The sequence below is a fragment of the Pyxicephalus adspersus genome, chromosome 5 (assembly GCF_032062135.1).
Source record: "Pyxicephalus adspersus chromosome 5, UCB_Pads_2.0, whole genome shotgun sequence".
In the NCBI taxonomy this organism is placed as follows: Eukaryota; Metazoa; Chordata; class Amphibia; order Anura; family Pyxicephalidae; genus Pyxicephalus; species Pyxicephalus adspersus.
The window spans coordinates 126,549,167-126,621,255 of record NC_092862.1 but is presented as its reverse complement, the minus strand read 5'-3'; positions in this window follow the sequence as shown (position 1 = coordinate 126,621,255).

Sequence of the window (72,089 nt, the reverse complement as noted above, 5' to 3'; positions counted from 1 at the left end):
ATTACCTATATTCCCATCTAGAATATATTCCATAAAGATGTTCATACAGTGCAATAAAAAAATAGAAAACTTCAGATATCTACTATTGGATACAATTTTATGAGTTTATTAAAACTTTCTTTATTTAGCCACCATTTTCTTGCAGTGCCAATTCTATTTTGCAATGCTTGCAGTTCTTGAACAATCTGTGATTAGCTAATGAATGCTAACTGATAATGGAAGCATTCACTATAAGAAAGATTCAATAGGCAATAGGAATAAGTCTTACGTGGCATATTCCATAGTTTCAAATATTCAATGTGTGCAAAAACTTTATATTTAAGAAAACTTTATAAACATTTTATACAAGTATATTAAGCATAAATAATACCAAATTCCAATTTGGACGTAAATTCACATACCGTATATTCATAAGAGTATAACAATGACATTTAATAAATCTTACTTATAGTGTGCATTGCATAGCTCATTTGTGAAAAAGCTGAATTTATACTTTAAGACAGACCCATGTAACAAAGGTTAGCATAAAACCATATTAGGAGCCTGCAGAGTTGGGCAAATTAAGTACTGGAATAATGGCATTTTAGAATATATGTCCTGAAGCTACATTTAGGGCTTTTAATGGTGAGATTTAAGACCCAACTGGCATATCCTCTGCAGAGGTCATATGGCTAAATAACAAGACCACTTCACTAGCACTGTTTTAGGCCTGCAACAAAATCTCTTCCAAGAAGGTACATATTCCAGAACAATATGGTGCATTTTACAATATGCTATACATTGCCATTTGCAACATGCTGTGGTCAGCAGCCCATATATTTGAACTGCCTGCCAAACATGACGTCCAAGATAAATGTAGCACATTCTGCATTTTTGAAAGCGCACCACATGGTGTGCACAGTGCATTCCCATGGTGCATTTGGTGTTCCATTAACCATGACTGGCAAACCAGCCATTTGGTACAACACAAGTACTGTGAACGAGCCCTTACTGAGCAAGCTAAAAATTACTTTTACTTATCCATCTATGGTAGACAGTTATAAAGTTATCTTAAATGTAGGTCAACTTTAAATGTCCCTTAAATAATTTAGGAATTTCAACTCAAAATATTTAAATATAACAACAGTCTCAATGGAACATATTTTTTTTAACCGACTTTAGAAACAAAGATATCACTGTTAGATGATTAACAAGCACACACAGGATTCTCTTTAGATGTTACTTCCCTCTGTGATACTGAGCAACAAGGCCTTCCATATAATTATTCTTCTAGAAGTCTCTGCTTAAAATATCTCATCCTTCATTGATCAAAGTGCTGCCACTGACGAAACAAGACACCTCTGTTCTCACCTCACAGGTCACTGCACAAATTGTTATTCACGTCCCTACCTGCCTATTAAAGCACAATGTGAAAGGTTACTAAAATAAATTAAAATACAATAGCCTGATTTAGTCTTCCTCGGATGTTGTCTATTATAGTTTGGTTTAACAATTGGTAATCACGATAGACTTACTGAATATAAATTGGCAAAATCAATAACAGACAGTATATAGAATTCACTATAGGTGGAAAACAATATAAAATATCTAAAAGGTTTTATGGAATATACACTGTTATTTTTAGTGCATATGTTATAAATATACACCCTCTTAACAATGATATAAACCTTACCTGAATGGTATTTATTTGGCTAAAGATCTCTTTCCTACACAATTGCAATTTTTTTAAAGCTGAAGTTTAATTTTTGCCAGTTCTTCCTTCTCCCTTTATCAATATGTTAATGAAATTCATTTAAAAAACTGTTTTCATTAAATACCTTTTTTTAGACCCAGTGACATCATTATTTATTTGGTCTAGTAGATACAGTTCCTATCTACTAGCAATCAATCATTGACAGCTAATATTCTGCATGCTGAACTTTAATCCATAACCAGTAGTAAAAGGAGTATTTGTGAATGGGTCTCCTCATTAAAGTGACTGCCCCAAATTTAACACCAATGGGAATCTATCCTAAAGTATCTCTCTGTTGGGCCCATTCTCCTTTGGTTTTCCCTTATTGAAGCTAAGTCTTCCACCAATAGAAGCCAGGCTCATCCTTTTAGTGGTTCACTCTGCAGGCCATGGCCTGACTCCGATCTGCCTTGGCTCCCCTAGCTTCTCCACTAGCTTCGTCTGGTCACCTATGGCAAGGGCCCAGCCGTCAAATTTCTCTGTGCACATGCACAGCTCAACGTTTGTTGCCAGAAATAGCCTGAAGTCCGGGCTTACCTTGCCTGTGCTAGGAATGAATAAACTCCAGCTCACATGCATGTTAGTTGTTTTATCCAAGCATGGCCAATCAAAATGGCCAGAGATCGTCACCAGGAAGAGAAGATGGAAGAAGACGGCTGTGTCCTGCAATGAAACAGGGGCAGGTGATTATCACCAATTTAGTTTGGCTTTAACCTGTTTCAAGCCCACCTAAAAGGTTGCCAGAAATGACTATAGATTCAATATGTAAATGCACCAAAATAGTGATAATAATGTTAAAAAATTATTAATAAGAACTGTTTTCTCTAAATACCTTATTTTTGACTTGATGACATCATCATTTGGTACTTTTCTATGCAACCCAATAGAGAGGCCCGGACAGGTGTTGTGCGTGGCTTTATAAAAAGAAGCTATTATAATACCCACATGTGATACTAAACCACCAGGACTGAATGTGATGAAACTGAAATCCAATGGATCAAAGTGTTGATCCAGGAACAGTAAGGCTGGGGAGGAAAGCTCAAAACAAAGCTGGATTTCTTCTAGCAAAGAAAAAAGACAGGCTCCATCTGACTTGTTTGTAACACACATTGCACAAAATTAAGAACATTTTTAAGTGATAATATTATGGTAAAATATATTTGGGATTTTAATGATTTGGATTAGATTACCTTGCTTTATGCTCCATTCAATCCATTGCCAGTGGCTGCATTGCAATTACATAGGCCTAAACCAGGATGTTGCATTTTAAGGACCACATAGAACATATGCAGCCAATGTGCTTTTCTTTCATTTCCATATTAAGGAAAAGTCACATGGTCAGGAATGATGTTGCAGATTCAGAATAGTATGCTTGATAGACAATATTTTTATTTTTCCCATAGATTAAAAAAATAAAATATGAAAATTCATGCCAAACTCAAAGCAGGTAGTAAAAAAAGTTATTTACATTACATTTAAATAAGTTGTTCATTCCATGAAAAAAAAAGCATATGTACCTGAGTCTATCTTAATATTGGCCTCTTGTCACGTCCTGTATAGCAGCACATATACTTAAATAAGGTGAAACAATCCTGCTTCTATTTGTCCAATTAGCATGCTGGTGGTTGGGAGATGTCTGAATTCATTGGAACTTTTGCCTATGTCATAACACTTCATTATAAATGTATCTGTACTTACAGCCTTCTCTTAGCGTCCCATAAATATTATACCTATTGATCCTGCTAGTCGAACTACTGCAGCTTTGATAGCATGGCAACAATGCTGCACTGCACCTGAATTCTGTGAAGAGTAGTCACTGTATCATGTAGGCTGTGACTGCACTATAGTGCAAGTACAGTGCAGTACAGCCCTCTGCTTTTTATATAGACACTCCTTCCACTTTAACTCTGCCACTGGGAGCTGCTGGAAGTCTGGAACGGGAAACACATGGGACACAAATAAACGAGGATTCAGCTCAGTCAAGGTAAATTAAGTTTCAGTTTGGTTTATGGGGCTTGTGTATCATACAGTTACTTGTTTTGGTACTTATTTAGACAGGTGTATGCCTGGAGTTGGCTTTAAAAGAAAGTTGTACAGAGAAATTATGTAGGCTACCATTGTTGATCTAGTATCATTGACCAATACCAAGTGTGCAATTCACAAGTTCTTATTTTAAAGATGACATACTTTTCCAGATCAAAAATCAAAACTCAACATTATTTTCACAAAGTTAGCAATAGCAGCCTTCATATTTTCTTGAACATCGGTTTCCTTTAAAATTACTTTATATGCCGAATAGTTTAATTTTCATTGTCAACCCAACCATAGAGAAGGTGTGAAATCTCGCTTCAAATGATTATTTCTAATTATGATTAAAATAAAATATTACAAGCTGCACTATATAACATGCTATCAATGTGGTGGACATATTTTGCTGTACAATTAATCAATCTTTCCCATGGTATTCGTTTTACAAAAAAAAATAATAAAGTTGCCTTTTACTCATAAGAGGCCAATTAAAAAATATCTCTCTGTAAGCAAAAGTGGGCTCCATAAACATGTGCGCTGCTATTGTGTAACCATCTGGCAAATTTCTGATTAACTGGCAAACTTCCATTCCTTTTTCCCTTATGTAATTGTTCGCATCGCATGTGGCATTCAAACAAAATCAGAACCCAATAACTATTTATTATTTACACTTTACTGCTGATGGCAGAATACAAATGCAGGCTTCAATAGTTGAAATAAACAACTTTTTTGTTTTGTGTGATAATAAACTCTACTTTGCAGAATTAATTGTGCCTTGAAATAAATTGTCTGTGTTGACTGTCTTAAAATCAAACTCCAGGCAAAACTTTTACATTTCAGAAAGAGGAAGAAAGGGTTGAAGTTTTCCAGGTTTGCATGGCTGTGTGTGTCCCAGGTGGGGAATTGTCCCATCACTTTCTGCCCCATTGAAATCAAAGAGGTGGTAATCCTTCCACATTTTTTTGAAGAAACATTTTTATTGTTCACAGTGGAAGGATTTTCCTACTGCACTAGCAAGCCTATAGAAGTGAGTGGAATGGGAAAAATCCAAATCAGATCAAATCCGATCAGACCAGTTGAGAAATCTTACTGGATTCACACATTCTCAATTGGAATTTGGATTTCTCAAAAAAAGTTTACATTTATTATTTTTATTAGAAAAATGTTTAAAGTTTTAGGAACTATGAGCAGTAGGAGGCCAGTCTGAGTCAATTTTTCTGATCAGTTCACCTCTAATTGTACTGTTGGTGTTTATGGTGGCACTAGGGTGGTTGGTGGTGCAATTACTGGAATAGATGTCTGAAATAGGTCATCAAGTAATGATTGATTATTTAATGAATATCAATGGCTCCACGCAAACTTTCTCAAACGTGACATTCAAGGGTGGACACGGTTGCAACATTGGCCTCGTTTGCAGTGATCGCATTGCCAATTTGGAGGTAACAGAAAGAGATAACTAGTGCTGTTTGATTTTGCATGGTGGAAAGCAACTTTCCCACATTGTGACTAGATGGACATGGCAGTGCTTGAGCTAATAATGGTTTGTTTTGTCATGTGTATTTCCTGGTTTTGATCTGCTAGGCCAGGATAACGCAACTTCCACATGCATCCATTCAATTTATTCCACTCCAGGCAGCAGCATGGTGGGCTCCATTGTTTTTACAGAAGACAACAGTGATCAGGCAGGTAAGTATGTTTTATTGCAGAAGCACCATCACCTGTCCATTTCTGTAATAAAGCCCTACCTGATAGCAGATTTTGAAAGTGAAACTTAAGTTGTGCTTCAACAGTCACTTGTTCCCGAGCATTTTTCCTAAAGTACATTCTCCCAGGTATATTCCCAAAAGCAGTTTCACAAAAGTACTTTTACCCAAGTATTTTTTTCAATTAGCAACAAACATTTTCTGCCTTATTTATCATATCTGTTCCTAGAACAGCTCCAAGCTCTGTCCCTGACTAGCAGAAGATTGTGCCTTGGTTATCCCTGCTCTTTCTTTCAACGAGGGCAGAGCTTACCTCATTCCTGACTTTGGTCTTATATAGTAGATAGGTAAAAGACAGGTCCCTCAGAGATAAGGCTGGGCATGAGCACTTTTGCTTAAATTATGATCCAAGATCAAACTAGTACTGATCCATTTTGGAACCAACTCCAATCAGAACTATCAAAACACCACTACTAGCCCATCACTACTTTTCCCTCAAACAAAAAATTTAAAGTTTTGCTATAAAATTCTTCAATAATTTTTGACAGGCTTCTAGAAGGTCAATTTCATCCTGTGGGAAATGGTGGAAATTGTTTTGGCTTCTCTGTGTTTAATCCTATCTATTGGTTACAGGAAGCCTGGTTTTATGTAGAAGGTTGCTTCAATGCAGTACATGTGTCTCATTAAAATTAACAAGGCATTAACATGTTTGGACTCAAGACAGAATACCATACATTTTATTACGTGTGTAGAATGTGCACCACAAGTTGTAGACTAAACAGTGTAGTTAGAGGGATGTTTACAGTAAGAAGAAGCCTTTGAATGTGTATCTGTCTATTTACTGTATTTTTGCACACACAAAGGTGTACATTGTACATATGTAATGAATTGAGTTTGAAGTGCAGATCTCTTTTATGCTATAGATGTCCTAGGCTGTGTAATATTAACAGTTCTATTTTTTTGCCTCTAATTTTGGCAAAAACTGGAAATTTCTGCAAATAGTAACATTTTCTTTAAATTTTAGTGGAAAAGGCACAAGTCCTTCAAAGCCTCTTTATTCATCATTCCATCTATAGTCACAGGCTTTGACATTATAATGTATAAGGCAGGATCAGCAGTCCTGCACAGTAAGTAAGAGAGAAGAGGATATCGCTGACTGCCAAGAGAACAAAGGTAAAACTTTTTATTACTGGTACCCTGGTCAAATAAAAACATTCAACCCTTGCAGATAAAAATATCACAAACAAAGGCAACTTACAGGGTATAGGCAGCCTTGGCTGTGGCACCTTTGATAGGTCTAAAGGGCCATACATAATAGTCAGTATATGACAAAACAGTGTTACATAAATGCTCTGATTACTGACTACTGGGCCTGCATAGTACCAAAGTACCAAAGAACCACAACTTGGGCAACTGGACTTTTAACATTAATTCCCACTGGGTCCCTACTAAGCCTTTTCTCCCCATGCCCACCTTGAATCCCAGGGCATTTGTTTCCCTAACATATTAAACACTATTCTTCCTAATAAGTGGAATATTTAACTGACCTAATGGGAAGCAGATGTCATTGTTAGGGTTTACATACACTTTAATGAACAAGCATTGGGTGTTCTATTTCTTTAGGCTCTAAAAGATATTTTAGAAATTGCAATATCCTGAGTTGGTCAAAGTGTTGATAGGTGGTATATAGGTGATAGTACAGGTGGAATGTAGGCACTTCTAGGGTTTTCATCATATGAGGAATGAGATTGAAAACACTACATAGATCAGGCTAGGAAACTAAAAATGAGCTACAGTGTGTATGTAGTCACCTTATGTAAAATAAATATTATCGTGCAAATATGTATTTTCCCAGTAGACTTCTTCCCTTGTCTAGTAAGCTGTAAATTTAAAGCTAATTATTAGATTTACAGCAGTCTGTTCAACATAATTAATTATATTGCGGGATGTAAGTTCACACAATATTTATAGGATTGCGATCAGCAGCATAGGAAAATAACAGCCTACTAACATTTGCTTAGATAAATATATAACATAGGCATTGACGCTCTGTCATTTATATCTCCTACCAAGCAAACCTGGGAAGTAGCTGTTTTCAATTGAATTGAATAGCATTGGAAGACTGCCAATAACAATGTAACAATGCACCAGTAACCACCATAACTTACACTCTATCTCTTACCTGCATTCATTCTGTACATCAGAGTCAAAGGAAACAATTGCTCTTCCCTTGTTATGATTTGTAGAATGTATTGTGCTCTGATTTCCTGTACCATACTGTTTGCTGGTGGAGTTGGCTCCATAGAAATATACAGAAGAGCATATATGGATAATCTGCACTGAAATGCAAAGAAGACCATGTGTATCAAACGTTGCTTGGGTAATAAAGCTCAACTTTATCCCCCTAGCCCTATTAAAAAAATATTAACTGCCCTAGAGATTTATCTGAATCCACAATCATGTTACACTTCTTAGACTTCTTCCACACTTGTGTTCTGGGTCTTTCTATTGGTGCCATGTTGCTGCCTAGTTTACACTTATCATTGTTTCCATAAAAGGGGTTCCTACAGGTCCTGAAAACCCAAGTGTCTGTGAAAAAAAGGCATTGCAGATTGTTTCGAGACAGTGATGAAGGATTTCAGGTTGGATTAGAGTAGGGGTTTGTATTGGCATTGAACTAGGGGAGTACTATGGAGTTGGTGAATTTTAATTTTGCCCAGGTTTGGACATTAAAAGCACCATTGGCCAAGCATAAAGCCTAAAGTGATTTAAAAGACCCAATCTATGTGTAGAATAGGTATAATGTTGAGCCAAAAGTTTCTTGTTGTTTCTTGTTCTTGTTGCCTATCGCTGCTCTTTTAAGTACATTTCCCATATGAGTTGGCTGTATGCATATTTATGTGAATGGCCTTGTTAAAACAGAAATGTTTTCATTATATCACTCATATAACTCATATGAATAAAACTATACAAATTGTGGCTTTATTTCCATAAAGCAACCATGCCAAAGTCTCCAATATACTGTCTATCTCTGTGAATTGCTGAACCCAATGGCTCGTGTTTTCTGCTATGTGTAATTACAAAAAGTACCCAACCCTATTTAGAAGTAGTTAATGATTTAACCTGGGGGTACAAGCTAAATGAGAGAACTAGCAATATATAATGATTCCAGGTAGGTAGAATTATACCTACCACATAACTACATAAAGTACCTAAAGGGTAATAATAGCCAATGTTTGTAAGATGAACTGAAGCCTTGGGTTGGCATGTGTAATTCCTAAAAATCAGAACCTAACATGTATGGCCAGCTTGACTTTTACTGTGCAAATAACTGGAACCTCAAAGAAATAGAGAATTATATAAAGATTTCGATAAGCCTGCTTTGATGAATGGATGAGCTGTATGTTCTTTATAATTGCCAATTTTTCCCACTTTAATCTGCTCTTAATCCTCTCGCTGTGTTGACCTTTGGGATTTGTTGTGATCCCTGGGAGATTTCAGTGATATAGTAATCAGAAGATTTCAGCTAAATGCCATGTGAATTTTTACCTAGCATTATGTGGAGCTTTGAGACAATTGTTTTCTGTATTACAAAACACAAAAATGACAGATTTAAGGACTAATTTCCCCCTCCTTCAACAATCTCCTTATATATTAGTTAGCATTGTATACCTAGAGCATCTTGTAAGACGGCTTTAAAAATCTTATATATGTCATGGTAATATTTAAGAGTATTCAATTTACTTTATAAATGTTCTTTTTTTTAATTTACAGAATAAAATATATGATACATAAATGAGAACCTAATAAAATTGCATACCTGGCATGCTTCTACTACTGAAAGTTCTTTGCAAATATATTTATTTGCTGTCTTTTTTTTGGAACACAAATAGTATTCCATTAAATTACCTAAATTTAAGCTCTTAAAGTAAAAAACTCTTTAAAAAATCAATATGGCTTAAAAATGCCAAACATCATTTTATCATTTAATTTATTAAAATGATATTTTTACTTCAGTATTTTTAACTATCAAAATATTCAATGCAATATATTACAATCTGGAGGAGTTCTGTATAGTGCTGGTCTATATAATACAGAAGCTGAAATTCACTGAAAAATTACCTGGTGCAGAATCTTCCAGATCAATGGGTTTTAATGGCAGTAATTGATTCTTCATTATTTTTTTTGCACTTTAAAGGCTATGTTTGTCACAAACTGAGATTAAAGGGAGGCTGAATAGCTCAGTTAAGTGAGACGGCAGCTCCTTGCAATGCCTTTGCCCATACCTATCATAAAACTAAGGACATTCCAGAGCAAAGAAGCCTCAGTCATGACATACTTTGTTTAAATCAACCCATAACCATATCTAACCTAAAATTTTAGATCTGCAGGGGTACAGTTGTCTCCCCATTGTGTGTTTTAACTGCTGAATATTTTGTTAGACTCTGTGTTAGTAACTAGGAATGAGCCTCTGGCATCCTCGCGCAAAATTTCCTCGAACTTCCGATGGTTCCGCGAAATTTCAGCAAACCGATTTTGGGAAACCATAGTAAGATCGGGAAAATTATAACAGGAGGATTCACCGGGGATTTACAGGATTCCCTGGGAATCCTTCTGTTTGCGACCTCCGAGGCACTAGAGGTTAATTAACCTCTAGTGCCGGGGATTGCACACTGTTCTTAATTAATGCTGACAAGGCCGAATTCATTGAAAAGGATTCACGGGGGATTTACAGGATCCCCTGGGAATCCTCCTGTTTGCGACCTCCGAGGCACTAGAGGTTAATTAACCTCTAGTGCCGGGGATTGCACACTGTTCTCAATAAATGCGGCCACGGCCGAATTCAATGAGAAGATCCCCAGGCACTAGAGGTAAATTAACCTCTAGTGCCCCGGGATCACAGTGGATTCTCAGAGCTGCAATCATTCTTGCAGCCCTAGGAATCCTGTTTGCCATCCCCAGCACTAGAGGTTAAATGAGGGCAAGTATCCCCATTCAAAACCTCTAGTGCTCCCTGATTGGCTGAGAAAAGCTCAGCGGAGCCACAATCTTTTTTTTTTTAATTTGAGCTCGATCAGCGAATTGACACCTGCCAAATATGCTGCAAGATGGAGTTTTAAAAACTCGCTCGCTCATCCCTATTAGTAACATTTTTGTTGTTTACTGCCCCTGTACTACACATGCACAGGGCTTAAAAGGATCAAAAGAGCTTAACTTTTCAACGCTGGAATTATAGACATAAAGGAAAGGGTCTAGGTAGTAGGCAAACTTATATTTATGGGAGTATTCATCCCCTTTTATGCTTTTAGAATTTTTCAGTTCCTCCCTCTGACCTCTACCTATTACAGGATACAGTAATAATGGCCAGGTTAGCAGGAACTGGATTTTTTGCTTATATAGTGGACTAATGGAAACATTTCTCAGGATCAGAGCAGGAGATTTGAAGTCATTTTACAGGCTTTTCTATTCTGGCAGAGTTTAAAATAGAGACAGAATTTCCTGGAAGATACAGTCCTATGATAGCACCAACCAGAAGCTGTAATACCAGTGGCGACCAGACCCAATGGGGGCAGGAAGAGTTGCACCCTCTGATTTTACATTTGCATGTTTTTGCAAGCTGATAACTCTGCAGAAACTACCTGGAAGCCAGTTCTGCACCCCAGTCTTCATGCATGTGTTTTCAAGATAGCACACCACTAGTATTATGCAGCAAATATTCTCCATAACAAAGAATTAATAAAATATGTAATCACAAATTGGCTTTCTTTCATTTTCCTATCTTTTGTAAATGGCATAATGTGGTGTATTAGATGGTAGAATGTCTAAACCATCTCTGACATTAGTATATGATTTTCGTCACTATTCCATATAACAAATTATGCAGAAATGTCCATTAGATTTATCAAAGGATTGAAAAATGCCATTACTCAGATAAAGTGCTCTGATAAGTAGATCTTTTGATGTCTTGTGATGGATTTAGTAAAGGGAAGAAAAAGGACATATTCATTATGTCACAGAAATGTGGCACCTCTGGTGTACAGATACTCATAGAGAGCCATTATTGCAGAGATCAAAACTAATGTAAAGCCATATGAAACCTCTGTTTAGGAATGGCCTAATTAGCTCAACAATGGTATCAAATCTTAGCTTTGTTTTCCATTGGTAAAGACACATGAGCACCAGAGAGGAAAGTTTAAGGTACGTACCAGGGTTGCTTTGTTCAAAAGATATTAAAAGACGGCTGTACTTTGTTAAATAAATTTCTCTCACCCATACAATACAAAAATAGTGTTAAAAATCAAATATTCAACCAAAATCAGTGTTGACAGTTATGACAATTTATGCATATTACCAAATGTATATGATCCAGAAATTTGGAACACTTGCCAGTAGTTGCTGTTATCATGTAACTGGATTTCAGTTATTGGGTGAAGTTGGTTCCTAAATGGTATCCTGCATTATCACCCTGTCATGGGCTTTCAACACATATTTCACAGAGCTCTAATATACAAAAGCCATGTTTCTCAACCTTTTAACATGGGGGAACCTTTAATAGAATTTCAGGTCTTCAGGGAACCTCTTCTATAATTACTATATCCACAGCTCACAGTACATTAGTGTAGTGTTCAGTAGGAAGTAGGAATTACATTGCAATGAATATTGGCATCTGTTAAACCGACCTGAGAGATCCAAACTGTTCTTTGCTCAAAAAAACCCTAGCAATCATTGAACACTGCTCTTAGGGCTTTATTTTAAAAAAAGGGACATGGTGGGAATCAATTACTGCTATTAAAAACTCATGAACCTTGAATATTCCCACGAGGGAATGTCTGCTACCCTGTTTTAGAAATAGAACCCTAAATGTAATTTAGTGACATTTTCTATATTCTTTAAATGTACATATTTGTTGTCCACTCTCTGTTATACTCCACAGTGCTACACAACCCAGTGCTTGAATTTTATGGCCCTATATTAAAATAGGTGGGGGGGCTGTGAAAGTTCATAGAGTTCTTTTTGCTTAAAGCAGCAGATGATTGAAGAAGTGTTGAAAATCACGGGTCCAAGCTCACCTCCCGACTCCTTTTTCTATCCCTTCTCCTATTCATTTTTATTGTGCATTCCCTGTGATGCACATTTCAAAAGCACTGTGTACAGTATGTCCTTTTAGTTTGAAGCTAACTAAACCGGACATAGGCTTATCATTATAGTTTTCTATATCCATTTGTACTTTCATAATTAAATCTGACAGATATGGAAGTTTGGAATAGGTGCCAAGCATCCATAGTATTCTGGGACATAGCAGAGCTTGTATAAGGGCAGGTTAAGTAGACTCACCAACATGGCTCTCATGTAGCTGCCTACTTTTATGGGCTATCCCAAATGACTGGTGATAACTTGCAAGTTTGTGTAAGTAGATAAAAAAAAAATCCAGCTTTTGGAATATTGGGCAAGAAGTAAATAAAAACCATTTACTTCCATTGCTTTGTCTATTCACAAGCAAATAAAATCTGTCATATCATCTGCTTGATCAGCCTGTTTTTTGGTAGCTTAGCTCACCATCGCTAAATTAAGAACAGAGTTAGCATTTGAACAATAATTATTCTTTAGAACCTGTATTCATATTTCCACAGATATGCTTTTAAACGATCTTTAATGGAATTGCTTTTGACAAGCGAGCTTCAGGCCAGCAAAGGTCAATCAACACCAGAGGACTTTTGGACAGCAAATAATGGACATAATCAACCACCTGGAGACAACGCTTCATCCATCGACTTTCCTGCTGTGCGTAACCAGGTCTGACATGTTGTGCAGAGCACAAATAAGCAGACTTTGCGCACAATAGGTGATAATGGGAACCACTTTATTTTATATCTTCTAAAAAACATCTGCCCAGTGAAGAAGCTTTGAAGTCTCAGACATTCGCCATTAACAACGCATCCACCAGCAAGCAATAAAACAAAAAGAGTTAACACATGGTGAAAACAGTTCATTTCAAAATAGAGGTTCAAAAACATTTCAAGATAATTCCTATTCAACAACAGGGGAAGAGGGAAAGAACAGGTGAGATATTACAGGTCTGTTTTCAAGATCTCTACCAGACTTACAAGACACCTAGTAGATCTGTATAATTTAGGATGTGCTATAATCATAAAATAGTTTTTAGTTTTTTGGTTTTTTTCCCCAGCCATTAAATTTGGAGACCAAAATCAAAGGAGGAAATACAGCTGGGGATAATAATTCCAGTTTAAGCATGCCTATTCTGTTCAAACATAAAGGGAATGCTTAGTGTTTCTATATTATGTCTTTGTTATGGTCAAATGAAAAATTACCATTGTAATATTTTCATTTATTAAATATTTAATTAATTATTTATTACCATTGTTATGGTCAAATGAAAAAATACCATTATAATATTTTCATTTATTATTATTTAATTATTTATTACCATTGTTATGGTCAAATGGAAAATTACCATTGTAATATTTTCATTTATTAATATTTAATTAATTATTAATGGTAAATATAATTACTATTTACCACATGGTCAGCAGGTAACAAGCTCTGAGTAAGATCATCAGCTTGGATGAAGTTGTGAAACAAAAAGTGATAAAGGGAGATCAGACTGCCCACATGCAGTGCAAGTAGCACCCCTTTATAGGAGCCGTGCCCCAGTTCTAGAGCCCTCTAGAAACTACTAAGCTCCTGTGCGTATGCAGTGTTAACATTTGTCTACGTTTTTGATTCTCCAAATTCAATGATTTGTCACCATTCTGTCATCGGGTAAGGGTCCTAGTTATAGTGGAGAAGGAGACGATGAGGGAGTGGAAGGGGAAAAGTTTTTTTATTGTGCCCAATCACTCAGAAGCGGGTGTTTTAAAAGGGAAAGATATCAAGAGAATCAGGTGGTCAAGGATTCTATCCGTGAAGTATTATTGAAGAATCTGTGAGGTTGGACTGTCTGATGGCTTCAGCCAGGATCAGTGGTGGCCTAGGTCTTGGGCTGCCAGGGAGGAAAGGTCTAGTGGTCCACTTTAATACTGTTGGGAAAGGGATGCTGATGTGTAAATCTAAATTAGGACAAAAGTCTGCAAATGCTACCGAATTAGGGATTGTCATATAATTTAACCCCAGCAGGTATCGGGTTTATTATCCACAAGGATGGACCAGTTCAGGAGCCTGTTTTTCTCTTAGCCTGGAGAGTGAGGATAGAGAGACTTTTGGACCAATGTGTGGCTCCAGTACCCTTTAGATTATGAGCAGCCTGTACAGACAATCTGCAACTCTATCTGCTCCTATCCAGATGATTGTGTTTGCTCCAATAAAGTCCCTAGATTACATCCTTGGACTGAGCCTTTGTGATTGTTGCCCCCACCAGAAGAGAGAACCTGCAGTAATTCAGAGAAGGAGGTAGATCTGTAGGTGGTGACAGGGGAGTTCTCTTCTCCTCTATCACTGTACCTATAGCTGAAAAGCTGCCTCTGCTCTATCACCATCCCTACAGATACAAACTTTCCTTTCCTGCAGTTGGAGGTAGGAGTTGACTTCATGATATACCATAAGGTAAACTTCTGTTGGTATCCCGAATGTATAAAAATCACTGCTTATATCTTTTTTTTTTTTTTTTTTTGCATATATACTAAATTTAATTGACTGAAGTAAAAGTTGTCCTGGTGAAATGGTTAGTAATCCTGTCTAGTATACACCAGTCCAAGAGTTTAAACTTTCCATTTAGGATGCTGTCATTTGAAAAGTTTATATTTGGTGGTGGTATACTTGTTCTCTACATGACATGGCTTTCATAATAACAAGTTTGCTGGTACTGACTTTCTTGCTTTTGAGTCTCAAAATACAAAATGAGCCTATACATCTTTTCTTCCTAACTGTAAGTCAAATATGCTATTGATTTTTTGTGTACTTGCCATTTTCTATGCAATTAAGTCATGGAACAGTCCACGGATGAAATTACAATTCAGTCCAAAAACTCTTTGTTTCTAAAATAGTTTCTCTAATTATAATCAAAGCGCATTTGTTCTACCACCATCATGACACACTCAGATTGTCAGTCCCAGGATCAGATAAATTAGGATATAAATAGAAGTAAGATGATTGTCACAATTATCCTCCTCTTCAGAAGGATAGAAATTACAGGTTCCCTGACCACCAGAGTTTAAAAAGTGATTTTTGGTGATTACATCATAAAAGTATAGCATGGCCAAGGACCTAGCAATAAAACTCCAAGATTTTATTATTTCTGATAAAATCAATTCTATATACCTACATTTATGGCATGTTCTTGTTTAGGAGAGAATAGGACAATGTCCTTCATAAGGGTCAAGAAGTTCACATTTATTGCCATTTTTGAATTTGCGCTCAACTGAGGGAACTGTTCATGCACTGTAAAACCTGGTTGACATGGGCTGCAGCTTGTATAGGAACAATATGTACAAAAAACGTTTGCATGACATTTGAAAAGCTTTCAGCAAGCTTCGAGCATCTTTGCTGGAACTTTAAAGAAAACCTCAGTACCAGTTTAGGGGTGATGAACACAGACCTTAATGGAGTGTTGACTGTCATTGAGCTTGCAGGCTTTTAACAACAAGTAGAATAAATCCTATTGAAGCTTGCTCACAGCTTGTTAAAAGAGACATTCAACAATACCATTTAGTGTTGAGCAAAACTAAGATATATTTTTGCTGAAATTCTATTGAAAACTGTCTGTTTTTGCAAAAGTTCCAGCAACATTCATGATGGTTAATGAGAAGGCACATTTTTTTCTATTGGTTGTATTTATTTGGAGTGTATCTGACATTCAGCAAGCTATCTCTGATGCAGGATCTTTCTGGTCTATGTGTTTTCAATGTCAATAACTGGTTCTCCACTAGAGAGTGATTAGTGAATGTCAGATTCACTGCTTTTTAAACACATTCGTATATTTATTACAATTTTTACGGTTTAAATGGTTGTAATATGATTACTAGTGGAATATCAGGTATGTTGATCATCTATAAACAATTTCTGAATGACAATAGCAATAATATAAGCACAATGGTTTACATGAATTGATAAAACAGTATGTACAGACAGTACAGTAATTAACATAAACCATAGGGAAAGAAAACCAATTGAAAGCATAGTAGACAACAAAAAACAAGATATTTGCAGCTGCTCAGTTCTGGTATTAATGTTAACCTCGCTGGCGGTATGATTTTTTCAGTATTTTTACATGTCAAATAGGTACATTTGACAATACTTCTAATTTTAAATCCCCCCCCCCCACAACCCACACATGCCACCCGCACACCCGTCGCATACCCGGCCGGTATCCGCATCCCCTAGCCTCACGTTTCCAATGCTCACACGCTGAGATGCGAGGCTAGGGGAGGCAGATGCCAGGCATCACCAACAGGATGCCAATGCCAGCCGGGCATCACCATGTGGACCCAGATGCTGAGCCAGCATCACTGGAGGATGCCGCGGGCTCGTGAGGACCAGGTAAGACCTCAATTCCACCCTGAGTGTGGCTCGGTGTTCCCGTTTTCTGTAAAGAAATTTCACCCCGAGCCACATTCGGGATCACCGCCAGAGAGGTTACGTTACACCTCACGATGCACTGCTGCAGATGAACTTAAGGTACTTGAAGAGAAACTAGCCACACTCGTTCCATTAATGACGCCAACATCTTTGTTTAGTTTTTTGCTTTTCAGACATTTTTATAATATTCTTTATTTAGGGCTTTTTTTTCGGGGGGTACAAAAAATATACAAATAAATATCACAATAAATAACCTACATAAACAGGAGGAATACAATTACTCTATTACTTTACACAGGTAGTATTACCTGTCCCAAGAACAGATAATTATACAGATCAAAAATGGCATCCCAAACCATTGTATGGACCATGAACATAACTCTATAAAAGGCACAGGGCAATCATATTTCTGACTGGTGGACAACACAATAGACAGACAAAACAGTTCAACAACAGGAATAGTGGGCAATGAGGGCATAGGTGTGCAATGGGGATTGAATAGGATGATGCACTCCAGGGAAAGATATAATATATAAAGAGGCCTCACTTACAAGTGCCGTGCAGAATAGATATAGCTGGTTGTGGATAAAATCAATTCACTGGTGCACCTCTTGGCTTATGTATTCCTCATAATCCCTAGAGTCTTGAAACTGTGACCAATATTAGCAGTTAGCATGGAAACTCTCTTCAGTACCCTGAATACTAAAAGTAAGGTCTTCCATAAGCCTTATATGGTTAATTCGCTGAAGCCACATAGCTAAGGTGGGTGGCTCCAGACATCACCACAGCAAAGGCATTCTGCAATAAACAGCTGCCTGATTACAATATTTTGTTCTTGAAGTTTATTTTAGAAACCAGCTCTGATGCATGATCTGGGACTCCGCAGCTTTCCCCACATTCTCTGTTCAAATAGAGAAAAACCTACACCTTACTTGGATCCACAGTTTTCCTTTAATAAAGCTTTACTTTCAACAAACATATATGTAAGATACAAGATAAGATTGTCTCACTGCCAGACCTGTACCCAGATTTTGTTTTTATTGTTTTTAAGCTACGTACACACGCTAGATGATTGTCGTAATCATCTTGGGGGAAAATCAAGCAGATGTATTGTAATATACAATATTCTCTATAGAACGGAACAGTGCTGTTTGTACAACGCTTGATCTGTCTCCTGTTAATGGAAACAATTATGAAGGATAATTTCCAGCATCAGTGATCTGACCTCTGTCTGACGTCTGTATAGGGTTTGAGATTCAACGTTATCAAGTTAAAATTGAGTTTAGTTAGAGGTTGTTGAATGTTGGCAATGGTTGGTTTGGATGAAAGCAACCAGTTTTTGGGAATAGATTTCTTTCTCAGAAGCATAAATACCTAAATATGGTTTTAATTATATCATGTTGTTATTGAAGCTTTTTTTATGAACTGATAATTTGTTAAATTATAAACAATGAGGAAAAACTTTATTATGATCAGTGTTTCCAGGGAATCCAAAAAAATAAAGAATTAAAAAAGGAGCAAAAGCAGCAAACCTCCTCTGCGACCTTCCAGTGAAAACTGAAATACAGCAGTAAAATCTTCTATTTTCTATAAATGTAAAGGTATGTTTATTTCTCTCACACATGCTCTATCCCATCCTCGTCAAAAGCAAGAATCAGTATAAGAAAACACCCCGACACATTTTTACCTAATTAACCTGATTTTCATGAAAATGTCACCACTCACAAATATATGAATTTTGCAGCAAAACAACTTTACTGAAATTGCATGATTATCTTTACTCCCATTAGCATCTGTGTTTAACCTTCACATACTGGAACGGAAATATGCTTTAATGGCTTCAACAAAGCTGCTCAAGTATTCCCAAAATTGTACAAAAGCTTGCTGTACACACCGGTGCAAGGTAAAGCACATGTAAACAAGTACAGAATTCTGATTGGTTTAAAGGGCCAACCTGTGAAATTTAAAGGAAGGAAAGTGATTTGGTGCTAGGGGCATGACATGCACAAATACAAAATATGACATATAATAATATTACTAATTATTTGTAAAGCACCATCTTGTTACACAGTGGTGCACAATAAATAATGTTTACAGATGATAAACATGCATAATAGATAAGAACAAAAAGATATGAGGGTGCATAATATACAATAGGCTGCAGTACTGTCTTCCATAGGCACTACCCTGTGCTGTCAACTGCAGCATTTGAGAAATGTTCTGTTGTGCAATTTAGTGCAGCTACAGAAGCAACCACCCAGCCAGATGCAACATGCTGCTTCCAGGAACCACACCGCAACCCCATTGCAGCTCCAACACAACTGTGTTCAAACACTTGCACAAAGTGGTTCCCAACAGGTGAATGGGAGTAGTTTGGATCGTGGTTGAGTATGCAGTTAAGCACTGTTGTTTACAAGTCTTAAAGTGGATGGATGAAGCTTCGTCTCAATTTAATGTCCAAAAAGGCTATGTACATACATAGTGTTTTTGTAGCTGGAAATTATCTTACAAGAAAAATAGTGACAAACGAAAAAATGAGTGCTGTACACACAGCACTGTTCTGTTCTATGGAAAGGGGAAAGGGAGCACAAGTGAGCAGCACCCCTCTGTCACTCTCCTCCATTGGCATACTAGTCGTTCCCAATTGGTGGTTAATAGATCCACCATGGTGGATTGAAGAATGATGTCAGGCAACTGCTATACATGTATCAGGTGTTCATCCGAAACAAGTTCCACGCATCTCTGGCAAAGATTATCTGATGTGTGTATGCAGCCTTAGTGTGTAATCTATAGATTAGTGACAACCTGCAAACTCCACATCAAACTCATAAATGAATTACACAGACACAGTGTTGCAGCATTTACATGTATCATGGAGCTACTTCTCTAAGCAGAGCTGCATATAAGTAACATTAGAAGTGGTCATCGACAAGCACAGCAATACAGAACTGCTGGGAGGATACAGACACCACCTAGGCATGAGCAGGTAGCACAGTGTCAACCAGCAGAAGTTTCAATCTAAGGTCTGTTATTACCAGTTTATTGATTTGCCAAGAAAGTCAGGGCGGTTAGCAATTTGTAAAATAAAAGTCTACTCATCCAATAAACCATCATTATTTTTCATCCTTTTGTTGCCCCTTTAAGAAATATTAATTATAGATTTATGAGTTTAAATCTAACTCATCATATGCAGATAGCCTCACAGGCGGACAATGTGTGCCAAAGATATAATCTAATGCTTTATTTCTAGTCATCTCAAAGACAACAATGATTAATATCACAAGGATATTACGGATGATGCCATAAATGAATCCTTATTGTGGGGATATAAAATTAAATTTGACATTATTGTGTATTAGTGGTACATTTCTTCCCACAAAGGTCTTTCGAATATTGGATGCACCAGTTTATTAAGTCATGGAACTATTATTCAGCAAACGCTTCTGAATCCCCAGCAACATTGTATGACAACTTCTTACGGATATCATTTTGTTGCCTAAAATATATTTCCTGTTATTAAAGTCATTGCCTTGAGCAGGATGTTTGATACATAACATAAATACACAGGGAATTGCTTATTGTGTGAACAGTAATTTCTCAGTGCTATATAACAAAAACTGAATGACATCATTATTATATTTGCCTGGTGGAGGAATGGGGTTAATTCTATAATACTTCCATATACACTCAAATATTTTACCAAATATATTTTCTCTATTTTCATTTCTAAGTTGCTATATTATTAAAGCATCTAACAATGTAAAACTACCAACAATTTGTTATATTTAGTGATACATTTGGTGGAATCTGCACCCCTAACCTTTTTTTTGCTCATTTCTCATAGATAATGTTATGTTGAGGTTTAGGGTATAGGTTTGCATTAAAAAATATGTACACCATACATAATAACAATTATAATGATCTTCTCTAACTGGCTCCATTCAGTCTGTTACTATACCATTGAAACCTGGAAAGGAAAACAATTACCTGTTATTCCTGCTAGAAATCTGATAATAGTTCAAAATAGTTAGAGCTAGAGCTCTCTGATCAGAAATTATCATGCTCCCTGTGGTATAGAGATATCTAGCTCTGACCAAGCAGGGGGTAGGATACAGACCAGACGGGCCACTGCTTCTACAAGAAGAGCAAACTTCTACGAGAAGAACAGAGCATTTTCTCTGAAAATGCTGGCAGGAAAAAGACTTTTCTGCATAGGATGTGGCTACTTTCCACAGGAAATGTGAATGAACCTCAAATGAATTCAGTTGACCTAAACTAAGTTCAATACAAGGATCTAAAGATTTTCAGGGAATAGCAGTGTGTTGTTTAGCTGCACAGGACCATTTTTAGAGCCTCTGTTTCTAAAAACAGGGTAACTTTGCACATGAAACACGGTATACTTCCCTGCCATTTTATTTGGTTCACCTTCCTAGTATCTTTCTGTGGCATGGATTCAACATGGTGCTAGAAATATTCCCCAGAGATTTTGGTCCATATGCACATGAGAGCATTACACAGTTGCTGCAGATTTGTTGACTACACATCTGTAATACCAATCTCCCTGATGAAACCTGATGATGGTGGAGGATATTCAAGTCTACTGAACTCTTTTTGAGTTTGAGACGTTTTAAGCTTTATGATATGGCCCATAGAAAATGGGTATGCTGAAGTCATAAAGGGTTGGTGCTATAGTAAGATGTGGTATTTAAATTATGCTTATTTGGTAGTAAGGGGCCAAAAGTGTGACAATAAAATATTTTCCACACCATTACACCACCACCACCAGCCAGAACTACTGATACAAGGCAAGATGGATCCATATTTTCCTGTCGTTGAGGCCAAATTCTGACCTTACCGATAGAATATTGCAGCAGGAATCGAGACTGGTCAGACCAGACAATGTTTTTTTTTTTAACTTTCTCTTGTCCAATTATGCTAAGCTTGTGCAAAATATAGCCTCAGGTTCCTGTTCTTAGCTGAAAGGGCAGGCACCCGGTGTGGTGTGTAGCCCATCTGCCTTAAGGTTTGATAATGCTCTTCTGCATAACTCAGTATTAAAAAATGGTTACTTTTTTATTTTTTTATTTCTGTTGCAAAGCTATACACTTTCTAGGTATTTCGCCTTTTTTTCTGATCATTCTCTGTAATCCCTAGAGATGGTTGTGAGTTAAAATACCAACAAATCAGCAGTTTCTGAAATACTCAGAACAGTCTATTTGACACCAACAACCATACCATGTTTAAAGTCTCATAAATCATCTTTCTTCCCCATTCCGATGCTCAGTTTGAACTTCAGGAGGTCATCTCGACAATGTCTACATGCCTTAATGCAGTTGCTGCCACACGATTGGCTGATTAGATATTTGTGTTAACAAGCAGTTGAACAGGTGTTCCTAATAAAGTTGCAGATGAGTGTATATCCCCATCATGGAGTTTCTTTATTTTTTTTATATACTTGGAGAAAGTCAGCATTTATTTAGGACAACTGTCTTATTTTGGTTGTTATTTTTGTTTTATATTATATTATGTTTTATTTTTATATACTTAACAGCATAGTTTGCATTCTTAGTACCTTTGAAATAGTTATGCCTTCAGATTAAATTTAGCAGGAAATATAGATCTTAATGTACAAAGTAGCCTTGAAAAATACCATAGAGATTTGTCATAATTTTCCAAACATTCATTTCTTTTTGTGAATCAGCAAAAACAAGATGCTGAGCATTGTCCCTGTGCTAGGTTAAGAATGCAATCACCATGTTTTGCAATTCACATAGCACAATGTTTTACTTGCATTGGTTGCCGTAGCAACTCACTTTTATAATGGAACCTAAGTATAAGCCAAAAAACACTCCACAAATACCTATGATACATTATCCCTGCGATTTCAATAAAAACTCTTAAACCAGAGTCTGAACACTTCAGATTAGTAATAATTCACAGAGTTGTTAATGAATCTATATTTCAGGAAAATATTTTGTAGAAAGCCTTGCCTTTTAAGCGCTGCTAGTTCTGGTTGGTAGGCCTTGCCAGGGGCAGATATAGGGAAATACAAAGTGTGCCATTACACAAGGGCCCCATATCCTCCTTAGCGAAGCAGTTCTTCTACAGGCGCCCAAGACACAGGGGATCCCCAAATCAATTCTGCACAGGGGCTCACTGTCGGCTACGTCCACCTCTGGACCCTTTCGTACATAATGAGACTAACTGTATAGCTCAAGAGTCTCCTATTTGTAGGGACTGTCCCTTTTTTCAGAGTAAGAGCTGTCCTTTATTTCTTCAGTGTTCTCTGTTTTTAGATTACTTTCTTAACCATTTTCAATGGAAAAAAAAGGCTCCTAAATTGGTGGCCAGTGGAAAGAATGTCTCCCTACCGTGGTGGAAGGTATACCACCTATATAGGCTCAAGGGGTTTTGGCCCCAGAACTAGGCAGTCATCATCAAATGGTAAGCCCCTAGCAACTTCTGAAGGAACCCTGGGGTTTCACAGAACCCTGGTTGAGAATGAGCATAGATCTTTATTGTATAGATCTTTATCAAAAACAAGTAATACTAAAAAGAGTGTTATACAATACCACACATACACAACCAAACAGCAATGGTTAAAAAAGAACCATGACCCATGATGCCCCACATTCAGAGTATATCCGAAGACTTCCGTGTTGAGTAATACTGGGTGTTTTTTTTTTTCATACAAAAGATATCTTGTACTGGAAAAGAGGTACTGCAGGTATCAGCTCAATAGATTATACAAAGGAGGATCCCGAGTCTTACAGGTGGGCTGCGGCATTGGCCAGTGCACCCCCCAGCGCGGTCAGGAAAACAACACCGCTTGGGGGGGCGCACTGGCCAGAGCCGTGGACCATGTCTCCGGTACACATCGCAGGCTCAGTGAAGTGGGTGTGTTGTGTCTCGGGAGTGGGCGGGTTATGACGTCGTTTCGGGGGGAGTTTCTTCCCCTTTCAGTGCTACACGACTCCCTGCGCATGCCCAGTCCGGAGTCCATGCTTTTAGTGGTCCATTAGCCTCAAAAGGTCGGGGTCCACCGCTATAGATTACGGTTCACAGCCAGATTTGGTCTTTTTAGCTTTTCAATACTGCTGGTGGGCATAATAAATTACAATGTAGTTTAATTTTAAGAAATATTTAAAAGTTTTTTAGTGCACACAAGTGCCTGTATATGTCCTGCTATCAGTCTCTTGTATAACAGAGCTTAAGCCAGTGGAAAAAACAGTTTGTTCTGCACAGCTGACAAGGAACACGTTTTTAGGAGGGAAGAGCAAAGTGACTAACAAGTAAATTCATCAATGTAATGCTTCTTCTTCTATAGTCTAGTCACCAACTGCAGAAAACAAGTAGTATTTACCTGCAGCACAGAAAAGGTCTCCTGTCCTCTTACACAGGGCTGTGCATGGCAGGATTGTGTCATCTCAGAACTGTATGGACAAAAGTACAAACCTTTAAAGAGGTAAAACAATTTCCTATTTTATATTTCACTTGTATATAGGAGCAGCTTTAAAGCCAGCTTTTCCCTATATACCTCTGTTTGTTTTATACAGCCCATATTCAGTTAGTAGATCAACCCCAATGTCTCAAAAGGTATACCAATTTGTGTACCTGTAAGACCCTTATATTTTCTTTTGGCAGACTAAGGGGATGGGGGGGAGTATTGGTGTACTCCAGGTCCTTTTCCTCATTCCCAGCAATTATTTAGGCTGATTTGCTGTGCACACTCTGGGATGTAATTGGTATGGGGGGAGAGAATGCCATATTCCGGAGAGCTAGGGTAGAGGAGAAAGTTAATATTTGCATATAAATGATGGTAGGAATATCTCTGCCTAGACAGCTGACATTGAGATGAAAGTTTCATGTGCAGTAAGCTGGGAAATGATATGATATGCACTTTGTATTATTTGACAGTGCATGAGTTTGTGACAGGTTCTCTTTGAATAACTTCTGAACGTGCACTTGTTTTCTCGCCCGTCTCTGCATGTCACACAGAGTTTTGTTCAAAACTGTGTCTTCTATTGATGCAATCAATTTGATGCATAAAATTAAGTAAATTACAAAAACTGATTAAATTGCACAGAAGACATTGATGCATGAAATCATTTTGGCTCATACATATTACTACGTGCTAATTGAGGTGATGAACACATTTAGCTTAGGGTTTTTTTTATAGGGCTCCAATGAATCACTTTATTACATTTCTATTGCCAGGCTGATTAGAAGTGCATTCTGATAGTAGCAGATTGGAACATTTTGATGCAAATAATACAACTGTTTCTCAGAGAAAAAAGTACTAGAAATTGAGTAAAATAATCCATAAAAATTAGTGGTGGTTAAATACTCTTGTTGTGAAGGTTCATCCAAGGTTGTATTTACAGCTAGCAATGTTCCTGTTTGTTGTGATAAAATATTTTCATGACACGTATGTACAGGTCCCTGCCACTTATACCAATAGGGGATTCAATGTGAAAAATGAGAGCTGCCATTCTGTGGTTTTTGGTCTTTATGCTAGCACCTGTTAAAACTTTAAAAAGCTTCAGACATAAAGCAAAATAACATCATTTTTTATCAAAACTATATCAAAATCATTTTAATATTTTATATAATTACTAAAGCAAGTGAATGTACATTTCATTGTTGTACTGACTTGGTTATTTCCTATTTTTCCATACATTATTATGTTGTCAGACATATTGAACTTATTGAACTAAGTAGAAGGTCTGGACAAAGCAAGATTATTGAGCATAAAAGAACGTGTAAGCACTTACCTGGGGTAATAAAAAGGTTTCTTTTGATTACATCATGTCACCCATATTACCCTTTATCAGGTGATCCAAGTGAGGCTTTTTTAAAGCAGACTGTACTTTGTTCAACAACCTGCAACATGCCATGGAAAAAAAAAAAGAAGCAATGATGACTATAAAGGTTTGTGGTTCTGAGTCTGCAATAAATGCCAGACATGCTGTTGTCAGGAGTCAAACCCAGAGCCAAAGCATATTTCTATACTGAGGTGTCTGAGATGCTGGACAGCTCCTTTTTGTAACTACGCACCTTTAGAATGGAATTCAGAGTCTTGTTTCACAATCCAAAGCCTTATCTCTGAATCCAAAGTCTATATCATTTCCAAGTTTTGTCTCTGAGACCAGTGTTTTATCTCAGGATGTCTTGTCTCACAATCCAGTACCTTTTATTAACCCTGAGTCCTATCTCAGAATTCAGATTCTTGTTTCCCAATCAACTGTTTCCTCTCTCAACCCAGAGTTGTGTTTTACAACCCAGAGTCTTTTATCACTACGCGGTGTCTTGCCTCTAGAGCCTTTTATTAGAATCCTACAACCCAAACCTGCCTTATAATCCGATGTCTTGTCTTAGAGTCCGAATATTTTGGCTCACAACCTTGTCTCAGAATGCATTGTTTTGGCCCACAGACCAGTGCAGTGTTTCTTAACCAGGGATCCTCCAGGGGATGCTAGGGGTTCCTTGAGCAATGAGCAATTTATCCTTTTCAAGACAGTTTAACTGACGCCATCTTTTTGGCTATCTGTAAGGATGACATTCTTCCCTCTGGCCAGTAATGTAAGAGGCATTCTTCCTATTGACCACCACACTATTGTACTGTGAGTTGCAGATGTTGTTATTTTTTCTGTTGGTTTTCTAAATACCTAAAACCTATTTCAAGGGTTCCTCTATGTTGAAAAGGTCAAGAAACCCTGGTCCAGTGTCTTGTCTTAGAATCCAGAATCTTGTATCAGCCCAGAGTCTTGTCTCACAATCCAGTATTTTTTGTGAACCCAGAGTCTTGTGTCTGAAACCAGAGTTTTTTCTCAGAATTCATAGTTGTGTCCCCCAGTCCAATGTTTTGTATCTCCACCCAGTGTCTTCCCTCTGGAGCCTTTCTCAAAATCCTGTCTGTTCTTACAACTCTAAGTCTTGTCTCACGACCTAGAGTTTTATCATGTAACCAGTGTTTTGGGTCCCAATACAGTGTCTTGACTCAAAATTCACTGTCTTGCCTCAGTCTTGTATCAACACATACTTGTCTCTAAATCATGAGCATTGTTTCACAGTATCAATTATCAACACAGTGTCTGGTTTCTAAATTCACTGTCTTGCCCCACAACTTAAAGTTTTGTCTCACAATCCTGTGTTTTGTCTGGGAACCCAGAGTCAAGTCCCTGAAGTCTAACTCAGAATCCATCAAATGTCTTGTCCCTTAACCCCGAGTCTTGTTTCACAACATAGTGTCTTTTCTTACAATCAAGTGTTTCAGAATCTTGTGTATACCAAGAGAACCAAGAGTCTTCTCTCAAAACCCAAAATTTTGTTTCACATTCTAATGTCTTCTTTCAGAACCTATTACCTTGCCTCATAACCCAAAGTCTTCTCTCAGATCTCTGAGTTGTCTCAGAATCCAGTGGTTTTGGTTCACAATCTAGTGTCTTGTATCAAAATCCACTATCTGGCCTCACATCCTATTATTTTGTCTCAAAATCCACTGTCTTGCCTAACAACCCAAATTCTTGACTCCCAACCCATAGTCTTTTATCATTCTACAGAGTCTTCTCTTACAGCTTCAACCCCACAATGTAACTGCAAGTCTACCTAACAAATAGTGTCCCAGCAAACACTCTGTGGTCTCTAATGATAGGAAACACCCTTAATAGTAATCAGAAGTCTTGTAATCAAGGCTAATTGATCATCTATTTTCACCACTTAAAATAAAAAATGATATAGTATGAGTATAGGCAGCATTACATGTCATAAAGGAACCCGGGAGCAGAAGTGTATTATTCCTAGCAAGGAAAGGATACTGCTTTGCAAACAATAAATATATTTTTGGTAAAGTAGACATGTTACCTATGTGATATGTATATTTTACTGACAGGTCTACTTTAAGGCATTAAAAGAGTCCTAAAGCATGAGTTAGGAAACTAGTCCAAGAAGGTCTTTGACAGTACAACAGAGAACTTGTAAACATGAATAATACAGTCAAACAGTTAATTAACAGGACCAAACAGTAAACATTATTATTATGACACATTGTAATTGTACATTACATTACAACATTTGTGATAAATGAAACTTGTGGGCTATGTAATGATGATAATTATTAAAACAAAAGCCAATCATTTCTACAGCAGACCGAGCAGCACAAAGTTCAGCCTGTACTCCCCGCCGGTCTTGTAAACATTGCCCGCTCCACTTCACTGAATTTATCGGCACGGCGGAGCTGGGCTGTGCCTGGAATATCAAATAAATTATTACTTCTAATCAATTTTTTTTCCTGGCTCATCTCCAGCACTTGTGATCTAAAATCTTTTAAAGTGGATAAAACAAGAAAATATGATCATACATATTCATCTTGCATTCCTTTTTTCATGTTTTATTCAAAGAGGCTGCATCACAATAAGGAGTTTTCACCATTAGCGGTGCAAGGAGCAATGACAATGTGGAAACTACAGCAACCTGTAACAGCCAATTAGTTAACATTTCCTCAAATACAGAAAAGATGATTTTTGATTGTTCTTGACTCCCTACTATACCACAGTTTGCATATCATCACAGATTCAGTATATGGGAGCAACAAGTTGGTTTGGAGTGGTTGACTGCTAACAGACATAAAAGATATATACAATTAAGGGTGCTAATAATAAATTATCAAAAAAGCATTTTTTAAAGATGATCGACAAGAGTCTTACCCTTGGAAGGTCAAATCAAGTAAAATGTCCATGGACCATATGCACAACTACCAGCTATGGTGCTCCACACTAATTCCAGTTCACCTTTATCTTTTCTCAAATGACAAGAAAAGTGATCACATTTCCATTTTCTTCCTTTACGTGCTAGTAATGCAATCCTGCATACAGTGCGACATTACTAACATAAGAAAGTTCAATTAGTCTTTATACAGTTCCCCTTTTGGAAGCACAGGACTGGGAAGACTTTGGGGCAGCTCTAGAAATGTCTTGTAGCCGTGCGTGTGATGAGGTTATGAGTGTGAAAGTCATTAGAAGTTCATTGAAGGACCAGAGAGGGTGGCTGGGGGGGATTTTTTGCCAGTTCAGGAAGGTAAATGGGACAATAACTGTGGAGGGAGCTGAAGGCAAAGCACAGGAGCTTGAATTTGATTCTAAGGTGAAATGGAAGCCAATGTAAAGAGCTGCAAAGAGATGCAGCGGAAGAGGAGCGGTGTGAAGGATGGATGAGTCTGGCTGCAGCATTCATAATAGATTGTAGAGGGGAGAGTCAGGTTAGTGGAATACCAGAGAGGAGGATGTTACAGTAGTTTAGATTAGAGATTATAAAAGCATGTACAAGGAGTTTGGTGATCTCAGGGGACAAGTAGGGGTGGATTTTGGAGATGTTGCGTAGGTGAAAGTGACAGGACCTGGAAATGTTCTGAATATGGGGGGTAAATGAGAGGGCGGAATCAAAGGTGACACCAAGACAACGTGCCTGAGGGGAGGGCCGAATACCAGTATTGTTAACAGTTAGATATATGTCAGGGTGGGATTTGGAATTTGAGAGGGGGATGATGATGAGTTCTGTTTTATCCGGGTTGAGTTTCAGAAATAGATCTGAAATCGGCGATTCTGATCTTTTTTTGTTGTGCTGTCCCTTTTTATGTCCTGGTGATCGCTTGAACTGAAAGTTAAGCAAAATGCAACTTTCTGACCTGTTACTATAACAGTAATAGAGGTCATTTTTCCAATAAGAAAACTGTTCTGGTGACAACTGACTAGGAAGTAAGCCACCAGGGAAACAACACTGTCAACATTGTTTAATACAGGCAATGCAACCAACTCCTCAGACCTTGCTTAGTCTCAACAAATTGTTATTTACATCCTAACAAAGGTAGCTTTGCAGAAATTGTCATTAGCCTCTCTTGTTGTTCTCTCATATCTGCAGGAAAGGAAATAAAAAGAAACACAAAATCCAGTAATCGTCACAAAATGAAAACCTGATAAAAAGAAAAAATATTTTTATATATTTTTATATATATATATATACACGGTAAGTAGAAATGCAACTGTATATTTATTGGGTTCCAATTGCATTGTTGAATTCAATATAAGTAGAATAGGGGTTTCCAGCATTGCTTTACTTGTGCAACAAAGCACAGGACTGCCCTAGTATGCAAAGCCCAGCAGTGAGTAGTTTTTTATTGTAAGATTGTGAGATCCTTATCTTCATTTATTTATTTATTTATTTTTTACCCAGAGAGATGAGTTACTTTTTAACTTGAACAAATTCACAATAATAAAAATGAAGTTCCCTTTAACTTCACTCAAAGACTTCTTGTATTTGTTACAAATGCTAAGCAGAAGTAAAAAAAAAATGAGAGAGAAAAGTTTGGCCAGTTGAAGGCCAAAGTCACATCAAACTGCATTATCTATCTCCACTAAAGACAGATCTATACCAACCACCAATTATCCCAACTCAGCACCAGCTGCTGCCACTGAATAACAGCCGGCTGTCATTATGCAACTCGACATCCCTCACATTTCACAACCATCACAATGAATTACAAAGGCATTAAATAGAGGAATAATTTATGAATTATAAATGCCAGTTGGCAGCCAAGGGATTCATTGCAGTTCATAAACGCGCACATTTACATAGAACAGAACAAATATTTCATTGTCTGAGCTGTGTGGGCAACAAGTTTGTGATAAGGCTTTTATCGCAGCTGTGCCCAGCACAGAGTGCCATGACTTTCTCGCCACCAAGCCCTGTAATTATTGCCACGCATGCAGGCATTAGATGGACAATGCTGACCCCATTCAAAACAATGAAAACTGAGTTTGTATGTACTTAATGATGCATCAAATTCCATTAACTTGTCACTGTATTCATAGGGCCATGTGTTGTCAATGCCATGGTTCTATTTGTCAAAATGTTTGAAATAATTGCAGTCTATAACGTGCTTTGGAAAAGATTTAATGATGTTATACTTGTCAGTTTTGCAAAAGGGAGCGATAAGTTTCAAGTTGACTTTGCTTGAGTGACTTGGACAATACAGCACATTGTTTTTGTGGAACCTAGCAAGGACATTAAAATGAAATAAGTACTATTTAATTTAAAATGTCACCAACTATCAAAAAATGCATACCAAAAGAGGAGAAACATATAGGCTGCCATTGCTAATTTTTGAGGCTGTATATGCCTGTTTCCTAAATTTCACACTTTTTAAAGATACTTTATGTAACTCAGTAAAAGTATAGAAAAATGAACTTCTGAGTTCATAATCAGGTCTATGACGTAAACTACTTAAGTCAGCAAAACCTGGCATCTGGCATTTTTCAGACTAGGGCCAACCTCTTTATACCCACATTTGCCCCCAAAAACGTAAGGTTAATTTTGCTAGTCAGTCTTATTTGATAGTGCTTGAGTCTAACACTTAACAGGTTTTTTTTATTTTTTAACACAATATGCTTTTATCTTTGCTATCATTTTGATGGAACAGCTTATACGTTTTCATATTTTTGTATGATTTGTATATGTCTGGTTAATTGATGTATAATTTCAGTAATGGTTCATATTTTAAACCAAAAACTCCATAAAAATAGATTGAAATAGGATTATTAAATGTAAAAACTCAAGGCAACTGAATCCAACTGCAATTCAACTCAAGGACCCTATATCTGCAAGGCTTCATACTGACCACTTAGCTATCCATGAAGCGAAGACTATTTCAGATAAAACAGATTCAACTTAAAAAGTCGTTATTTCTTCTCTTTTTAGTCCAACTCAGTGGTAGCATGTATCTGGACATAAAGTTCAGGAAGTGGTAAATATGCTTAATAAAGCCATAAAGTTCTCCAAAAAAGAAAAAAAATGAATTGTGTAAACTTTCTTAGCAGATCTGATTAGAGGTATGTTTTAATTATTTATACTGTAGTTACTCCCACTTTAACACTTATTAGGTTTTTTTTACCTCTTATGAAATGAATTAATAAAAAAGTATAAATTTCAAACACGTCTTCTAAAAAAATTGCTTTTTGTAGCTAATTTACTAATTGTGCTATATTTAATTACCAGTATGATGCTCGCATTTATTCGTTAAATTTAATGCAAGCATAAAAGTACACATTTTTTTTTATATTACAATCGTTAAGTCCATCTGTTCATTTATTTTACTTATTTATCTAGTGCTATTTTAAATCCTGAAGTTGCTCTCAGGAGATAACATGTTCTTTATTCTCCTTGTATTTTACCAAATATGACAAAACTTTAAAATAAGACAGGGCAGCACAATGCTATCACAAAATACAAAATGTTGCGGGGATAAATATTGCAACCTAATAAATTTCATAAGGTAGCTTTAAACATTACAACTTATCACTGTTGATGAAACAAGTTTATGACCTGAAGACCAACAGTCAGTCTTTGTAGTGATCGTACAGTGATGATTATCTACGCGAGGGGGCATCAAACTTTTTTGGCCACTAGGCCATTTTAGGGGTGGGCAGGAGCACACTAGGCTGGACTCTCTCTTGAGTCCCGCCCTAATGGTCCCACCCCCCACCAGGAACACCCCCTGAAGTGAATTCCCTCTCCTCCGCAATGCATACGGAGGAGAGGGAATGTTCCCTATATACCCCAGCCAGCGTTAACACTTCCACCGCCGGGGTAAAAAGGGAACATTCCCTCACCTCCATATGTATTGCGGAGGAGAGGGAATTCGCTTCAGGGAGCCACACCAAGAGGAGGCTCAAGACCTGCATGCGGCAGCTCCGGCTTTTGGGCCAGAATTGGGCTAGCCGGTAGTTTGTTCTGGCCTAATCGCAATAGGCTGGATCGGCCAGGGGGCGTTAGGCCGGAACAAACTACCGGCTAGCCCAATTCTGGCCCAAAAGCTGGAGTTTGCCGACCTCTGATCTACGCCGAAAAAAAGTCAAGACCCAACAGTCAGCAATAAAAAGCTGTATGTTTTTTTTAGTTAAACTATAAATGTATTTTGGCTGATTATCTTCAAAAGGTCCAAACAGTTATGGCAGAAAAGGCTGTGCCAATTAAAAGTGAATGAAAAAAGTAACGAAAGTGTGTTCTCTTTTTGCAGGACAATGTACCTGCTCACAAGACAAAAAATGTTTTGGAGAATTTGGGATTTGAGTGCATAGAGCAGTGTTTCTCAATTTTTTTAACATGAAAGAACCCCCTTGAAACTACTTTCAGGTCTTCAGGGAATCCCTGCTATAATTACTTTATCCACAGCTCACAGTAAATTAGTGTGGTAGTCAGTGGAAAGAATGCCTCTTACATTGATGGCCAATGGGAAGGCTACCACCCTTAGCCTATTCTAGCATAACCAAATTCATTGGAATCTGTTAATCTGACCTCAGAGTCACAAACTGCTTATTGTTCAAGGAACCCCTAGCATCCTCTAGAGGAACCCTGGTTAAGAAACACTGCAATAGACTATCCACCCTACTCACCTAATCTTGCTCCACCTTACTACTTACTTAACCTTCAAACAAATTTGAATAGGAGGACATATTTGAATGATTTACAGCTGATAGCAGCAGTAGACCAGTATTTCTGTGACCAGACATCAGAAGGGAGAAAGAAACTTGATAAACAATATTAGGAACAAAATATACGTTTCCTGGCTCAATGTACAAGGAACAAACTGTAATATTTAACCTTTTCTTTTTGATGTTCCTTAAATGTATTAAATAAGTTAAGGCTGAAAGTTTGAAATATGGGTCCACTTTATTAGTCAAGAAATAAACCTTTTGCAGGCATATTGTATGCATATCAGGTTTTTAGACATATCAGGCAGTTTCTGCAACTCATAAGCAATTTTTCTATTTCCTTCATGTTTTCATCACACATCTGCCAAATTCCAATGTCACTGCAGACAGTGAGAAAAGTTAAGTGGGTCTCAGCAGTCCAAGGTCAGGAAAGAGATATGTGTATCTTTCAGCACTCCACAAAACTGAAAATATCAGTATAGCATCAGTAAAAGTTAATGTGGTCTTGATTAAAATTACATTCCTAAGTACAGGTGATTACCATGGAGCTATCCATGGAACTCAGGAACATTTGTCCTGTTTAAATTCTAATCTTCAGCTGGTTAAATTAAGCAGAAACCCCACAGATCCAGCCTACACATAGAAAGCTCACTTAGCTATAATTAACTTGAGGTCAGTCACTGTAGTGCAAGCGGTGATGAATATTGATTAAAATATACAAAAACACTTGTAATGAGATTTCCTATGCCATTTCTACATTTTTTGAATGTTAAAAGAGAAGCTCAGATTCCATCTAAAATAAATTAAAGTAACCTGATCAAACTTTTTCATCACATTTTTTATCTGGTTTACGTCCAATCAATGGTTGTCTAACTAATTCATATTTTAAAATTTGATAGTAAGTATAAAATGCAAGTTGGAGAAAAGGATTCTAGAAAAGGATTTTATACTCATTAGCAGTCCAAAATGCTATATTAAATATTAAAATTTATTTAAGCCCTAATTTTGTCAAACATTACCTTGGTGGCAAGTGTGCAAGCAATGGCATGTGAAATTATCAACACACGTTGGTTAGTAGTAATCATACACATTTAACTACAATTGTTCTGCAGTGCTGAAGATATTTTGGTGCTGATCCTCTTGATCAAACCATTGCAAGACCATGCCATGTGTCAAGTTTTAAGTTGATTAATAAAGAAAATGACTGAATGTATGGAAGTTTATGAAACAAAAAACATCTTATTCTATTTCTAACTTCAAGTCAAAGAGAACAGGGAGCAAAACTGGTCCACAAGAGATGTGAAATAGGTTATCCATATCAAATATGTGTAATGCCCAGGTAGGGGCCATTTACACAAATGTTCATACATCTATTGCCATTTTAACCTATTTGCGCCTGATTATTGGCATACTGGTGTACATTTTTATACGTTTAAAAATTAAATTTTTTGCAAATGTTATGCATTAGTACCTAGAGCACTATTGGTTAGCAGTGGCTTACCGTGTGGCCCAATTTTTCGGCTGACCTCTATAATGGTCCTACCTATAAGGCCAAAGTCTTTGTGATGTGTTATTGCTGATGGGTTAACCATTTTTCTTTAAAAATTGCAATTCCAGCACATCAGACATTTTTCAAATAGCTCTACACACATATAGAAACCTTTATAATAACTGATTAAAGCTCAACTAGCTTTCTTAAAAACAGAATGCAAGAGCTGAATATGTAATTTTTCATATTTACTTGACTCAAAAAAAGAATCAAGAAATAAATTATATACCACACTAACACACATTCCCCTTAATGCCACTGTTCACAGGGGTATTTCCAAATAGTTGCTGTCATTTGAGATGCTGATATACACGTACATGAAATATACATATTCAGCTAAACAGACTGCCTCCTCTTAAGAACCATCTGCTGCAGCCTTCAGTTTCTAACTGACATTATTTTTTTTTTAATAAAAATACATTAATCTACACAGTTTAGATGAAACAGCAAGGATGTTTTTACAATACAAAAATATATAGCATAGCAGTATAAAAATAACTGTTCTTGTCAGTAATGAAGTTGTCATAGGTCTCCTTCATCAAATAAAAGAAGAAAAAGAGAATGTTTGTAAAAAATTAATTAAAGGGAGCACTCAACATTGTCCCTTAAAAATTATATTTAACTTTTCAATGACTGATCAGAAATCCAGAGTACAATGGAAAATGAAAATGATAAAATAAAAGAAACATAAACATTATATATAAATTATTATAAAAAATATATAAATAGAACTAAACATAAATTGCACCTGATTCCCCCTTCTGGTGGGGCTATAAACACATACAGGCTCAGTTTATCTATCTAGGGGTTTATTGAACTTAAAGAACAAAACGAAAGAATGTTGGAGTACAGGATGTCTTGCCACTGTTTATCTCATGATCTGGAGGGGTAGGTATCCCAGGCCAAGTCCTCACCGAGCTTTCTCTTCAGGGAACTCTAGTCCATCTTCACAGATATCTCATCCCAACAACCATAGCTGGCTATTGTTTTTTTAGCTTCAATCAGGGTAACCCAGGGGTGTAGTTGTATAAAAAGAACAGGGGGCACAGCACTATCTATGCAAGCCCCCATGCTCATCATTTTAATGTAAATGCCTCATTCCTGAAAAAAGTGAGAGGTGGCCTGCCCCCATACACCTCGGGGGTTACCCCACTCCTCGCTCCTCATTGGCCAGCCAGTCATTGTTTATACCTCTGTCACACCCAGGCCTCCTTCTCACAGATTCATGGCTGTCAGAAACTCTTCCCTGGAGATCTCCAGATATTTATCTTCTGCGGGAGACCTATCTAAATCAGCACCAATCCTAATTAAAAGGCAAGGGGATAAACAGCAAATCACTCAACAGTGATTGGCCACTCCTTCAGTAATATGAAAAGACATATTTCTGGTAGCAAGAAGAATCAGTCAATTAACAATCTAGGAATTTCCAGAAATAAATTACCACCATAGTCTCTGAAGGCAGACTGCAGAGAACTTCTAGAAACATTTCCTTATTTAAAGGATCCCTACACATGCAAGGAACATGATGTACCTTGGGCCATTGACTGTGATAGGAATTGTATTATCAGTATGAATTTATTTGTATATGTTTCTGTAGCTGACTTTCAAATTTCACATTGTAAAGGCCTAAATTCTATTACTGTTCTGCATTTATTCAATTATAGACCATGACATAATTTACCTAATGCATAACATTCAGAAGCTGATATACCTTAATCACAATATTAATTTCTGGAACTGCTGAATTTTTCAGTCACACAATAATCACTAAGCAAACACAGGCATTTACAGAAATCACAAAATTACACTCACTAGCTTGTTCCATATTATGTTTAGTAAAATATATTTCTCCAAATATCTCCCTGCTTAAATTCATACAAACCTTTCCTTGTCATCATTTTACCAGTGTCTTCTTGATATGATTTACATATTCTCAACCAGTGGGAAACCCTAGGTTTCCTCCGGAGGCTGCTAGGGGTTCCTTGAGCTTTGAAGTTTTGTGGCCAATGTGTCAATTGCGTGACACCAACGTTTTTTTATCTATCTGTAGAGGAACTTTTTTTTACCATACCTCCTATGGTTTAAGGGGTTTTCTAGGATCTGAAAATGATTAAAATAATTATAAGGGTTCTTAAGTGGTACAAAGGTTGAGAAAGGCTGACCTAAGGTATGGTATAGTATTACATGAGTTACTGATTATTAAAACATCACCCATATGGACCATGTACCCAAGTATTCTTCCATAAGGTAAACACCTTCTGGAGCCAGGATGCCACTGATACGATTGTAGTAGATTTCCACGGTATCAGGGCACGAGCAGCATTAAGCAATTGAAAGTAAGAGAAGCTTTGTACTCTCTTAGGGACCTGTCAGAGGAGTGCAAAAAATAGACTCTTTGCAGATTTGATTGCTAAGTTCAACAATCTTCAACCAATAGGAATGGATCAAGGGTCATTCCCAACAAATGTGGTACATAAAGCCCACCAGCCTGTCTAGTTTTTTTTGCCTCTTCTAATAACATAACTGATGAAGTAGACATATCTAAATTACCAAAACCCATTACCCTCTGGAATTTTTCCTTGTTTGTAGTCATCCTGACCAATCAAGATGGCAGAAGAAGAGGAAGAGAAAGAAAGAAATGGATTGGGGAGGCATGGGGATTTAGTTCTGCTTTAGGAACCTTTTTTGATTTTGTTTTATATCACTTACGAAACCCTTGATGTAAATTGCATTTATGAAAAATCAACCCGTTTTGACTCGTATCAAGTAGTCTTGCACCCTATCCATCTTTTTTTAAAAATTCAATTAGGAGCTATTACATGGTAAAAGTACATGGTTTACTTTTTGTAACACCTAGAGACAATAGAGAAATATTTATAACAGAGGACAGATATCCTTTCTCGCTACACGCACCATACCTAATTCACAATTTGTCCATGGTGCTAAGTTCTCCTTGCTTAGCGAAGCAGAGGGAGCTCTGTGATTGGAGGAGAGATGGTCATGTGGCTTTGACAGGTCACATGAACAGACTCTTCTTTTGGCTTTTTTTTTCTAACTCTGGGCTGCCGCTGTTTTAGAGCCATTAAATTGGCACAATTGAAAAGCACATTAGTTTATAAGTGTGTATTTTTTTCTGTTACTGTATTTTTTAAGCAGCAATCCTTAGAAATAAGTGCAATATTTATTATGTGCAGGGCAAACACAAAGCACCACAACAGATATAAAGATCTAAAAAACACAGCAGAGGATTCTGGAAGTGTGACCTTTCACACAATCCTCTTTCATAGCACCAACTGCTCCATTCTGCGGAAGCCAATCAGGGCAATGACTGCTGTGCTAGCTAATGAAATACATAAACAATAGAATTTAATATTTGGAATTATTCCACTTCATTAAAATGCAGCACATTAACAGATAAACAAAAGAAGAAAAAGGAGATTGCAATCTTTGTTCCAGCAATAGTTCTTATCGAAAAAAGTTGAAAGGCATTGTGTTGTGAAATACATTGCAGCATGAAATACTAAAGTTTGAAGATTATTTGACTTTGTCTTCTCTTTGTGAGAGAGAGGGAAAAAAATAATTATTTGTTCATGGGCCTGACAGACGTTGGATGCGGTAAAAATGTTTATGACAGAAATCCATTCCCGAGGAGATGCAAGGTTTCTGTGATGTGATTTAGATCTGGTTCACACATGGCAGAATGCTCTCAATCTTTTTAACCTATGTGATGAAAATGATAATTGCTGTGGAACGCGGAATATGTTTTTGTACCTATTGCCAGTCACGGGCAGGTTGAGTCTGATGGTCCTCGAGCGCTGACAAATAAGCATGTGCTGCCGGAGATACTGACTTGTTTTAATGATGAGGACAAACATGAAAGGTTCAGATAAACTCAGCTTGCTCCAAAGGAAGTCTAGACATTGATATATTCAAGAAGAAGGGAATATGCAGTTCAGTTTTGGGCCCCACTTCATAGAAAAGCTGTGGAAATGGAAGGAGTGCAGAGAGGGCAACTATATTAATGCCAGGCACGGAAAAGCTAAGCTTTAGGAAAATTTTAACTGAACTGAGTTTATATATATATAATCCCCTTGTTTAAATACACAATGGGCCTGATTTATTAAAGCTCTCCAAGATTGGAAAGGGGAGACTGTCATGGAAAAACATGGGTGATCCAGCAATCCTGGAATGGATTACTTAAAATCATTTGCTGTTGTGTTTTCAATCCTGGACCAGATCTATTGCAGGTTTTCTGGATCACCCATGATAGTTTATCTACTACAGTCTTTGAGATCTTTAATAAATCAGGCCTAATACAGTTTTAGGACTTCTTTCATACTTGCAGCCTTCCACCTCATGGTTGGCCGCTCCCAGGTGGCAAAACTGCTCTCCATCCAGGTCCAACACATTGGCAAGTGGTTCTTCCAAAAGCAACCATGCACCCAAACTTAACCTTCTGGAACCATACCATTATTACCAAAAATGGTTCAAAACGCTCTGATTCAATTGAATGGGAGTGGTTGGGTCTGCAGTTAAGCATGCAACAGAACACTGCAGTTCATTACAGGTCTGAAATTGCCTTAAATTAGTGCAAGTTGTTTACTCCTAAGATGATGCCAAAAGAACAGGGGGACATTCTTTGTGGCAGAAATAAATTGAATTTTAATTTCAAATAATAAAGGGCTTTTTTGCAGTAAATGTTTTAAAAAGGCTGGATGTGTTTCCAATTGTACACAGTGGTATTGCTTTCATTGCCTGGCTAAAAAATGAGTCTCTATTTCATTGGTCCGTCTAGCTTTGACTATTGAAGGCATTCACCATGGTAGCATTGTGATAAGCATACATTTTTGCCAAACTCTTGTATTGATGATGGGAGAGTCGAACCTCTGTATAAAGTCTTCTCCAGCACATCCCAAAGATTCTCAATGGGGGTAAAGCTGCGTACACACTTCCAATTTTTATCGTTCAAAATGAACGACGAACGAACGACGAACGATCGATTGGGCAAAAATCGTTCTTAAAAAAATAAATGTTTTAAAAAGGCTGGATGTGTTTCCAATTGTACACAGTGGTATTGCTTTCATTGCCTGGCTAAAAAATGAGTCTCTATTTCATTGGTCCATCTAGCTTTGACTATTGAAGGCATTCACCATGGTAGCATTGTGATAAGCATACATTTTTGCCAAACTCTTGTATTGATGATGGGAGAGTTGAACCTCTGTATAAAGTCTTCTCCAGCACATCCCAAAGATTCTCAATGGGGGTAAGGTCTGAATTCTGCAGTGGCCAATCTTTGTGTGAAAATAATGTCTCCTACTCTTTTACAATTTGAGCCCGATGAATCCTGGCAATGCAATCTTCATGGAACAAACCTGTTTATTCAGTATATTCTAACCGACTGAATCAACCGCATATCATACCATTTTCCAGGGTAGGCCTGGCTATTTTAGACAGTTGCTCCTGTTGGAGCAATTTGGATCCTCTATGCAAAGTACTTTTGCTATCATGCATCACAATTGTGGTTTTATGGGTAAACTCAATGTTTACAGACTGCCTGTAGCTCTCCAATTAGTAAAGTTTGTGCTTACTGCTAATTGGAGAACCTTAATTTAGCAGGGGATGTGGTGGATCTTCACAGAGAGACCTCTTCTACCACACAGAGAGCAAGGATCCTTTTGTGCAGTTTTCTGGCAGGACATAGGCTTTTCTATGCAGGTTCTAGCTACCTTTTTATTATTATTATTCACAATAACAAACAGAATTTATATGGTGGCAACATATCATTGCAAATGACAGACAGATATGGACAGTGACACAGAAAGAGGAGAAGACCTTGCCTAGAAGAGCTTACAATCTAAGAGGAGCAGAAGTAGCACATTTTTCTAAACTAAAACAACTTTATACTTTAAACACAATCATTTTGATGCATATTATGCAACTGAGAGTTCAATACAGCTTTAAAGAGAGTGAGGTTAGATGCTACCAGTGTAAAAGAAATCTTCATTTGCAGGGGGCAGTTTTAGAAATATTTATTAGGGTTACAGCTTTACATTAAACGTAAATTCTTGTAAAGGGTTATGCTTTACCTATTTTATAAAGTGCGTGTTTTACTGAACATAAAATATTATGTACATTTTCAGCAATAATTTAAACAGTATGTGGAAACCTTACCAATCTGCTTGTGGTTTTATTTTATGCACGTGGCAGTACAGTCCAAGTTCTTAATGCACTGAGGCATATATATTTCAGCCCACATACTGGTGGGTCATAGCCTATAAAAACATGAGGTAATGTACGGTAATACAAGACACAGATTTCTCAACCAGGCTGTCAAGGCCTTTGGCCAACCAGTTGGACGGCTCGAGCTTATTACCAGTAAACCCTTTTCAAAACTTGGTCTTACAACAGAAAGCAAGCTGAAATAACACGGGGGAGGACACAGGGCAGATATTGCATTTATTTACTTGTTTATTAACCCAAGCCAAGTAGTTCCTAGGAGGCAAAGTAACTCTAGCCTCATTTGGTTGGAAGCCATCCTATTAAGCAAAACATAATGCAAGAGTATTTCTCTTACTGGCAAGAAACGCTTCTCCGGGGTGTATGGACTGTCATACCAGTTACATGTTTTACAGATCATGCTGGTTCTTCTGGATTCATGTTTAAAGCAATGTTCATTAAAAGGCTTTTTTCTTTCTACTCAGTAAAAGGAGCTTTGTCATCCAGCTGTTCAAACAGCGTCCATATTTATTTTATAATGTTAAGGCAGTATCCAGAGTATTCCATACTGCTTTTAGAAATATGGGAAAACAAATAGCTTTCAATAGGAGGCAACAGAAGCACTGACCTCCCATTGCCTATAACTTGCTATAATATTCTCTAAAAGATAATAAATCTTTAGAATGACCATCCGGTAAAGTAACCCACAGAACAGATTCAACAAAGAAACAATCATATGCTACACTGACTGTATGTTTTAGCTGTACATCTTCCTTTACATTCTTCACAAATATTGAACAGGGGGTTGTACAATCAGCCTGTATGGTAATATATTATTCAGGCAGAAAAAATAGATTATATATATCGTTCAATCATATCTGTAGCATATGTCATGAAAGTATATTAAATAGACTTCCCACATCCTGCCCAGTGATCTTTGTCTTGCATGGCATCCCAACCTATACAAGATTGATGGCATGGTCTTTCTCCCCAGGCTAGCTACCATGTGCCTGTCTCCCATCCCCAAAACACCACCATATTGTCAGCTACCACCAACACATACAGCAGAAGCACCAAAACGAATTTAATATTTTTTTAAGGCTTATATTATTATAACAAGATCCTTTTTGTACTTTCAGAATCTGAATCCAAACAAAACCATTACAGTGGTGGCACACCAGATGGCCTTTTGTTTTAGCTCTAAACTCTAGCACACGTGTACGGTGTAGAGCCAGCCACGGGAGACAATGTATGTCCTGGTATATGCACAGGAGTCACATCATCAGTGGCCATCCAATGACCCAACAGGATGATTGTTTTCTTAGAAGGCCACCATGATGCCTTTTTCTGATGCTGTAATGATGGGTCCCCTGGACCTTTCATCAATACAGGGCAGCAACACAGGTTAGCTGTACATACTTGGTGGTTATGGCAGAAGCTTGCCCTTCACTAACAAGTTTAATTTCTCTTTAACTGGTCAGTTCACCAAAGTGCTGCCACTAGCAAGTGACCTAGCCTAAAATCTGATGCCGTGTGCTGCATCATGTGTAGAAATCATATGCCCCCCCCCCCCCAATTAGAAGCATGAGATATATTATGGCAGCTCCAAATGAGCAATGGGTCATTAGGGGTATGCAAGAAAGGTGAGTATTAATGGGTCAAGTGTTGTCTCTTTTCTCTGATGGGCCAAAGTTTTATTATAGTAAGGTATTAGATATTTATAAAGCCACATGTAACAACTGTTATATCAAGACATACGCCAGTGAGCAAAAAAATGCCATTTATAGCCAACATTTTGGCCATCTGGGTGTCATGGTTATGAAATGGGTTTAGTGGGTTTACTTTTTAGGACATATATAGAGATATCAGATACTTGCTTTAGGTGACTCTGTACTTTGTTCATGAATTCCCAGCATTCCCAGGTTAGCTTTCTATACATGACAGTGCAGTTTGCAAATTGGCCTCCTAAGGACTTACATGACCATGTGAGCAAGTGGGGAGCAGTCAGCCCCTTTGCTGTCCAAATATGAGCTGTCAGGGCGGGAATATGAACAAACTGCTTTGCCTAATTGTAGCTATGAAAAGCCGGATCAATAGGCTAACTGTGCTGTGTGACAGAGCTGAATCTCAAAATGGAATGGACAGAAATATAAGCAGGAAAAATACATTTCATATATGCATTTAATGTGCGTATTTATTGATTTGTCTTCAAAATAACTACAACACCTGGCCTGCCATAAAATAGGATATAATAGGATACAACAAAACCAGTTATAGGGAGAAAGTCCTGATGCATTTCTGCTGATACAAACGTCTGATTAATATTCACTCTACTAACTACTTCTATCATAAATATGACAAGATTCATTTTTGCATGTCTTTTTATTTCTCTTGCAATTAATTAGCTTTGTTAATTATATTTGTTTTTTTCTTTCCCAAGAAAATCTCACGTTAAAAGGATTCCTGGCAAAAAATGACATTCGGGTAATGGAAAGTTAATGCATTGCCATAATTAAAGTATACAATATAGATCTGAAAATCTAATTTTTATCAACCCCGCGACTATTGGCATGCGACTGCTCACTGCTCAAGTTGCATTAATTCAATTAAACACTCTCCACCCTCCACCGGCACAATTCCGTCCATTAAATTAGGTGAACAACAAAAGAAAAATGATAAATTATTCTGAATTTTGTGTGAGTGGGTCCTGTACCATTCAGCGAAACTTTCAATCCTCTGATCAAACCATTGCGAGTGCTAATGGACGGCGAGCTTTGAAGAAACCCTCAGACTGAATTTACATTTGAATACAGACATTTATGAAAAAATATTAAATTTTTGTGCAAAATACAATTTTTATGCAAATCAGATTGCATTAAAATACCCAGAGAGCTCACCTCTTCACTGTGTAGAACTGCGATTGGTCAAAGTTGAAGAAGTTTATGTAAAAAGCAGAAGGATATGTGATTACAATTTATTAAAGGATGCCTGTCACATTATTATAACAGTAAAAACCTAAATTACAAATAAAAGCAGGCACCACATAAAGGTTAGAGGTACCCTCCTTTGTAAAATTTGCATCTGGAGCACTCCCTATCCAATGTCACAAGGACCTACACTCGTATTTTAATTTGGAATATTTTTATGTGTCTCTGACAAGCCGTAAAACCAATGAAATTGCTGCAGCAGGTGAAAATTGTGAATGATGGAGGGAGATGAGTGACTGTCTGGGCATAATTCTTGCTTCAACAGTTTTGCAAATCTTTCTTGAAGTTTGCAAATTTTGCGTGGAATCCCACTGAAGTGTGAATTGCTACTAAATTCCAGTCTTTGGTAGAGCTAATAGGTAGGCTTTTGCCAAACAAAAGGTATGGGAACCCAACACTGCCATGGGAGACATGTACAAATGGCAGCATACAAAAATAAATAACTAAAACTCTCTCCCATTACACAGATTTCCCCGAAAACTCCAACAGCACTGACAGTATGGCTGGCCTGAGCACACCCATTTTATGTAACGGGGGCTGGGTTGTCCATTTCTTCAAATGATTGGTCCTGTAACTTAGCTGACCAGGGCAAAATCTATGTACTGCTATTATTGGTTATTCCATTTAATAGTATTATTACACAGTATTTATATAGTGCCAACGTATTACACAGTGCTGTGCAAAGTCCCTAGTCATGTCATTAACGGTCCCTCAAAGGGGCTCACAATCTAATGTCCCTGGCATAGTCATATGTCTTTAATAAAGTCTAAGGTCAGTTTTAGGGGGAAGCCAATTAACTGCATTCAACCAAACTCCATGCAGATTCCTGGCCAAGATTCAAACCTGGGACCGAGAGTGCTAACAACTGAGCCACCATGCTGCCCATCCCAAATTTTGGTTGTTCTATATCTCTGGCTGAGATTCTGTAAAGTTTCCAAACAAAATCAGTTTCTGATATGCAAAGTTGGCAAACCCCAGGAGATTCACCACAAATCCTTATTAGCCTTCATCCCTAAATGAGGAAATGTCATGGACATGACAATCTGGTGGATTTGCTAAAGGGGTTCAGGCTGTTCACTTAGTAGAGTAAATTATCACAAAGCTTAGCGAATGAGATGAAGTTCTGCTGACTTCAAACATCCAATCATATGCATGAAAAAAAAATCCTGCTTCTTTTACATTTCTATGCAACATGATTTGGATTCTTTGCAAAGTAATTTTACTCCATTCACAGCTAAGTTCTTTTGCACAATGTTGAAAGTACAAGTCCTGTTCTCATCACCTTGCTCTGCCACGAAGAAAAGTCTTGCTGTATTCTGGGTAGTATTTTACTATGAAATATGTGATGCCAAATTCGGAGGGTATTTGGCATCATCTACCCCAACCGCGCCTGAACAAGGGATTAGAGGGCCTGAATGGGGGCATAAATAATTGTCTTGATGCAGATTCGTGGCTCTTTATTTGGGATCCAGGCCTGCAGTGTCCTGGAAGGAATAGGTGGGCCAGGCACTCCTTCCTTTTCCATTGGCTATTAATCAAAAGGCACGGGAATGGGGCAGAAAATCTGAGAACACTCAACAAGTTACCAACATGTTAACACACAGATGCAAGCATGTGTAGCAAGAACAAACTGTAAGCTACCAAAGAAGAAAACGCTTATTTCCTGGCCGCTCATGCGCAGTTCTTCCCTGTCTAGAAATGATTATAATAATAGTAAGTATCAGTAGCGATGTGTTTACACGGTGAGTATCTGCGCTCAGACTGAGTTTGAATACAAATTCTTCAAAGAACGTCAATGAAAGGCAGACAAGGGCATCTGTCATTGCTTCTCTCCTGCACATCAGATGGCTAGTACTGAGTTTGCTGCTTCTCTAATGAGATATTGTGTAAATGACAGACAGGTGAGGGGACAGGCAGCCCGGTGGCCCCCAGAGCCGAGGTGAGCTTCATTTGTAGTTAGCATGAATAAGTCCATCACTGATCAGAATGAATAGACTGCAAGGGGCAGAGCAGGAGAGGGAATATCAGCTCTATTGAAGAAATACATGAAAGAAGAGCCACTGTCAACTCTTTAGAAGGGAGGCAGAGAACGGGATCTAAAAATGTCCAGATAGAGCAGTGCTTTTTGATGGTTTCAGCTTCTGTGTTTTATCAAGATTATCTTGATATAAACTTTAAAAGAAGGACATTAAGTTAGCTAAAGCACTGCTTATCGTGGGCCAATTTTCCTTTAAAATACTTTTTTGTTGCCTCCCAATGTTTCTAATCTCCTTCAGTCATTCTGCAGACACATATATATATATATATATATATATGCACTCTAAGTAGCTTTATGGCATTTCTCATGGTGTTCGCCTAATGATGACAACAATAGATCTTCAATCCTGGACCAGATTCATCACAGATTTGCTGGGTGATCCTGGTTCTCCCATGGTAGTCTAACTCTACCAGTCTTGGAGAGCTTTGGAGGCCCAGTGTGTGCTGATAGCCACTATAAAAAGGAATATACAACATTGTACCTGCTCTGTTAACAAATGCAGAAGCTCTTTAAAATGGACCTGTCAGTAACTTTACAAGTCTGCTATAAGTTTGCCTACATTTATTTGATGTGATCAGTCGGATGAAGGTGATATTTCCAACTACTCTCTTCCTCAGTTATCAGACCTCAACACTGTGACTTTGAACTATAGTTAAAAAGAATGAAAAAGCAGAAAAGGCTGACAAGTAATCAAAAAATATAAAGGGAAGATAGATAAAAAAAAGATTGGAGCCCTTTCACACATTAGTGTACCGTGTCTTCCACATTTTTGGCAAAGCATTAGTTCATTGGAATGAGCTGGAACACATGTGCAATTGGGTGCCATTGAACATGAATGGCACCATAATGCACCGACTAAAAAGAAATAGGCCCCTAGGTTTAACAGAAATTTTAACTACAACCCACTCTACATGTAATATTAAAGGTGTCGGCACTCATCAGCTCTACAAGATTATCTGGTGTCTCTACAAATAAGTGGTTCCCTTTTTTTGGAAAGGATACAGGACAGCAGGAAGTGCAGGGTGATAGGGAGCATGGTAAGAAAATAAAGGAATGAGTGGGGGGTGCAGGGTATTAGAATTATTGCAGCAGGTAGAGATGCACTGAAAAGGGGAAGTATAGAGATAAGAGCTGGTGGACGGGAAGTATTGAGAAACATGGTGACAAGAGGGTGCAAAGTAACAGGAGACATACTATGTGGAGCGCACAGAACTTGATGCGCCTCAATGGCTAACTGGCAATGCTCTGCTGCTGGGAGGGGAAGGTAGCAGGACATGTCACAATGCAGGGTGGTCACTTTCGAATGTGAATTGTGCTAGGGTAGAATTTAGGATCATATTGAGATGAAAAGGTTGTAGATTTTGGTAAGATGTTAGGGTAGAACTGAGGAGCGGGGGAGGTCAGATAGTTCAAGGTCAATGGTGATCAGTTCCATGTGGCACCAAGGACCCCATCTGTCTTGTCAAATTTTTAATTTTGTTTTATAACACAGCGAATCTTTACTTTTTGAGTACAGAGGAACTTTAAAATCCTTTGTGCAAATCAATAAAGGTGCTTGTGCATATGCCCATATGTGAATTTGCTCGTTTCTGTATATTTTGGCTTCATTCTAAGTGGTTCATCTGTGACACAATCCCTAGCAACTTAAAACGTTGTTCTATTTTGCTTGCGACATACGAGAACAAATGTTCTTGGCAGCAAGTTGAGAATGTAAAAAAGTGATTCTTAATCAAACAAGTATTTTTCCCAGAATAGGGGACCTACCCAGTGCCAAATTCTACACTCATTTGCTTGGTTGAATCTGCAGCATGCACATTGTAAATCATAAGTTTTGCTCATTATCAGATGATAATAGAGATGCACATCTGTTTAACGAATAAGGAGCATCTTTTCCCCTTGCAATGTAATTATTTAGTGTAGAGAGATTTGTTCTTTTAAGTGACAAACAAAAAAAAAAAAAGACAAGAAAACAATTGCATGAAGATAGAATTCTCATACAATTTTTTGCTCCTTGGGGCCACAAAAGAAAAAAAAAAGGCTCTATTAGTGAAAGCTGTGATTTATAGACTATCCCAGCTGCTGAGGGAACAAAGATGCAGAGTTTACACCATGTATTTGTATTTAAACGGAATGATCACAACCAGAGCTCGATGCTGACATCACAATTACGCGGGACATTAAAAAAAGTTTCCAACTGTTCCTTTAAAAGCCTTCTCATATATTTTATTTTGTTTCTTGTTGGCAACGTGAAGTATGTACTGAAGAAGTGTACCTCATCAGTATCAAAGTTTCCCTTCCGAAATGATGGTGTCACTCTTTCCAAGTGCAGCGTCCATAATACAGAATAACAAATGATTGGGGGTGCACATATCTTTTATTACAGCCTATTAGGAGGGATGGAAGCACAAACCAGCATTGGGAAACCTTGCAAAATGTATATCATTATACTGGTCCTTGAAGAAGGACTTTTGCCAATGATAACAACAAAAAATCAGAAAGCTAAAGGTTCCTAAAATGTCATGCATCTTTAATACTTATTAAGAAACCCATCAGTGTGACAATAGCAAACTAACAGGTTCTCTTTATATCACCCAACTATATACCTTGCTACTTCCTACCATTGCAACACTCAACCTTCTTGCTATTAGAGGCCTTGGAAATATAAATATTGGGTATACAAGTTTGCAGGATTTGGCTTTCTTTGAAAAACTACCATCCTTTAAACATTGATACTAGATACTCATGATTAGGGATTCCCAGACAACCTCAGAGGTTGTTTAGTTGTAAATACCTTAGTGATAATTTAGTGTATCTTCCCTTTGCAAAGTGAACATTGATTTAGCTTAGTGAATCAGATAGTGCTGTGTTAACATCAGTTATCCAACTATGAAAAAAAAATCCTTTACACATAATTGGTTTCACAGAGCATTTTACAGGTAGAGAACATGAGTATTAAAGGGTCAGTCAACAAAAATTTTTGTATAAGTTAATATATTCTTTGTTTCTTAGCAGAAAACCCTGTGTCTCTGATGAAAATCTACAAGGAGTAAGTAGGAAGAAGAGCCAATGCTTTGGCACATTTATCTGTACAATATATAGTATTGTATATAGTATATATGTATAGTATAATTTCAGTTTGAGCTACTGTGCTCTATAAAGATGCTTTTTACAATTGGAGGTAAATAGAGCCTAAACCATCTGAAAAAGTCAAGGGCTCCAGCTGTCTATTCGGTATAAAATACACTCCGTATATATTTCCTTTGCATACAATGCATTGAATCACAGCAGCCTTAAATCCCATTTTTATTTTTGATCTTGTGCACTTATTTCACAGCATACATAAGAAAAGGGAAGCAGAAAAAGAAAAAAATCATTAGATGAAACAAAAAGTACTTTCAAAAGAATTATCCATGAATCTATCTGCATATGAAATGCTTTTTTGCTTTTATGTAAAATTGTTTTGAAGTCACACTTTAATTGCATTGTACTTTCTCTATATTTTGTAGTGTTGTTGACTTTGTTAAAACACAAGAGAGATATACTGCCAATTCAAAAACCCATCAGATGTCAAAAAGGGAACTGCTGGGATGGAACTCGGTCACTTGTCTAGCACTTGTCTTGTAATCATTCTACAAGATTACCTTAGGAATAAGTCACAAGGTGAGAGGTGACATCTGTGTTAACACAACTGAGAACACAAACACCAAGATTTACATGTGTCACCTCCAAGCCCAGGAAGTACTAATGGGTCCAAGATGATGTCTAAACAAAAATGGAACCATCTTTTTTGGAGAGAAAAACAGATAAAGATATTGTCATGGAAGTAAAGGGATCTGAAGAGAGAACAAATTTACCCTTCGCTAGGTTATATCTTCCTCTAGATCAGTGGTCGCCAACCTTTTCGAACCCACGGACCACTAAATTTACCAGCCCTGGACCATGCATGCGCAGGTAGCCGGGTGTCACTCAAAGGGGAAGAAACTTCCCCCATAGTGTTGTCATGATGTCGGAAACCGCTCACTCTTGCATTGCAGGTCTGAGACACAACGCACCCACCGCCCTGAACCTGCGATCTGTACAGGAGACATGGTCCACAGTTTAGGCCTCTGCACCTTCCCAGAGGGATCCTTCTCTTGACCCCATTGGGGGGCACACCAGCCAGAGCTGCGGACAACCAAAATTTTCTCGCAGACCACTGGTTGGCGACTCCTGCTCCAGATCAAGCAATCCCATATGCTCAGTCACTTGCACCACAGTCCTGGTTCTGCAGATCTGACAGTGGGCTCCAGGTAGGGGTATTGTACTGCTCTCTGTTACCTCCATTTATTGGACCTGATTTATTAAAGCTCTCTATATATCTCCTCTATCATAGTAGAACCATCGAGCAAACGTGAAATAGATTTGACAGATTTTAAATAAATCTATTCCAGTTTTGTTGAATGACTCAGGTTCTCTTATGATAGTCCACTTCTTGGACCAATGTGATAGATCAGACCAATTCTCTATGATGTGGGTAGAAGTTACTTGTAGCGCCTTCCCGAGGCAGTGGTTCATTGGCATGAGGAAGTGGTATCCGCACCGCAACCTTATTGGCAATCTGAATATAGCCATAAGTTTTAAACTTATATTTAATATTACTTTATTTTACTTATATATATTTCTTTGGATGCATTCAGGTAACTGTGCTAGTTCCTCTTTAAGGATTTATCTGCGTGAACCTAGGAAATAGTTACACAGTAATATAGTTGATATATTACACACAAAAAAAAAGAAGCACAGAGAGGACAGGTTGGAAAATAAAAGTAAAAGGTGAAAGCGTAAAGATAACTTGTGGTCATAAGTGAATAATAAAATTCCAAAGAACAATAGCAATTTCAAACTCTATAAAAGTGAAATAATTCTCGGAACACATCTGACTATCAGCTTTAAACCTGGACACGATGCACCTTATACTCAATATTTCACCCGCTCTTTTTTTTCTTTTTTTGGAGAGGATGTATCTAAGAATGAAATTAGATCACAGTGTGAAGCCCCAACTGAGATGGATAATCAATAGACGGCCTTCTCGAATTTTTCTTTTGACAGAGGCGACCTGCTGTTTTATGAAACCTTACAAAAAAATCATTGGCCCATTAGATAATCTAGCAGCCTTTCCAATTAAATCACCATCTCTACAAACTGCTGATGTAATAGTGTATGACAAGATGTCAATATAGCTGGAAACTGTCACAGTTCACTATGAAATATATAGCACACTGTGAGATATTAATACAGTTTATGGATAATAAAACAAGTGTGTATCAGACATATCCACTTTAATATCCAGATCGGCTATAGTAAAGTTTGCAAAATGAATAGTTTAATCATTTTACAGCAGAAGAAATTGCTGCATATGGAGAAAATGTTTTACACTTCATTGCAATGGAATGGATGACTTGGTTTTTACCTCTTCAAACAACATTTTAGCGTTGTATCAATATGCCACCAGACTCCGCATAGGGGATCAGTGGTCATTTAAAGGATTGCACCCATCAGTCTTCCAAGGCAGGATCATGGAGTGATGGAATTAGGCCTCAGTATGACATCAATATTCTAAAAAGGAAGTATACTAATTCTGTATTGGACCAACTTTATCAGAGGGAGGGTATTCCTGTAAAGCCATAGAAGCTGGATCCCTTAGAATGACACCAGCTAAACCAGCCATTCCCAACCTGGGTTCCATGAAACCCCAGGGTTCCTCCAGGGTTTGCAATGGGTTCCTTGGAAATGTTACTAATTGTCTTTGATGAAGCTTGCATAGTTCTGGGACTTTTTTTCCTACTGATCCTAATAAAATAGCAGGGGTTTCACAAAACCTAAAAATCATTTCCTGGGGTTACTCATGGGTAAAAAGGATGACATAAAAGGTCATGGAACCTGTGCTATGTTGGTATAGTGTTACCTAATAGGACGTAACTACTATTCATGGGACCTCATAGAGAATTATCTTTTAACTTCAGCATCAACCAATCTTTGTTGGAGCACTAAATCCTAGGTGCTCTCTGGTCTCCTAAATAACAGAATTTATCCGTATAACTTGTGCCAAGTGTGGTGCTATTCATTCTAAATGCCAACCCAAAGCACCTTGCCACACAACGTATGGTGCACTTCAACCAATGGTACCACATGTTGCTTGCGTTGCAATGGGAAGCAAAGCTAAGTGCATGCACTTTGTTTTGTGCACTGACATATGATATGTGGCATTCAAATAACTGGGCTACCGTTTCACACCACCTGGCCAAATAGATGTGAATGGAGTCCAAATGTTATAACTCACCCCATTTGAGTTCACTTTTGATTTTGCTTCATTGGTATACATCTTGATCACTTCATATTGATTATTTTTGTTCCGAGACCCACCTCCATCTGTTTTCCAGGAGATTTCACTGCTTTTAAGTTGTAAAAACATAAATCATCTCATGGAACTGATTTTATTGTATAAATAAAAAGTTAGCACAATGTTAAAAAATATATTGTTGCCATTCTTAGATATGAAGTTGAAAATCTGGCATGAGTTGCAGTTTGGTTTTAATTGTAATTATTGATTGTCAATAAACAATGTAGACTGATGTTGACTTTAATCTCAAGAAAACTAAATAAAGTGATATAAAACTACTTGCTTTGGTCATCAATCCCCAGGTTCTACTCAAGGACTGCTGTTCCTACCGCAAAAAGACCTAAATGTTCCTTTCCCAAAAACTTTGCTCTTCTACAAATAAGTCTTCCAATGAATACCCCTACAGCTACATGCCATCTCCCCCAGAAAGTGAAGCTGTCAGAGCTGTGTGCTGAGTAAACAGGTCATATACGCTAGCTGATCACTCTAAGTATGCACATATCAGCAATGAATGAGCTGTTTCCAGCAGCCACAGCTATTTGCTGCCTTATTTGAGCCTAGATTCCAGCCTTGCCATGGCAGTTCATGCATTGTTATATCGTCTGGCACTAGGGAAACAAATGGGCACTAGGAGATGGAATACAGGACTGAATGAATGTGGAGAAAACACCTAAAAATTAGAGAGGCAGGTCATTGGAGATTTTAGATGAATATGGAGAACACAGAAGATTGTGTATTACACCAAGCACACTTTGGTCTACAGTTTATAATTCAAAATAAACATTTTAATGATATATAAATATTACCCTTTAATATACATATATTTAGGTTAATGATTGTAAAACATACTAAACCATTTTTTCTATAGCTTCAGTTGGAGTCCAGATCCACCAGAAGATCTTATAGTAGGTTCAGTAGCCAGCCCAACACTGCCCATAGAAGTTGATGGATGCACAATAGCAAGTTACAAGCTAGATTATGGAATCCTTTAAGTTTTCTATCTATCTGAATGATTATAGTGAGGCATGTGTCCAAAATAATTAAAAATTTAGATTTAGGTGTACATACACATTCATATTTTGGGGAAATGTTAAAAAATCCTTTTTATGTATCTTTTTCTGCTTCAAGATTTTTACTATTGACCTTTCTATATGTACTATTAGCATGTAATACCTTGGGTGTGATGCATACTAGAAAAGATACTCGTATATGTGTCATTATATACAGGGGTCTGGGTGGCTGGGAATATAAACATATGAAAGAAGAAAAGAAGAGAGAAGGGTCACTTTATTCAGTCATAAGTAATTATAGCATAAATAGAACCAAAATTACAGGAGGGACTTCCTGAAAGCTCCCCTTTGCATTTTTAAAATCTGGAGAAACATAGTGTCATGGAATAATGTAACACACATATTTATATATAAAAATATTTATAATGTGCTCTAATCAGCACCTTTGAGGTACCCCCAAATCTTCCCTCTTCCTGTGCAGTGGCCCTTGGTCCTTCGTTTTCTTACCTTGACCCTGTACTGTGTAATTCCTCTTCTTGGCCCGTGTGTCATCATCACAGAGCTGTAAAAGATTTATCCTTGGGGGCCAGGAAGAGGAGTCCAAAGTCTCTGCCAGTCTCTGTGACCAGTGACCATTCAGAACCAAAGACATTTCAGTGAAGAGAGACAAAGAAAACATCACCTCTCACACCTTGTATCAATACATAGGAATTCCTAATTGTACTATTTTTGCACTTTTGTAGAACACACACACACAAAGCTGACAATAAATGACTGACAGATCAGAAAGAAAAATCTGAAAGAAGAGGGTCAGGACAGAGCAAATGGTATGGAGCTGGCTGGATGATCCATGTAGTCCTTCAGGAGAAGCCAATTAAAGATAATGGTTTAAAAAATATACGTAGACAGACAATTAAATTAAATGTAAATAAAATTAAAATAATGTTTGGTCTGTATAAGGCCAGCACCACGTTTGCATCCTCTAAAATTCTATTGATCACTATTGATGGCTATTGTAGAGAAAGATGAGGGGTGTAGTCCGTGGAAGGCTAATTCAGAGTAAAGAATGACCAGATTTTCAAATTAGTGATCCCTATCATTGCTTGGATTTTTTTATAAGGAACACTCCATCATAAGTCCTGTGTAAACCCAAATAATGAGAATCCTGCAGTTACATCAGCCTATGCCATAATCTTGAACTGCACAGAAAATTTCAATACTAATTTTTTACTGTGTAAAATGTAACTAATGAAAATTTGAAGGATGAATGGTTTTTGGATAGATTTTTGAATGAAACGCCGTTTGTCTCTTTTTACGTTAAATGAACGCACTCTTTTGGCAGCTCACCACATGTCCTTCTTCAATTTGTTAAGAAATACGGAGAAGTCTATTTTAATGAAGTGCAGGTGAGGTGGGTTAAAGACTGCCTTTAATGTGTCAAATAGCATTAAGTAACTGACTCTTTAACCAAACGAAGAATGAATGGTGTAATGGCATTTCCAATAATAATAATGAAGATGATTGTCTCAAGACATCTTATTGATTCTCTATGATACTCACCAAAATCTATATCCCAAACACAAAATATGCAAAGCATTTTTAAATCATATTATGACTTTACATATCACAGCAATATTTTAACATTTTACCTGCCTTCAAAATACTTTGATTCAATAAATTTCATGTATCTCACAGTACCGTTTATCACAGGGAGAAATATTCATACAACAGCAGTGAGTTACAGAACCAGAGTTCCATGTGCATGACGTCATATACGCTATATTTGGGTTGCATATATTCATAATACATGTATACATAATATATATTATATACATTCTTGAAAAGTTACAAAAGTGGTTTATGCTTAAAGAGGAAGTAAACCTAAAACTACCCAAAACAAAAAAAATCACACTTACCTTCAATCCCGCAGATGAGTCTATCTGTTGGGGGGTTTCTTCCATCAGGTCCCGTGTCATCCCGATATCTGCCTTTGGCCAGGTGCAAAGGGAGCGCCAGGAGCCGCCATCTTCTTCTCTCTTCTTCCATGTTCTTCTTCCTACATCACCCGATCTTGCACCTGCGTTGGGAAAAAAAATTGACAATCTCACTGTGCATGCGTGAGATCGGCAATTTTTTACATTTTGGTGAGGTGCTCAGGCATGCGCAGAAGGAGCAGCCAAGAGCCTCCCGGGGTGCATGACGCAGGTATCCCAGGAGGCTCTGCGCTTTCATTCATTCTGGATTGCCTAAAAAAAGGGTGTTGAACTTAAAAAAAAGACACACAGAATTTTTACTTTCAGGGTTGTCTACCCTTGTAGGGAGGGTTATTCTCCTTGTAAATCTCATTATTTTAATAATACCATTAAAGTACAATATTTAGGAGACAGTTGCTTCACACCTTTCTTCCAATGAAAGCCACCACAGACCAGCACATCATATATGGGGGGTGTCCCTTATCAAGGTGAATTATCACCTTGCAGGAAATAGCTCACAGAGTTTGGTGAATGTGGTAATGCTTAACTTTGCATCAAGGACATAAAAAATAGGATTTTACTTTACACATGATTGGACGGTTAAAGTCAGCAGAGCTTCATCTCATTTACAATGCTCTTGCAAGGGAATAAATTGCTTTGCAATGTGAACAGATGATATTCTTTTAGTAATACAATCCCATGATGATCTTTCAGAGATTTATCTCCATAATTCTGAAAAGGTTCTACAACAAACATTTTTAGAAAACAGAAATCAGTGATTTTATCATCCTTCTGAAGGTATCTTTGGTGGAAGAGGAAAGTAGTCATCCTCGTAGAGTAAACAAGGGCTTGGAATGAAATAGGTACCTGATACTGAAAGTAGAGTTAGGGCCCTATGCACCTTTGGGTTAGAAAGCGTATTTTTGTTTTCCTCAAACAGCATAACGTTAAGAACATTTCATATTATTTGTGTCTTTTTCCTGGAGCTTCAAAGATTATATTGGTAACTATTCCTATACACTTTTATTGCACTGTTATGGTGCAATTAAAGTGGCATCCCACCTGAGCTGCAAAATTAGATTGCCTTTAGGTCTGAGCCAAACTGCAGGGGGGAAATTTGCAAATATTTTAGGAAGCTGACAGGTAACTGCATAATTCTATCTGTAACAATCTAACTAATCTTATTAGTTTTAGGCCTATACATATTATAGCCAAAACGTATATCTAAAAATGTGCTTTTTCTTTAACACTATTGGAAAATAATAGGTCATATGTTTTATTCTCCTAATTTGTTACACCATAAATTACTTTCATAACCTTTTTCTATAACCATTAAATTAGATAAATGTTAGAAATATTTATTGCAGTGTTGTTTGGCAGAAAGACAAAAACCCCTTGCAGGTGCAGCTTACTTCCTGATGGAGATAGCTGTATGAATATTGCACACGTGGCCAAGAATGACACGGAAAACCACACTTATTAGACAGTGCTAAGTCTTACTGCTAGTTACGTTCTTCTCAACCAAATAATCCCACAATGTGCTGGGGCTTAGCACCTTGATAGTATTTCCAAACCATAAACTCTGTAAAGGAATTCTATAGAATTCAGTGGAAATGTACAAAATCAGCAGGGATTAATAATCACAAATCAGCAAAATTGCAGAGTCAGTCTTTCCTTCTAAACATAAACTACCGGTAGATGACAGAACCCCTTTACATGTGCCATATATTTACCATTAAAAGATTTAACAGGCAACATGGAGCAAGCAGCTGAAACTATTAATCATATTCAGGTGCTTGCACCCATATTCATCAGATCTCCCCAATAGCCTAAAACAATGAGGTGCTTTATAAAGTAAACCCAGAGGGTAAATAGTTGCCACATAGCTCACCCTTTCCTGTTACCTGGGCTGACTACTATCCAGGAACATAGTTGGGGACTTACAAAGGCACAGGCACAAAAATGGGTTGAAAGTTTATAGCAACCATGCCTACTTGGCCGCTTGACTTACAGACAACACTAGGATTTTAGGCAATCAAGAAATTCTGCACATAAAATGAAAACAAGTGAAACCCCCAAAGATGCCTGTTACCCTGTACAGGAAGTAGTTTATCATACATCCTATCACTTTGATTTAGGGGTTGTAGTTGAGTTGGGTCTACTAATACAGTAAAAGAAAAGGTGATGTTTGTGGTGCTTGAGCATTACTTTAGTAACTGACATAAACCGGCGTTTACATCATGCCAGCCTAAACTCCCTATACCTACCTGTGTTTGCAGAGTTCAGTAAACTATTCACATAACAATAGAAATTGCTATTTGCTTTAAAAGGAATTTGAATTAGGTAGATTTTGGGGAAAACATTAAGTGGTCTGTAACCACCTAGCTTGGCTAAGGCTAGGTACACATGTGCAATGGTTCTCGTCCGATATCGGACGAGAATCTGATGTGTGTTCAGGACTCATTCTCCATCGTCCAAATGACGGTCCTGGCGGATCCATGGATGATGGACGACGAATGATTGTAATAGAAGTGAAGGGGGAGAGAGAGCAGCGGGGTGGTGCTCCGTCATTCTCCCCCTCCCCTATCCATACAGCAGAGCGGTGCTGTATGTACAGCACTCGATCATGCATCATGCAGTTGTTTTGCACGTGCGTACATAGCCTAAGACAGCTTTGCTTGCAGGCATATTATGCAGAAGATAGTGGAAACTCTGGCAGAGGGTGAATAGAACTGGGACCTGCAGCTACGAAGGACAACAGTAATGAACATCAACCAAGTGAACATTGTTCATTGCATAAGTAACCCCCTGTAGTTAGTTAAAGTTTATCTCAGTTCTATTTTTGTAATAAGTGGGGAAAAGTAAGCCATGTTTGGCAAGGTAAAGCAGACCTAAACCAAGAAAATAAAAAAAAAAACACCAGGAGGTAGTAGTATTTGACAAAAAGAGACATGCAATGAATAAATCCCTGGCTTCCTGTGTTTTTTTTGTTTCTGCTCTAAACTACACAGCTCATGCGCCACTTTAAGTTTCATTGCTGTCTGTGTCCTGTTGGGAAGATTTAGCCCTGTCCTTCTCCACTGCCCATTGTCACTGAAAAATAAAGCAAGGGGATATCCAAAATGTTAGTTTTTCCCAAAATAAAAAGGGAGGGGAAATTTAGACATCTGTTTTGGAGACAACTGTCCAAGAAGGAAATTTCATTTTCATTGATAGAATTTCTCTAACCTCCTGTTTCAATCCTCTGCAAAGGAAGTTTCCTCAATGATACATAGATAAAAAATAATAAACTGGCAGGGTTTAAAATTCTTCCTTACTTTAGCCAAAAATACACACACACTATACATACACTTTGTACATATATGGAATGTTTGAGGTTTATTGGATAGCCGCAAAAGGTATTTAGGTCCCCTTTATAACACCATTATAGTTTATGGTATTATTCTGCTATTCCCAAAATGCTGTGTTGAAATAAAAAAATACAGGCAGACATTTGCATTGGTAAGTTGTGAGTTTGATGGATTTAGTTAAGTACAAGTTCTTCCCTGAAGATCACCATATGGTGTTGACAGAAAGCCATTCCTCATAATGGTCACTGCAGACAAACTAGTATTTACACTATAAATGAAAGCAGATCAGTACAGACAGCCTTGAGTAGTGAGTGAAATTTGTGATTTGAAATCAGAGGAGGAAGGCCCTTCCCTTTCCTTTAATGGGACCCAGATGTTGTTGATTAGACTTTAATCAAGAACTCACTTGAGGTATGTTGGAAAAAAGTGATTTGGAAAGAAGAACAGGTTTGTATACTCTTCCACTTTCTTCAGATTACTAAAATAAAGTGCTTCTAATTTGTCTGAAGTTTGGAACAAAATTATGTAAAGTCAATATTAATCAAAAGAGTAAAATGATATAAATGTTTAAAATTTTAGCTGAGAGCAGACTTACCCTTGCGCCATGTACAGAGCTCCGTGCAACGTTTTCCATTGTATGGCCGGAAATTAAACAAATGAAAGAGTATAAAGGCTAGTGACTCTACTTCAGAATAGCATTCAACAAAAGTTTTTTTTTAAATGTGCAAATTGATAAGATAAGTATGACCCATTTTAAGTGAACAATAGCATCTCTTTGGTGCTGGCATTTTGACCTATCTTGATTGACCCATCGGAATGACATTAACGCTAGGGACTGCTCATTGGAGTTCATTATACCAAGCAGTCAGCTATGCTGGGATTGTGCTGCTTATACAAGAAAAAAAAATTGACACGGCAAATCACAATGCTGCTTACACTTGTGTAACTTTAGTTTCACTTTAAATACAAATATTTATGGCACTTTCTATGCTCCATACATACAGTGCAGTAAGGTCGCATTGTCATCTAAGGAATTGAAATGCGATATTGGTGGATTAGTAAAAAAAAAATGGAAAAACCTAGAAAAATGGAAACTAATGCAGCCACCGCATCTAAGGACTAGAAACCTATAATATATTCAGTTTCTAGTTTTGTGTTTAAATATGCTTTTAAAAATCCTAATTGATTTAATATATCCTTAATATTTCAAGAAAAGATGGTTTAAGTATTGGGTTTTTTAACATAGCTCTCCCATTTTTGCTTTAGATATTCAACACATTAAACCATACAAGACCTTTGAGTTTTTAAATAATTGTGCACTCAACAATTGTTGAAATGTCCTTGTAGACAGTTGTACTTCAATGACCTGGACCCACAGGATAATTTTTTTGGAACCCTGCCGAAAAATGTAGCTATTGACATCTCGTACTGTGTATGTAATCTTCCAGTCCACTGCATGTCCCTTTAATTGACTACATTTTCCCAGTAGTACTTAACTATCTACCTGCGATGATTACCACTTCTTTGAAGCAGGCAGAATTTCATACAGTGGGTTTGAATTGTGTCCTAGATATAAAATTCTTTGATTTTCCTGATGTTAGTTCCAAGTCTAAAAATACCAGACTCTTCTTACTTACTACCAGAGAAAATGGAATATTGGAATTATCTTTAAATAAGAAAGAAATGCCTTGATACCATTATTTTTTTCTTGTCCTACCTAATCACCCATAAACTCTATACACATTACTGTTCCTTACTCAAAGTCATTTTCTTCCCCCTACTATTCATGTAGATCTACCAATAGCCCTTTCTCAGTCTCTGAGATGAAAGTCAAATGGTCAGAGAAAAAGAACCAAACTCAAGCTCCTGTGCTTTGCTTTCAAATCCCTCCACAGTTCTGGCCTGATAGAAAAATACTCCTCTCTGCGCTCTTTTGCTCCTGCAACAACCTACTATTGAGTTCCTCTCTCATAACCTCATCACACGCACGGCTCCAAGACTTTTCCAGGGCTGCCCCGACTCTCTGGAATGGTCTTCATCCTTTTTGGTTTGCTCGTACTTTGTGAGGATTTAAAAGATCATTTAAAACCCATTTTTTCAAACTTGCCTACCCATCTTCTTCTGTCTCCTAAACTCTCACTACTTCCCACCAATCCATATCTCCACTCCTACTATGTGCTACCTCCCCTTACTCTTAGATTGTAAGCTCTTCTGGTAAGGGTCCTCTACTCCTGTTTCATTCTTTGTATCTGTGTTTCATTTGCTACAACTTATTGTACAGCGCTGCGTAATATGTCAGTGCTATATAAATACTGTTTAATAATAAAAAGAAAATGTAAGAGGCATGCTTCCCACTGATCACCATACTAATGTACTGTGAGCTGTGGCTATAGTAAATAAAGCAGCATTTCTCTGAGATCTGAAAGCTATTACATGGGTTATCCAATGGTAAAAAGTTTGAGAAAGGCTGATATAGACCTTCAAAACAGAATCAACAGGTTTTATTTCAATTGAAGCTGCAGAATTAAAAAACTCAAATGACTTAAATGATTATATGGCATTTTAGTATTTGAGTTTATATCCCTAGATATGGATAAATTATTAACAAACTCCAACTTTTTTTTTTTTTTAAAACTGTGGATCTTTGTATAAAACATCTGATCCTGAGACCTTATAGCTGATAAAGATTTTGAACCTCAAAACATTTCAACAACTTTAGAAGGAGTTATTGTCTTGTTGTTTCTAGGATCTGGAGTTGCTTGAGGTCTTGTTAGTGGGCATTTACCTTGCTCACCACAAGCACCTGCTGGATCATCATACTACTAGACTGTGATGTGTGATAAGGATTTACAGGCACTTTCACTTTTATGATAGTGTTTTAATCTGTTAGATAAATCAATTTTTGCTGGATATACTGCCCTGTGCTTGGTTTGTTTTATGTCTGTTCACAGAACAGCAGTATGTCAGCTTGGTAAACCTTTACTGAAACATATATCCTGAAAAATAAAGTCCAGATTTATAGAGGCTACAAGGGAGATAATATTAAGTATTTTAATATTCACTGTATTATTCTCAACAGTAAACTACTGTCACAGATAAAATATCACATATTCGTACTATATTTTTATTAAAAATATAATAATTATTTTTTTCATTTGTTCTTTACATAAAAGTAGTCATTACCACTCCAGTAACCAATAATCTAACATACCAACTAATAATTTACTTAGGATGCAATGCTTAGGATAGACATCAAGCATAGTACAGGGAGTCCCTGGGTTACATACGAGATAGGGCCTGTAGGTTTGTTCTAAAGTTGAATTTGTATGTAAGTCAGAACAGCTAGATTATTTTAATAAATGTAATTAGGACAGATGTTTGTCAGAACATAATTTTAGGCAGTGTGATGTCAGTTACTGTATAAAATCCTCACTGTGAGTTAATCACAAACAAAGCAAAAAATAAATAAACCTAGACATTCATTAACTTCTGGAGCAAGCTGTAATTTGATATGGAAAAAAAACAACTGCAGAGTTTGTCTTGGTCATTAAAGAGTTACAACCAAAAGACTTCTTCTGCAAGTCATGCGAAACCACCCCCTTCAGCCCCATCAAGCCTCCATCCTGCACACAAGTGAGCAAGGAAGCCCTGTTCGTATCTAGGAGTGGTGGATGTCCTTAACTCGGGGACTACCTGTATTGACAACATGTATACACCTACTTTGCTCCAGATTAATACTCAGGTAAATTCAGGAGAGGATGGGGAACTTTTGGCCTTGGAGGCAAACACAACCAAATGGCACCTTAAATGGAAGGGCCAGTATCCTTGGGCTAAAGGAAAAAGATGCTGAAAGGTCTGATAGGTCTGAACATAGAGCAGATAGCTATATAATCCTGCAGTCAGTGATGATGGGTCTTTCTCTAAATAAAGCATGAATAGGGGAGTATCTCCATTTAGGGCCACCAGTCCAACATATTTAAGTTACCAGTCTTCCTAGGATTTAGATTTGCATCAGCCCAATATCCCAGACAGTTCAATCATAGCAGACTTTAACACACTATCCAAGTCCTTCCCAATTTGTCTGCTGACCCTTCCACAATCAAAAGGCCCCCCTAAGTCCTGTCTACGAAATAATGAGGTTATGTAGTCTTCTTAATATGTTCATCTATTAATAGCAAACAAAGTATAAATGAAAAAAAACAGAAGATTAATCACGGATAAGTAGATAGGAGATCATGCCTAATCTTGACTAATAGAAAGCTAATGATTAATGAGAAACTATGAACATGTTATCAGATGGGACAGCTGTTCAGAGATCACTTAACATTTCTGTAATAAGCTTTGTGAATTACAGATTTGCATTAATGTGAAGTTAACATCGCAGTAACGGGCTCTATTAGCCTCGTGAATACGGTCTACAGTATGAAACATCACATTCTAACAATTGATGATTTGTAAATGGGATCTAACAGCTGGAACAATTAAAACAGTCTCAACAAACTTGGTTGAAAGTGATAGGGGATATTATAAGCGGAATTTATTCCTAAGGCTTTTAAAAGGAAATTACCATTAGTGTAGGCAATTTTGTGAAACCGATGTGAAGATTATGTGAAGAATCAGGTTATAAAGTACTAGATGGAGAGTAAAGGTACCCATATGCAATAGCTTCTTATCAGAACAATTGTTTTTCCTTCTGACAGCCGCGTGAAAATCTATGTCATACAGGCTCTCCATAGAGAAATTTATGAATGTGACTCTGTCTTGTATCTGTGGAACCAAAACAGCTTTTTTGAATAGTGTTGGAGAAATGTCTGCTTAATTACTGTCCTGGTAAACAAAACATTTCTCTGTGATGAACTTTTGTATTGCCTACCTTCCTAATTACACTCCAAAATCCACTAGGAAACTAGGGTCCATAATATAAATCATATGAATTATATATACAAGAGTCTGTATGCCATGGGTGATGCACATTGTTGCATGGTGATATAATCCTTCTGGGATTTTTACTTCTTGAGAAATTAGAAGAGACCAGAAGCAATTAGGCAATGAAGAGAATAAGCGTATTATACAAAGTTCAATAATCCATAACAATTACAAATCACACATTAACTGACTCCACAAAGCTGAATTTAATTGGTTGCTATGAGCTGACATTACCTGAATATCCTTGCCATTATTTGTACTGAGGATAAACCTCAAAGTGCTTTTCTGGGACATGAAGATCTCAGAACAGTATATACAGAGTCCGTAGTCATGTACCTGTCTCTAAAAGAATGTCTTTAACAATGGTCATTTGGCATTAACATGATCCAAGGACAATTTGGGGAAATGGCAATTTACCTACTTCTATGTTTTAGGGGAAGAATGAAGCAATGTGTGAGCACCTAAAGTAAATCAACACACAGAGAGGGGTTTATTCATTAAAACTTTTAAAGACTGGAAAATATTGACTATCATAGGTGAATCTGGCTGATCTAGCAAACCTAGGGTGGATCTGGTCCAGGATTTAAAGCATTTGCCAGCTTTGTAAGAAATCTACTCCAAGTTTTCCTGGGTGAGGTTTCTTTCACAATAGTCTTCTCCAGTGTTACAGAGCTTTAAATATTCAGGCCTAAGGAGAACATAAAAAGTCCATCAGTTAGTGTCCTGACTGAGATTCAAACCTAGACGCCATATACTGCTAGGCAAGATGACCACAGAGCTGCCATGCCACCCACATAGTTAAATGTTCTTGGGGACACCAAAAACCAAATTAATTCCTTAAAGTACACATGACTTACTTATCAAAAACAGCTCATGCTCTCCTTAGCCCCTAAACTAATCAGAGTATTCCCAACCTCATTTCATATATACCTCTGGGACTTGTGTAGCTTGTACATTTATATTAGCCAATGTGTTTCTTTTTAACTGGAACAGGTCATATGGAGTGTTGGTGGTAATATTATATGTTTGGTGTTTAACTTTCTTAACATCTCCAATCTGATGTGTTTTCCTGCAAGGGCTGTGTTTGTGCCCTCTTTCACCTGCGCCTCATCTGTTCTGAGTTTGTCACTGCTTAAGATTTCTACCTTCACCAGCCCTTTTGCCCTTTAAATATCCTAACTGTATATATCTCCATTTGAACCTTTATTGGCTTTGGCTTCTGATCCATTTTGTCAGGGTGGACTTGGACTTCTGTTCCTGACCATTTATTAGAGTATCCTGTTGTCTGATTTCATTTTTGTCTGTTCTTGTCAGTCTGCTGTGGACTGGCTCATTTTATTCAGGCCTTAGACATTCATAAAAGCAGATTGAAAAAACTTCAAGATACCCAAGCCCTCTTTCTTCTATAAACTTGAATAGAAACACTTTACAAAAACCTACTAAGCACTTTAAAAGTGTTTTGTTGAAATTGTTGTTTTTTCAAATGTTTGGGAGGAAAAAAGACAAACAAATTATGTGTTTGCACTCCAATTCCTGTGCAAGACAACCCAAGGCCAGAAACTTTTTAGGAATGATAAAATCCCAGAACACAACTGCAGCATGTTGGCTCAGTGGTTAGCATTCTTACCTTTGCAGCGCTAAGTTACAGATTCGAATCCCGCCCAGGACTCTATCTGCAAGGAGTTTATATGTTCCCCCTTGCACATTCCAACAAATGCACTAGTGGTTAATCGGCATTCCTTCAGAAATTGTCCTTAGATTGTGCCAATGATATATGACTATGGTAGGGACATTAGATTGTGAGCCCCTTTGAGGCACAGTTTGTAATATGACTATGAACTTTTTAAAATGTGCTATATAAATACTGGCTAATACTAAAAACTTCCCATATCTGTCTTACTGTCCAAAGTGGGTACCTGGTAGGAGGTAACTGCACCAAAGCTCAACTGGCCATGCAAACAAACCCTAAATCCCCCTATGCCCCCCAAGAATATATAAAACACCAAGATATGACCAGATTTACACCAGAGCCATTAAAGGTTTAGATTTTCAATCTTAAAATTGTGGTCCAATATAACTGACCACTCATGGTACACTCTTACATAGTTACAAGACCATTGAGTCCAACCACTCTGATTTTGTAACCTAATGAGTTTAGATTAGGATTGTACAGACCTGTAAATGTGTGTGAGTCCAAGATCCCATTATAAAATTTGGTTCTTTCTTTCCCAAGACCTGTCTGTGCATGTTTTAAAGCAATTGATCAACAATGTACTGCAAAGAGGTAACTAATTAGAAGTTAGTGAAATGTATTGCTTAGGTAGGCTTCCCTGCTACATAGATGTTGGTAATTCTAAAGAAGATTGACAGGTGGTCAAGTTCAGTACAGCGAGTTAATGGGATTTCTCTCTTGTAGGGTTACATTCCATTTCTAATGAATTTTCAGACTTAATATTTAATACTCTGGATTTGAAGGACAAAGCTTGAAAGAAGAATCCTAATTTAGCCGCACAGAGGATAATTTCTAGTCTGTAATTCGATTCTTAGGGTAAAATTCATATGTATATACTAAAGTATACTGTAAAGCAGCGGTTGCCAACAGGTAGTTCGCAGCTTTGGCCAGGGCACCCCCCATCTGGGTCAGGAGAAGGACCCCGCGGGGGGGCGCACCAGCCAAAGATACGGACCATGTCCCCCATAGAAATCGCAGGCTCAGGACACAACGTGCCCATTCTCCCATTGCAGACTCAGACCTGGTATGGGATAGTGGGCAGGTTCTGGCATCATGACGTCACTCTGGGGGAAGTTTCTTCCTCTTTGGGTGCCATACGGCTCCCCGTGCATGCATGGTCTGGAGGCCATAAATATAGTGCCCCAAAAGCTTGGCGACCACTGCTGTAAAGCACTGTTGCACTATAATGGCCAAGGTGAAAATCTAAAATACTAGGCAGGTGGCCTATGCTCCTTTTATTCATCTCAATGAATTTATCTTTAGTTTTCCCTGAGTGTGCCTTCAGGTACAATAAATCGTCTAGTGTACTTGAAATTCAAGATATTGCTTTCAACAGAGAAATCTACAGAGCGAAATGTGTTACAGAATAATCATTATCTCTATAAACTGTAACTTAATTCATTGTATATTTGACAATATATAAAGAGCATTACACACATCTAAACAGTATCAACCCACTGAGGCTGAAACAAAATATTTACCTTTCATTGTGGATGAGCCTATATCAACATTGTTAGGAAAATGAAAATGTATCCAGTACAAACAATCTATAACAATTATTTAAACATACTGTTAACTTTGGGATTTATTCGCCGTTATGTAAAATTTATTCAGCATAAATATTAAAATCCATTTTATTCAGAATAAATGACCCTTGAGTTCTAGCAGTGTGATACTAAATAAATTAGGCAAACATTAGGATTAGGCTAATTTGTATAGCTAGACAGAAACATCGAAGAATAGGAATTAAGTCAGATGGAAATACATGTAACAGATTATCCTTAAATGTAATTTTTTTTTCGTTTGTTTTGTCTGTGGGCTTTCTAGGACAGCTAATCCGTAAAAGTGAAATCAAGGCATGCAAACACAGATCAGGACTGAAACTGCAAGAGTGGCCATACTTAGGTTATAATTGTTGCACCTGAACATTCACAGAATTTTGGGTGACTTTCGCCTTGCCATGGAACCTCGGACAGCATCAAAAATTTCCTTGGCCCCCCTCACATTTTACAGCAATGCAAAAGTTAAGCTTTTTTGATTAGGGTTCCCCTTGTTCCCACCAAAAAACTTGCTAGGGGTCTGAAAGGTTACAATATTGTATCCAACTTTTTTATTATATTTTTTGAAACAGAGTCTAGAAAGGGCCATATTGAGATTTCGGCTGTCATACCTTTACTCTATAATGAGACTTTCCAAATTTCAAGTTATCAAGAAAATGAGAAATAGTTATCCTTTTTTTGAACTTTGAGAAGCCTCCTGTCTCCTTCTAATATCTCATGCGCAGGTCTATGAGGCTACAGGTAGTCCTGAGCGTTAGCAAAATTCTCTTCTTACATGGGCAGATTTAAAGAGACACCATTCTTTTCAAAAAAAAAAAAATCATAATATAAGATTTTCTGTGTATGTAATGTGTTTTATGTATAGTATATACCAGTACGTGTAAAAGCATGCTCTGTGTTGACATTCGGATGTCCCGAGCTACTGGGCAGTGCCATTATGGATGAGATTTTATCAGCTTCATCTGTCACTCCATAGCAGTGTTTCTTGACCTTTTTACCAACTCTTGAAATAACTTTCAGGTCTTCAAGGAACCCCTACTATAATTATTATATCCAAAACTCACAGTGTATTGGCTTAGTGGTCATTAGGAACTATGCCTTCTACATTACTAGCTAGAGCGAAGAATGTCACCCTTACAGGTAGCCAAAAAGGTCATTGGTGTCAGTGATTATGGACTTGAGAGGCACAAATTGGTCATTGGAATCCCTAGAAAGCCTTGCAGGAACCCTGGTATTTGTATTTCCGCACATCTGACAAACAGCAGAGCCAGATTTTTTGATTTACTTGACTATTACTATTACTTGCCTTTTTTCTGCCAGAAACAAGTTTTCTATCTTCATGCCTCTAGAATATTGTTATAAGGACAATAGGCAATGGTTCTCCTCATTGTTTCCTCTTCTCTCAGTTATGTTCCATGTTTGTATCTTTGCATGCAGCACACCTACTACTGGTGCTGCCTCCCCCTCTCATAGCCTGATTGTGGCTGTATGAGAGAATACATGAAGCTGATATAAGGACAAATTTAGGTCACACTAGCTGTGTTTAAACATACATTTCTGAATAGTACATAATTGCATTGATTAGTGTTTTATATTGCCTGGTGTTTAGCTTTAACGCTTTTATATTAGTAAGTTTACAAGTCTGTGTGAACATGTTCCTGACATTGTAATATACTGTGAACAAATAAACTCAAATTTTAGTCTCTTATCATTAAAAAGTTGTCTAGTCTTTTGTCTGGGCCTAGACACAATAGGCCTGTTTTACTTCAGTAATTAAAGCTACGTACACAAGTCACACGGTTCTCATCCAATATTCAGCTCAGGGCCGAGTCTGGGGGGCGGGAGTCTGGCGTGTGTACAGTGCCAGTCGTTCATTGTCCGAATGACCGTCCTGGCAGATCCACTGACGATGGACGACTAACGATCCTAATGCAAGGGAAGGGGGAGAGTGCACAGCGGGGTGCAGCTCTGTCGTTCTCCCCCTCACCTCTCTATAGAGAAAATGGTGCTGTATGTACAGCACTCATTCATGCATCGTGCAGTCCTTAGTCGTTGGAACGATCAGGAAAGATCCTTTCCAACAGCTATTATTGCACGTGTAAATGCGGCTTTAGGCTGTTCACTTACCAATGTTAATCATCACTTTACAAGGGAAAATCGATTTAATTTAGTGGATACAGTGAAAAATCACTTTGCAATGTATACCCAAATACATCATAACATGTGCAACCACAAATGCTAAAATGACAAAGCTGGCCAATACAAAAACGTAATCTAAAGTAAGATGGGTTCTATCTGACTTGTCATAGATTCTAATGCACACTGTGAGAAGCTCAGAGTGTGCAGTGAAGATCAGAGTAAGCAATTTCGACATTGAAGGTAAGGCTGGAGTTTAGCTGTTGCACCTATTTTCATATATTTTAGTGCTGTTCAGTTCCTTATTTTACTTGTAGGCATTGCAAATGGCTTACAGGGGTAAAGGGGGAATTAAAGTTGATGGGTACCCTGATTCACTGTAGCCAATCTAGAAAGAAATGAATATGGCATGGGCAGCTAAACTGTGCCCCTCATGTCTATTGCAAAGCTTTCTTTTCAACCTTACATGTGTTTTTAATGTTCCTCCCACATCCCTTGTTTCTTAGTCAGTCTTGTAAGAAAATATGGGAATTAAAATAACATCTTCCTTGAAGAGTTCATTCTGATAAATAAGCAATAATCCAGAATTTAATTGGAATAATACCTTTATTCTTCTAGCCGGGTTGTTGTTTGAGCAGCTCCATGCAGCCCCACACAGCGTAATGAAATGGCAAAGCGCTAAAAGGTAAAAAGAAGCAGCGTGATAACACTTGCCACCACAAATGCTAAAATGACCCTGCTGGGCAATACAAATAATGTAATCCAAAATGTAACCAGCGGAAAGAAGTGATTAAAAGAAAGCTTTGGGAAAGGCAAAAAAAAAAGAAAATGTTTTCATCAGGAGGGGGGAGAAAAAGGAAACGGTGCCAGATCATTTAAAGGCTGATTGAATATGGTTTCCAAAGACAGACATCAGGGAAAAGAAATGGAAAAGGATTGAAGAAAGGAGTAGTGACTTTAAAAATATGTACAGAAATTCTAAGCACATAAGGCTTTCACTTAGCATTGAGATTCTAGAATAGTAGATTACAATAATCTTGCAGAAACAAAATCTTTCTCTGGGATATTCAGAATAGTTATGGTCTATTGGACAATTATCAATCCTTCATAATTTGAAGGGGCAATTACTCACAAGAGTCATCACACTAGCCCTGCCCCCAAGGAGCTTTCACTATAATATCCCAATGACAGGCAGCCAGGTGCACAACACTTTTATGGGGTTCGGGACCATTTGATCCCATTAGTATGTTTTTTTTTTGCATACTGCCAGCAATCAAACCTCATCACACGCACGACTCCATTACTTTTTTAGAGCTGCCCCAACTCTCTGGAAAGTAGGCCTGTAACTAACATATAGCACAGGGACGCATGACAGGGCGAGGAGGGAAGACAGGAAAGCAAGGGGTTAAAAAGTTTAAAGGGGTTAAAGTGTGGGAAAATTTTTAAAAGTGCGGGAAAATGGGACAATAGGTTGATTGGCTAATTGTTATTTAGAGGAGGGGAAAAATAATGTATAAATAAAAAATACTGGGGGGTGAGGGGTCAGCAGTTACCTGAATAGCAAGCATCTCCCACCCTCTTTCCCTGGATATTTACGTAGTCTGTAATTCATCATAGCAGCAGGTGTGGCGTTCTTTCATAGGTCCATGAAAGGGTTAAAGTTATTTTGAGGAAGGAAGAAAATAGGCGGGTGAGACCCGTCAGGGTATGAGTCTCTATGTTGAGGGTGGCTTTGCAGGACACTTGGTTATCATGGGGGCTAGGTGTCAGACGTGGTCATCCGCTGATTGTCCGGGTGTGTGCTAGCGGCTGGGGGCCTGGTTAATGAGCGGACGTATTTTTTGGTAATTGGAATATGAAAAATTTCATGGACCTGTAAGAAAGAAATAATTTTAGAATACTGCGTTGGAGGGGTGGTTTAAAGTTATAAAATAAAGTTATTATGTGTTTTATACAAAATGTTATATATATATTTATCATTTGTTAGTAAATGGGCTGCTATGGCCAATTTAATCCAACCGAAGTCTGGTGGCTTTCATTTGGGAATATGGTTAAATTGGTTTGATGTGGCTGTTCTTGGCTTATTCTACTCTACACTAGTCATGGTCTTTCTCGTCCTAATAATAATTATAATAATATTCATTCCCTCCACACTGCTCACCTAAATTTACTACCCACATTCAATCCCTTTGCACTCCTCTCCTTCACATACTGTCCTCACTGCTTTCCTGCACAAACTGCTCTCAGTCATTCCCACTGTTCCCACTGTCATTTTCCTGCCCATACGTACATACTGACCACTACTATTCCCTGTGCATTCCTCCTCTACATATTACATTGTTTTAGCATTGTTTGTATTTTGCCCAATTTAACCCATTCTGGAACAGGCACAATTTTTCTAGTAGAGAATAAACTGAATTAGGTCACATATATCCAAAGCCAAAGTCCCTGTAAATAATTTTTACAATGCTTGTCCCACTCAACAGGAAGTTCCAAACTGAGGGAAATTTTCTCATAAGCAATTGTCACTGGAGCAAATGTTTCCATTGGAAGATATCTCCTCTATTGTTCTAGTAAAAACTCAAAATTTTAGATTTTTTATACATTTTCCATCCTGTGATAATGATCAGCAAAGAATGGGGTGAATGCCCCCAGTTGGGACACAGATAACAAAAATAAACTGACATTTAACCCCTCACCAATCTGTCCAAACTTGAAGTGGAACAATAAAAAAAAAGTTTACCCATAAAAAGCCTTC